At 42.6% G+C, this 72,089-nt stretch overlaps 2 protein-coding genes and 1 pseudogene across 2 annotated transcripts; all 3 read right to left on the bottom strand.

Moving 5' to 3' along the window:
• Nucleotides 1–13,242: 13,242 nt before the first annotated feature.
• LOC139577619 (uncharacterized) lies at nucleotides 13,243–27,212 on the bottom strand (annotated as a pseudogene).
• An 8,937-nt stretch (nucleotides 27,213–36,149) lies between these two features.
• On the bottom strand, nucleotides 36,150–52,681 carry LOC139577625 (uncharacterized). Its single transcript, XM_071404761.1, has 3 exons — nucleotides 52,163–52,681; nucleotides 51,639–51,769; nucleotides 36,150–39,715 (listed from the first exon to the last, which is right to left on the bottom strand). The coding sequence occupies exons 1-3, from the start codon at nucleotides 52,437–52,439 to the stop codon at nucleotides 38,432–38,434; spliced, it is 1,692 nt and encodes a 563-aa protein (XP_071260862.1). The 5' UTR covers nucleotides 52,440–52,681; the 3' UTR covers nucleotides 36,150–38,431.
• Nucleotides 52,682–54,966: 2,285 nt separating this feature from the next.
• Nucleotides 54,967–65,347, bottom strand: LOC139577617 (uncharacterized). Its single transcript, XM_071404751.1, has 7 exons — nucleotides 64,837–65,347; nucleotides 62,709–62,839; nucleotides 62,341–62,508; nucleotides 58,838–59,002; nucleotides 57,715–57,826; nucleotides 57,340–57,467; nucleotides 54,967–56,284 (listed from the first exon to the last, which is right to left on the bottom strand). The coding sequence occupies exons 1-7, from the start codon at nucleotides 65,111–65,113 to the stop codon at nucleotides 55,358–55,360; spliced, it is 1,908 nt and encodes a 635-aa protein (XP_071260852.1). The 5' UTR covers nucleotides 65,114–65,347; the 3' UTR covers nucleotides 54,967–55,357.
• Between the last annotated feature and the right edge of the window lie 6,742 nt (nucleotides 65,348–72,089).

Here is a 72,089-nt window from a genome sequence, read left to right as displayed (position 1 = left end):
GCTGTGGGTGATTCTTTGATCCACCTCTACGCAGACAACACCATTCTGTATACATCTGGCACTTCTTTGGACACTGTGTTAACAAACCTCCAAACAAGCTTCAACGTCATACAACACTCCTTCCGTGGCCTCCAACTGCTTTTAAATGCTAGTAAAATGAAATGCATGCTCTTCAACCGATCGCTACCCGCCCGCCCGACTAGCATCACTACTCTGGACGGTTCTGACCTAGAATATGTGGACAACTACAAATACCTAGGTGTCTGGCTAGACTATATAAACTCCTTCCAGACTCACATTAAGCATCTCCAATCCAAAGTTTAAATCTAGAATCGGCTTCCTATTTCGCAACAAAGCCTCGTTCACTCATGCTGCCAAATTTACCCTCGTAAAACTGACTATCCTACCGATCTTTGACTTCGGCGATGTCATTTACAAATTAGCCTCCAACACTCTACTCAGACAAATTGGATGTAGTCTATCACAGTGCCATCCGTTTTGTCACCAAAGCCCCAAATACTACCCATCACTGCGACCTGTATGCTCTCGTTGGCTGGTCCTCGCTACATATTCGTTGCCAAACCCACTGGCTCCAGGTCATCTATAAGTCTTTGCTAGGTATAGCTCCACCTTATCTCAGCTCACTGATCACCATAGCAACACCCACCCGTAGCATGCACTCCAGCAGGTATATTTCACTGGTCACCCCCAAAGCCAACACCTCCTTCCAGTTCTCTGCTGCGAATGACTGGAACAAATTGCAAAAATCACTGAAGTTGGAGACTTATCTCCCTCACTAACTTTAAGAGTCAGCTATCAGAGCAGCTTACTGATCGCTGCAGTTGTACACAGCCCATCCAACCAACTACCTACCTCATCCCCATATTTGTTTTTCTGCTCTTTTACACACCAGTATTTCTACTTGCACATCCTCATCTGCACATATATCACTCCAATGTAAGTTGATAAATTGTAATTACTTCCACTATTGGCCTATTTATTGCCTTACCTCCTTACTTCATTTGCACACACTGTATACAGATTTTTCTATTGTGTTTTCTATTTTCTATTGTTTATCCCATGTGTAACTCTGTGTTGTTTTTTTCGCACTGCTTTGCTTTATCTTGGCCAGGTTGCAGATGTAAATGAGAACTTGTTCTCAACTGGCCTACCTGGTTAAATAAAGGTGAAATAAAAGTATGCTTACAGTGCATTCGGAAAGTATTCAGACCCCTTCACTTTTTCCGCATTTTGTTATGTTACAGCCTTATTCTAAAATGTATTACATTTTTGTTTTACACATTTATTTTTGTTTTACACATTTATTAAATATAAAATATCACCTTTACATAATTATTCATACCCTTTACTCAGTACTTTGTTGATGGACCTTTGGCTGCGATTACAGCCTCAAGTCTTCTTAGGTATGCATAAAGCTTGGCCCAACTGTTTTGGGGGAGTTTCTCCCATTCTTCTCTGCAGATCCTCTCAAGCTCTGTCAGGTTGGATGGGGAGCGTCGCTGCACAGCTATTTTCAGGTCTCTCCAGAGATGTTCGATTGGGTTCAAGTACGGGCTCTGGCTGGGCGCTTCAAGGACATTCAGAGACTTGTCCCGAAGCCACTCATGCGTTTTCTTGGCTGTGTGTTTAGGGTCGTTGACCTCTTGGAAGGTAAACCTTCGCCCCAGTCTGAGGTGCTGAGTGCACTGGAGCAGGTTTTCATCAAGGATATCTCTGTACTTTGCTCCGTTCATCTTTCCCTCGATCCTGAAAAACAACCCCACAGCATGATGCTGCCACCACCATGCTTCACTGTAGGGGTGTTGCCAGGTTTCCTCCAGACGTGACACTTGGCATTCAGGCCAAAGAGTGCAATCTTTTTATTTATTTATTTATTTATTTAACCTTTATTTAACCAGGTAGGCAAATTGAGAACACGTTCTCATTTACAATTGCGACCTGGCCAAGATAAAGCAAAGCAGTTCGACACATACAACAACACATAGTTACACATGGAGTAAAACAAACATATAGTCAATAATACAGTGAAAAAAATAAGTCTATATACAATGTGAGCAAGTGAGGTGAGATAAGGGAGGTGAAGGCAAACAAATATATGTATAAATAAATAAAAATATAAAAAGGCCATGGAGGCGAAGTGAATACAACACAGCAAGTAAAATAAAAACTAAAAACACTGGAATGGTTGGTTTGCAGTGGAAGAAAGCGCAAAGTAGAGACAGAAATAATGGGGTGCAAAGGAGCAAAATAAATAAATAAATACAGTAGGTAAAGAGGTAGTTGTTTGGGCTAAATTATAGATGGGCTATGTACAGGTGCAGTAATCTATGAGCTGCTCTGACAGCTGGTGCTTAAAGCTAGTGAGGGAGATAAGTGTTTCCAGTTTCAGAGATTTTTGTAGTTCGTTCCAGTCATTGGCAGCAGAGAACTGGAAGGAGAGGCGTCCAAAGGAAGAATTGGTTTTGGGGGTGACTAGAGAGATATACCTGCTGGAGCGCGTGCTACAGGTAGGTGCTGCTATGGTGACCAGCGAGCTGAGATAAGGGGGGACTTTACCTAGCAGGGTCTTGTAGATGACCTGGAACCAGTGGGTTTGGCGACGAGTATGAAGCGAGGGCCAGCCAACGAGAGTGTACAGGTCGCAGTGGTGGGTAGTATATGGGGCTTTGGTGACAAAACGGATGGCACTGTGATAGACTGCATCCAATTTATTGAGTAGGGTTTTGGAGGCTATTTTGTAAATGACATCACCGAAGTCGAGGATTGGTAGGATGGTCAGTTTTACAAGGGTATGTTTGGCAGCAAGAGTAAAGGATGCTTTGTTGCGGAATAGGAAGCCAATTCTAGATTTGACTTTGGATTGGAGATGTTTGATGTGAGTCTGGAAGGAGAGTTTACAGTCTAACCAGACACCTAGGTATTTGTAGTTGTCCACATATTCTAAGTCAGAGCCGTCCAGAGTAGTGATGTTGGACAGGCGGGCAGGTGCAGGCAGCGATCGGTTGAAGAGCATGCATTTAGTTTTACTTGTATTTAAGAGCAATTGGAGGCCACGGAAGGAGAGTTGTATGGCATTGAAGCTCGCCTGGAGGGTTGTTAACACAGTGTCAAAAGAAGGGCCAGAAGTATACAGAATAGTGTCGTCTGCGTAGAGGTGGATCAGAGAATCACCAGCAGCAAGAGCGACATCATTGATGTATACAGAGAAGAGAGTCGGCCCAAGAATTGAACCCTGTGGCACCCCCATAGAGACTGCCAGAGGCCCGGACAACAGACCCTCCGATTTGACACACTGAACTCGATCAGAGAAGTAGTTGGTGAACCAGGCGAGGCAATCATTAGAGAAACCAAGGCTGTCGAGTCTGCCGATGAGGATGTGGTGATTGACAGAGTCAAAAGCCTTGGCCAGGTCAATGAATACGGCTGCACAGTATTGTTTCCTATCGATGGCGGTTAAGATATCGTTTATGACCTTGAGCGTGGCTGAGGTGCACCCATGACCAGCTCTGAAACCAGATTGCATAGCGGAGAAGGTATGGTGGGATTCGAAATGGTCGGTAATCTGTTTGTTGACTTGGCTTTCGAAGACCTTAGAAAGGCAGGGTAGGATAGATATAGGTCTGTAGCTGTTAGGGTCAAGAGTGTCCCCCCCTTTGAAGAGGGGGATAACCGCAGCTGCTTTCCAATCTTTGGGAATCTCAGACGACACGAAAGAGAGGTTGAAGAGGCTAGTAATAGGGGTGGCCACAATTTCAGCAGATAGTTTTAGAAAGAAAGGGTCCAGATTATCTAGCCCGGCTGATTTGTAAGGGTCCAGATTTTGCAGCTCTTTTAGAACATCAGCTGACTGTATTTGGGAGAAAGAGAAATGGGGAAGGCTTGGGCGAGTAGCAGAGGGGAGGGCAGTGCTGTTGTCCGGGGTAGGGGTAGCCAGGTGGAAAGCATGGCCAGCCGTAGAAAAATGCTTATTGAAATTCTCAATTATAGTGGATTTGTCGGTGGTGACAGTGTTTCCTATCTTCAGAGCGGTTGGAAGCTGGGAGGAGGTGTTCTTATTTTCCATGGACTTTACGGTGTCCCAGAACTTTTTTGAATTTGTGTTGCAGGAAGCAAATTTCTGCTTGAAAAAGCTAGCCTTGGCTGTTCTAACTGCCTGTGTATATTGGTTTCTGGCTTCCCTGAAAAGTTGCATATCACGGGGGCTGTTCGATGCTAATGCAGAACGCCATAGGATGTTTTTCTGTTGGTTAAGGGCAGTCAGGTCAGGAGAGAACCAAGGGCTATATCTGTTCCTGGTTCTAAATTTCTTGAATGGGGCATGCTTATTCAAGATGGTGAGGAAGGCATTTAAAAAAAATGTCCAGGCATCCTCTACTGACGGGATGAGATCAATATCCTTCCAGGATACCCCGGCCAGGTCGATTAGAAAGGCCTGCTCGCTGAAGTGTTTCAGGGAGCGTATGACAGTGATGAGTGGAGGTCGTTTGACCGCTGACCCATTACGGATGCAGGCAATGAGGCAGTGATCGCTGAGATCTTGGTTGAAAACAGCAGAGGTGTATTTGGAGGGCAAGTTTGTTAGGATGATATCTATGAGGGTACCCGTGTTTACGGAATTGGGGTGGTACCTGGTAGGTTCATTGATAATTTGTGTGAGATTGAGGGCATCAAGCTTAGATTGTAGGGTGGCTGGGGTGTTGAGCATGTTCAAATTTAGGTCGCCTAGCAGCACGAGCTTTGAAGATAGATGGGGGGCAATCAGTTCACATATAGTGTCCAGAGCACAGCTGGGGGCAGAGGGTGGTCTATAGCAGGCGGCAACGGTGAGAGACTTGTTTTTAGAGAGGTGGATTTTTAAAAGTAGAAGTTCAAATTGTTTGGGAACAGACCTGGATAGTAAAACAGAACTCTGCAGGCAATCTTTGCAGTAGATTGCAACACCGCCCCCTTTGGCCGTTCTATCTTGTCTGAAAATCTTGTAATTGGGGATGAAAATGTCTGAATTTTTGGTGGTCTTTCTAAGCCAGGATTCAGACACGGCTAAAACATCCGGGTTGGCAGAGTGTGCTAAAGCACACTCTTGGTTTCATCAGACCAGAGAATCTTGTTTCTGAGAGTCCTTTAGGTGCCTTTTGGCAAACTCCAAGTGGGCTGTCGTGCCTTTTATTGAGGAGTGGCTTCCGTCTGGCCACTCTACGAGTGGTAAATAAATACTAGCTAACTAAATATTAACAGGATAAACACACAAGGTATAGATTATTGACTAGAAACATAATACGATGGAAACAGGTCCCTAGATGACTGATAACAATATGACGGCTTGTTACAGAGATGGGGGGGTGGGACACTTATAGTTGTTACATTTTAGAACTATTCTCACATTAATCGTATACTTTGTACACGAACCGCCGGCCGTTTGGAATAAGAAATCATGAATGTATTTACGTGTGAGTGCCCTTGACCGCCGTTTATCTCTGTTGGAACCAGGATGTGGGTTGGCCTTTCAGCGGCACGCTTGTAAGGCTCTGATAGTCGAAAGGGTCCGGACCCGTCTCTTCTACTGTTGTTCACTCTGGAAGATTGGTTTAAACCAATTTGTGTAGTACTGAAGCATGAATAAGGCTGGGTTTTTTGCAGATGCATGAGGCTACGACTGTTCAGAATGACATAAGAGGTTATGATTTAATAAGTTGACTGTTTATGGATTTGATAGGTATATACAGTTGAAGTCGGAAGTTTGCATACACCTTAGCCAAATACATTTAAACTCAGTTTTTCACAATTCCTGACATTTAATCCTATTAAAAATGCCCTGTCTTAGGTCAGTTAGGATCACCACTTTATTTTAAGAATGTGAAAAGTCAGAATAATAGTAGAGAGAATGATTAAATTTCAGCTTTTATTTCTTTCATCACATTCCAAGTGGGTCAGAAGTTGACATACACTCAATTAGTATTTGGTAGCATTGCCTTTAAATTGTTTCACTTGGGTCAAACTGTTTGGTCAAACTGTTTGGTTCGCCTTCCACAAGCTTCCCACAATAAGTTGGGTAAATTTTGGCCCATTCCTCCTCACAGAGCTGGTGTAACTGAGTCAGGTTTGTAGGCCTCCTTGCTCGCACACGCTTTTTCAGTTCTGCCCACAAATGTTCTATTATTTTGTTGTCCTTAAGCCATTTTGACTCAACTTTGGAAGTATGCTTGGGGTGATTGTCTATTTGGAAGACCCATTTGCGACCAAGCTTTAACTTCCTGACTGATGTCTTGAGATGTTGCTTCAATATATCCACATAATGTTCCTCCCTCATGATGTCATCTATTTTGTGAAGTGCACCAGTCCCTCCTGCAGCAAAGCACCCCCACAACATGATGCTGCCACCCCCGTGCTTCACAGTTGGGATGGTGTTCTTCGGCTTGCAAGCCTCCCCCCTTTTCCTCCAAGCATAACGATGGTCATTATGGCCAAACAGATATTGTTTCATCAGACCAGAGGACATTTCTCCAAAAAGTACGATCTTTGTCCCCACATGCAGTTGCAAACCGTAGTCTTGCTTTTTAATGGCGGTTTTGGAGCAGTGTCTTCTTCCTTGCTGAGCGGCCTTTCAGATTATGTTGATATAGGAACTTTTGTACCTGTTTGACAAGGTCCTTTGCTGTTGTTCTAGGTTTGATTTGCACTTTTCGCACCAAAGTACATTCATCTCTAGGAGACAGAACGTGTCTCCTTCCTGAGCGGTATGAAGGCTGCGTGGTCCCATGGTGTTTATACTTGCATACTATTGTTTGTACAGATGAACGTGGTACCTTCAGGCGTTTGGAAATTTCTCCCAAGGATGAACCAGACTTGTGGAGGTCTACAATTTCTTTCTGAGGTCTTGGCTGATTTCTTTTGATTTTCCCATGATGTCAAGCAAAGAGGCACTGAGTTTGAAAGTAGGCCTTGAAATACATCCACAGATACACCTGATGTCAATTAGCCTATCAGAAGCTTCTAAAGCCATGACATCATTTTCTGGAATTTTCCAAGCTGTTTAAAGGCACAGTCAACTTAGTGTATGTAAACTTCTGACCCACTGGAATTGTGATAGTGAATTATAAGTTAAATAGTCTGCCTGTAAACAATTGTTGGAAAAATTACGTGTGTCATGCACAAAGTAGATGTCCTAACCGACTTGCCAAAACTATAGTTTATTAACAAGAAATTTGTGGAGTGGTTGAAAAACGAGTTTTAATGACTCCAACATAAGTGTATGTAAACTTCCGACTTCAACTGTACCTTAGAGTTTAATTCGGGAGATGGTAACTCTTTAAACAACCTCTTCCGTGGTGCCCCAAATTCCTAATGAGTTAATTGTTACATGATTATTTTAAAATCGAATAACAATTAAACATAGTGAATTAAATAAATAAGTAATCAGTTTAATGAAAGTAAAGTCACGACACAAGACTAATGCTTAAACAGTCAAAATAGGACATCTGTAGGACCAATAGCACTTAATCCATTATCTTCATTTATTAGCAGCAATATGCTTTAGATTACCTTAAACCTAAAATTTCCCACCTTTAAGTGCTATATACTAAGGTACAAAAAACGGGGAAAAAGTGGAGTCTATACTCTAGATCTTATATAATAACGCAATTGTGTGGCAGCAGGGACATCACAAGACTTTCAGAACAACTGGGGCTCAGCCCTGAAGACCTGGGGTTGAAAGCAATCCCAGTATGTATGACACAGGGCCAGCCAACTCATAGGGTAGGATTAGGCGGCCGCCTATGGCGGCAGATTGAAGAGGGCGGCATTTTCTGAGCTCAACTGACCAAGACCTCCAACAACACATAAAACCTCACATAATTCTGCCCGAATATTAATAACAATTTCTCTCAAACAGTTGCATATGGCCTGTATAGGTGAGCGCTGAGTCCGCCCTATGATAAGCAGTTCTCTCAAACAGTGGCATATGGCCTGTTTAGGTGAGCGCTGAGTCCGCCCTATGATAAGCAGTGCCCACTTTGTCAAAGGCAAGGATGCACAATATTTATCTTGTCCATTACCGGCGCGCCTCTCCAGGGTGCTGTTGGAGAGACACGTCGCTGCGGCCATAGCCTACAGGCTGGAGATAAAATGTATGACAATGTAATGAGTAACTTTTTACATCATGCAGGTTTCTCCGAGCAAATAGCCTAACCTAAATGGCACCCAAATAAAAAAATGCACTGACATTAATTACGAGTCACAAACCCGGATCCGGGATCCCCCCATCAAAAAAGCTGACTAGCATAGCCTAGCCTAACGCGACAGGGATATCATATAATATAATTGTCATGAAATCACAAGTCCAAGACACCAAATGAAAGATAAACATCTTGTGAATCCAGTCATCATTTCCGATTTTTTAAATGTTTTACAGCGAAAACACAATATGTATTTCTATTAGCTAACCACGATAGCAAAAGACTCAACCGCATATTTTCACCATTTTTTTACCGCATAGGTAGCTATCACAAATTCGACCAAATAAAGATATAAATAGTCACTAACCAAGAAACAACTTCATCAGATGACAGTCTTATAACAGATTTATTGTATAGCATATGTTTTGTTCGAAAAATGTGCATATTTCAGGTATAAATCATAGTTTTACATTGCAGCCACCATCACAAATCTCACCAAAGCAGCTAGAATAACTAGAGAGACCAACGTGAAATACCTAAATACTCATCATAAAACATTTATGAAAAATACATGGTGTACAGCAAATGAGACAAACATCTTGTGAATCCAGCCAATATTTCAGATTTTTTAAGTGTTTTACAGCGAAAACACAATATAGCATTATATTAGCTTACTACAATAGCCAACCACACAACCGCATTCATTCAACGCAACGGTAGCGACAGCGAAAAAACCAGCAAAAGATATAAATTTATTCACTAACCTTCACAATCTTCATCAGATGACAGTCCTATAACATAATTTTACACAATACATATATGGTTTGTTCGAAAATGTGCATATTTAGCGGTACAAATCGTGGTTTTACAATGTGAATACGTAGTCAAAATGCAAAAAAATTGTCCAGAGAAATCTTGGAGAGGCACCTAATCTAATCAAATAACTAATCATAAACTTTACTAAAAAATACATGTTGGACAGCAAATGAAAGATCCACTAGTTCTTAATGCAACCGCTGTGTTAGATGTTTAAAAATAACTTTAGTACGACATACAGCTTACGTTATAGCGAGACAGCGCCCAAAATCAGGGCGAAAAATACGACTACACATTTTCGACAGAAATACGAAATAACATCATAAATGGTTCCTACTTTTGATGAGCTTCCATCAGAATCTTGTACAAGGGGTCCTTTGTCCAGAATAATCGTTGTTTGGTTGTAGAATGTCCTCTTCACCTGTCGAATTAGCAACCAAAGCTAGCCATGTGGCGCAGGAGTGTCCAACTTCACCATAACGCAAAGAAAAGAAAATGCCGAAAATCGCAATAAACTGATATAACTCGGTTTAAAATAACTACTTTATGATGTTTTTAACACATATATCAAATAAAATCAGAGCCGGAGATATCTAACGTCTATACAGAAAGCTTTTCAGAACGCAACCTTGGGTCCCTTCTCGCGCCTTCCTGAACAATGAAAAGTCTGGTCACGTCATTCAAAAAGGTCTTGTTCGGCCTCAGATCAAGCTAGACACCCCATTCCACCTCTCACTGCCTATTGACATCTAGTGGAAGGCGTATGCAGTGCATGTAGATCCATAGATTTCAGGCAAATTAATAGGATGGCCCTGGAACAGAGCCCCGATTTCAAATGTTTCACTTCCTGCCAGGAAGTTTGCTGCAAAATGAGTTCTGTTTTACTCACAGATATAATTCAAACGGTTTTAGAAACTAGAGAGTGTTTTCTATCCAATAGTAATAATAATATGCATATTGTACGAGCAAGAATTGAGTACGAGGCAGTTTAATTTGGGCACGATGTTTTACAAAGTGAAAACAGCGCCCCCATATTGACAAAAGGTTTTAAACAACACATCCTAAAAACAGGACAGGTCAAAGTAAATTGGAATCGGGCTACTCACAACTGCTGTCCAGAAGTTTCATCCCGTGGGCTAAATTGTCATGATCAGTGGTTTCAAGTTTCTGTCATTTTTTTACGAGCTGATTAGAGTGAAAAAGAAAATACTTCTGCATTTCCCGCTGTGTAAACACAATGAAAATAGGCTCAGGATAACTGATAGTTAGGTAGCTGATATTCAGAGCTTAAATAGCCAAATTGATTAGTCACAGGAATCAGGACTAATAAATCCCATGCAACGGCCTGTTTTACAAACAGTGGGCCGACCACATGGATGGGCATTCATAAATTCCATTGCGGGCCGACATGGTAGGCTACACCCAGTAAGCACGGACCGACGCCGATGTCTTTTGGACATATTTTTGGGGTCCTGGCCGCACCGGCAGTCTTTTTTGGGGGTGTTTTACAAACGGTAGGACTACCACATAGATGGCCTACAACATATATGGCCTACCACATAGATGGGCATTCCTAAAACTTAATTTCAGGCACTGGAGGCCAGGGATGGCCATCTCCAATACTGACGCATTTTAGAAGTATTTTTGGACGCCTTGATTTCCACGTCCACGGACGTTGCTTTTTGGTCCGTTCCAGACCAAATCTGAACCAATCATAGACGTCTATGTTTGGTTCAGGTTTTGTCCAGTCTGGACCTGCCTTGATTTGGCCCAAGCATAGCTATAAATGACATCTTTTCAACTTTCATTGAGCACCAAAAATGAACCTGATTTCAACGTCTGGAAAATATGTATTTTCACCTTTCATTAAGAACCTAACTTCAATGTCTGGAAATAATATAGATTTTGGACATCTTTTTGCTTACTGGGACTATTCTTGTAGGGGCAGACGCCTAGGGCGGCAGAACGGCCAGGACCGGCCCTGGTATGACACATCCATATATTGTCCATGGTGTCATCAATGTGTAAATGTCCTGGACCATAGGCAATATAATTATAACAAGTTCAATGCCAGCATTAATAGTGATACTGTTCCTTGTACCCAAACATGAGGGCTGTCCTCCTCATTGTCTTATGCTGAGGGCAGTATCATAGCCATAGGCTCGGCTGCGTGATTGTGCATGGATAGCATACCTGAATAATGAGCCAGTCATGGGGTTCCATCTGTTGGCCAGTCCCCTTGTGTTGGGTTTGATGTGCTTCTCCAAGAAGTTTTGAGCCTCCTCTGCATTGGAAAATGTGTGTTGTGGTCTGGAAGGTCAAGGTGAGTTTTTCCAGGTGTATGAAGCCAAAGCTTGCGTAGCCTTCTGTAAGTTTAAGAAATATTGCCTAGAGTCTTGTCATTCTGTTAGCAAAACCCCACATATCTTGTAAGATATTTTCTAATTTCTCTCCCTCCTGAGGGAGGATTATGAAAGTTTACAGAATAGAAGTATCAAGTAAAGATAGACATACCAATGAATGTGTTTTTACGGATAACAATTGTATTTATGAATTATGTGATTTATAAAACAGGTTGTTTGGATCCTGGGAGTTATAGCACCACAATCCCCGCATTCCACTGGTAATGCTGGTTAACAGTTCCATTAGATTTATCGAGGGCATTATCACTTTTATACATCGGGTTACCAACATATTCAAATGATTGACATATTATCATTAAATGTTATTTTGATTAATTTATTCATACTATTTCATCATTCCACGGGCTATAGTTCCGACACAAATCTAGTGTTACTTCCCAATCCGGCTGGTCGTTCATTCTATCCGTTATGTTGCCAGAGACACAACTCTCTTATCAAATCGCTAACAGTGACAGAAGATTCAGTAACAGAATGACTGCAATTGAATAGGCCACAATAGGAAATCATAGTAGTCTCAAAACAGTTACAGTAAAGAAAAGTATAGTTCAGTACAATATAATGTAATATACTCTACTGGACTTTTCTTTACTGTACTCTTCTGAACTATACTGTGCTGTGACGTCCAAACCTGTGAAACATACTGTAGATGTCTATGATTGGTACAGATTTGGTCCGGTCTTGACCAACCAAATTTGTCTTGTTTGGGGGTAGAGCTTATTAGAATAATACTCAAACATGCAAAGGAGGATTACATTTTTCTACCTTTGTGTACCTATTCAGAATACATCACCATGAAGAGAATTACACTCATAATTATGCATACATTTCTGTATAGTACAGATCACGATGTAATTATCTTACTGTCATTCTGTTACTGGGTGTTAATTCACTTCACTTACTGTAGTTCAATTACCTAAATAGTTTTTTTTCAAACTCAAGGTGCCACGTCATAGCGGCGGAGACCTCATTCTTTCTGTAGACATATTTGAATCTTAATTTGGAGTAGATATTTAAGAGTTTTTGGAAAACGTGGTAACAAACTGTCATTCTTTTACCAAACTTTGCATCTGCCCTGTTCCTCAAGTAAATGTGTTTGTCAAATTTTTAGGCAATTGTTAAAAGTAGACTTCTGCATATAGGTGTATGGCTTGTTAAACTTGGCAATCAATGGTTTTTGCTTGGCATACATTTTAAAGTGAAAAGGTGCATCTCAGCCTCCAGTATTTATGCTGCAATAGTTTGTGTCGGGGGTCTAGGTTCAGTCTGTATATCTGGAGTATTTCTCCTGTCTTATCCGGTGTCCTGTGTGAATTTAAGTATGCTTCCTCTAATTCTCTCTCCCTCTCCCCTCCCGGAGGACCTGAAACCTGGGACAGCCCTGTTGTGCTGCTGCTCCAGTTTCAACTGTTCTGTCTGCGGCTATGGAACCCTGACCTGTTCACCGGACGTGCTACCTTGTCCCGGACCTGCTATTTTCGACTCTCTCTCTATCGCACCTGCTGTCTATAACTCTGAATGCTCGGCTATGAAAATTTACTCCTGAGGTGATGACCTGTTGCACCCTCTACAACCACTGTGATGATTATTATTATTTGACCCTGCTGGTCATCTATGAACATTAGAACATCATGGCCATGTACTGTTATAATCTCAACCCGGCACAGCCAGAAGAGGACCCCTCAGAGCCAGGTTTCTTCCTAGGTTCCTGCCTTTCTAGGGAGTGTTTCCTAGCCACTGTGCTTCAACATCTCCATTGCCAGCCATTTGGGGTTTTAGGCTGGGTTTCTGTATAAGCACTTTGTGACATCGGCTGATGTAAAAAGGGCTTTATAAATACATTTGATTGATTGATTGATTATCAGCGTCACTCTGTTACCATGGAATTGCACACTACATACATTTTCACTACTTCATGTCAAGTAAATGTGAATTAAGGCACTATCATTATTTCACTATAAAACACCAGTATCAAACAGGACAAAGTTGACACTCTTCATCGGTGAAGCATTTTCTACAGACACCATCACCATATAATCTACTCTGCCTCATCATACTCATTCTTTCCTCAGTTCACCTCATCCAGTTCCCTACTACATTCAAAACCAACAGAATTAACTACAAACTAACTAGTACTAATACATGTCACTATACTCTATTCATGGGCCGTGTGCATTTCCTGTTGGTGTATCCTGAGGTAGCTCCTCTCTGAGAACCTCTTCCTGCAGTGCGTACAGGCAAACGGCCTCTCTCCCTTGTGGAACTTCAGATGCATCTTCAGCTGGTGCTGGTGGGAGAACTTATTCTCACACTGGGGCAGCTGTAGGGTTTCTCCCCTGTGTGGACCCTCTGGTGCCTCTTCAGGTTGGACGAGTGTGAAAAACTGGCCTGGCACAAGTGGCAGCCGAAAGGTTTCTCCCCTGTGTGGACCCTCTGGTGCCTCTTTAGGTTGGACGAGTGTGAGAAACTGGCCCGGCACAGGTGGCAGCCAAACGGTTTCTCCCCCATGTGCAACCTCTGGTGGATTGCCACCTGTTGGGGGAAACTGAAGGCTTTCCCACAGAATAAACACGGGAAGCGCTTCTCTTTGGCGCCGCCACCTTTACTGATGCCGTCTCCACTATGGTCAATTGTCAATGGGCTTGTGTAGCCATTTACTGTTGAGGCACTGGCATTGTCTGAGATCTGGTTTATTAGAGGAGTGTGAGGAGGATGAAGGCCAGGGAGTGTCTGTGTTGTTGCAGGGTCCATGTTCCAGTTGATAGATCCTATAGAAGGCAGGCTGAAGGCAGCATCTGTTGGGGGGTTAACCTGAGGTGCCATCAGTATCTCTGAATCACAACTATAGGAGCAGGACGGAGCATCGATAGCCAAGTCTGTGTCTGTTCTCTCCTGCCGCATACGGACACCTCCTCGTCCCTGCGGACCAAATCTATGCTTCGTCCTGGTCGCAGCCAATCTGTTGTCATGGAGACTAAATCCGGATGTTATTTTGTGTTCGACGGTCCGTTTCCGGTTGTGGTTAACAGTGTTGTTCCCCAGCCCAGAGTTGCGGACGCTGTCCCATCCACTGACCTCCACTATGTCACTTCTGGTCCTTGCCTGCTCATTGATGTCATCACCTGAGACATTGGCTGCACTGGTCTGGGAATCCAAGATGGCCACCCAGTCTCCTTTGTTAGCCTCCAGCCAACCACCTGCAGGAAGAGGTTACAAAATAGAGTAAAAAAAATATGGTAAAGAAAACTCTACATATGGAGTTATATGGACAAATAGCCATGTGCATCACTATTCCCATTGAAGATCTATTACTGTATGTAGGCTATATGTATTTCTCCCTTACCTTGCGCCCCCATCTTTAGTCCACTCAGCAGGTCAATGCTCTCTGGTCCGTCTTCTATTGTCTCCTCTTTGACCAGCAGCAGATCAGGCTTCCCATCCTCCATGTCTACTGACTGCAATAGTAAAGGTTGGCTTTAGTTGGCACTATTTGGGTTGGACGTGTATCATTGAAAGGCACGTATGCAGACGACACTTATGTATTTGTTATTTGGATCCCCATCAGCTTTTGCAGAAGCAGCAGCTACTCTTCCTGGGGTCCACAAAAAACACAAAGGACGACAAGTAACAAAACACTTATACAGTGATAATCAAGGACAGTCACACAAATGTAAAATTCGATATACAAACAATACAACAAAAAAATGGTGTGTGTTAGTGTGTCTGTATGTGTGTCGCCACTGTCCAAGCCAGTCAATGAGATGCTTGAGTAATTGGAGGTGGGAGTACCATGCGATCATGGCTCAGTATAATACTGCGCATTGCCGTGAATTCGTTTTGCACTTGGACTGAAGAGACCCGTGGTGGCATGTCTTGTGGGGTATGTATGGGTGTGTGAGCTGAATGTTATTTGATTATGCAATCTGGAATTTCCATCAAAGTAATACTTTCGGATGAAAACTAGAATAGAAGCAGTTCATCTCTCGTCAACTCTTTAGGGCTCCCGAGTGGCGCAGCGGTCTAAGGCATTGCATCTCAGTGCTAGAGGCGTCACTACAGACCCTGGTCCGATCCCGGGCTGTATCACAACCGGCCGTGATCGGGAGTCCCATAGGGGCGGCGCACAATTGGCCCATTGTCATCTGGGTTGGGAGGGTTTGGCCGTCATTGTAAATAAGAATTTGTTCTTAACTGACTTGTCTCGTTAAAACACATTTAAAAAATAAAACCCTCAACCAGGAAAGACTGGCATGCATGTTGTTGACGTTAGTTCTGTATGTGCAGTTAAGGGCGAGGCGTGCTGCTCTGTTTTGAGCCAGCTGCAGCTTTGCTAGGTCTTTCTTTACTGCACTTGACCTTATTACCAGACAGTAATCAGGATGGACCAAGACCAGACCCTTAATTAACAGTTGATTTTACAGTACAGTTGATTTGTGTCAAAAACACAACAGACATACCCATCCCCACAACAACTCTGTCATTATGACTTGACCATAAGAGTGTCCGGACGTAATTTAGCCATTCATTGTAGTCATAGCGATCTGTAGAGTTGCTATTTACGCAAGTTTTCTTGTGTCAATTAACTTGTGACATTCCTGGATTACTCATTATACTAATAGTCAGATTTAATCAAGAAATGCAATAGTTAGTTGAAAAAAGGTTAAGGGTACAGGACTGTAAATATCTGGCTGTGTTGGCAAAATCACTACATATCCCATCGAGCCGAGCAGGGGGAGGCTTCCCGTTGTCACAGTTCCAAGACCAGTCAGAAATGTCCAGCTAACCCTACACCAATGATGCCGGTGGATCTCAAAACTGAACTTGGATCCACGTTAAGTAGCAATGATATTCTTTACCACCGTCGTCTTATGACAGACATCTCAAACCAGATATGACTATTCAACAAAACAATAAATAATTTAAGTTTTCCCCCAGCTAATTTCTTAGTTACATGATTGTATCACTAGCAAATGAGTTTTGAAGTTGAGGGTGCAGTATTTATGAAGTTTGGCATAGTTCAGCTAGCCAGCTAGTTTAGCCCACTGAGGTATAAGAACGGTTTAGCCAGGGATAACGAGCTCGGGCCTAGTGCACATGTGCACCATAGTTTGTATGCTCTGATTAGTCATTGAAATGATTGGCAATATCGAAAGGTTTCGTTATCAATGACCCATCAAAATGAATCGATGGAGAAGAATTGGGATTTCTGCCCATGATATCATTTAAGGTACTCATGTCTTTTTTCTATTGCGTTTTATGTCATTTATCTTTGTTTGGTAAGTTATGTAAAAAAAAAAAAAAATCTACATTTACAATATGTCAACCAATCAGCCTGACTTTTTTTGCCAACTCTTTTGCATAATTTATTTGAACTAGTGTTGTCACGATACCAACATTTTACAAACGATACAATACCAGGCCAAGTATCACGATACCAAATAGTATCGCAATACCATGGTGGGGAAAAAAAAAAAAAAGTGACTTAGCATCCTGTGCTAAGCCACATCCGACGCTTAACATTTTTCAAAAATATCTCCAAAAACATGTCATTGAAATTCATACAACACATTGAACTTAACCTCAGTGTATAATAGAATACTGCATAGAATGGCTGATTTGCTCATATTTGCAAAGGCCTACCTGTGATTTAGCTGGAGGAATGGGAGGAAGGGATATACTGTACATACCAAGGAATAGACGCGCAGGAAGAGCGGACAGAGAGAAAGAAGCAGGTGAGTGAGGGCTGGTAGGGGATGAGGCTGGCTGATGTGATATGCCCATGAATGTGAAGTGGACATTATTGGACCTGCTTATACAAGACACTCTGTGTGCAATAATAGTGTTTCACATGATTTTTTTAATGACTGTGTAATCTCTGTACCCCACACATACAATTATCTGTAAGGTCCCTCAGTCGAGCAGTGAATTTCAAACACAGATTCAACCACAAAGACCAGGGAGGTATTCCAATGCCTCGCAAAGAAGGGCACCCGTTGATAGATGGGTAAAAAAAAACAAAAAAAACATTGAATATCCCTTTGAGCATGGTGAAGTTATTAATTACACTTTGGATGGTGTATCAATACACCCAGTCACTACAAGATACAGGTGTTCTTCCTAACTCAGTTGCCGGAGAGGAAGGAAACCACTCAGGGATGTAACCATGAGGCTAATGGTGACTTTAAAACATCAACAACATTGTAGGTACTCCACAATACTAACCTAATTGACAGTGAAAAGAAGGAAGCCTGTACAAAATAAAAAATATTCCAAAACATGCATCCTGTTTGGAACAAAGCACAAAATAAATATTCTTAGAGACTTATCCAGAAAGACTCACAGCTATAATCTCTGCCAAAAGTGCTTCGACAAAGTATTGACTCAGGGGTGTGAATAGTTCTGTAAAATGAGTTATTTCCGTATTTCATCTTCAATACATTTGCAACATTTTTCAAAAAACATGTTTTCTTTTTGTCATTATGGGATATTGTGTGTACATGGATGAGAAAAAATATATATTTAATCCATTTTGAATTCAGGGTGTAACAACAACATGTGGAATAGGTCAATAGGTATTATACTTTCTGGAGCCATTGTAATTAATATGGACTATTCTTAGCCCTTTCCTGGGTAGCTGAGATGGACATAATATGGAGAGAAAAATCATAACATTGTTTAACTAAGAGTCAGTCAATCAGGCACTTGTGAGTGACAGTTGGTGTGTGTGATGTGGGGCTGAAGCTACTGACCCGGAAGCTTAGCTCTCTCACTCCTCCCAAGCTTTTGTGACGGAGGGTGGACAATGAGCTTGTCGTAGCGTGGGGACATTGCTTACATCTGCTATCTGGCAGCTTTCATAGCTGGGATAAGTTATTTCTGCCTCTGGCGCACAGTCCTCGTTGAGGAAGATGTTGGTTCCTCTCAAGTTCTTGGGTCTCTCCAGAACAGCCATCTTGTCCTTGAACCTTGGGAACTTGAACACTATCAGCCTGAAACTGTCACCTGGGCTGGTTACAGGTTTTCCAGAACTGTGGGCGTGCTCCACATCAATCCTCTTCTGATCCATCTGCAGATTTTCAGTGTTCATTTTCTCACTTTGTGTACACTCTGGTATGCCATCCACAACAATGTTATTCCTCCTGGATTGCCCCTCTAGATCGTCTGTTTTCCCAGTCATCTGTAATAGTGATTCACAAACACTTCTGATGTCATCTCGAGTGGACTTAGTTTGTCGTCATCTTGCTGCAAATCTCTTCCATGACATTCACCTCTCCCTGGTCAGATCGTCCATTCTTTTGTTAGTGGAGTCCACCAGTATTAGGACAAAGCTCTTGAAGCCATTTTTCTGTTAATGTAACAATTGCTTGTAGACATATTTTTGTTGATTTACACTGTTTACAACCTTCTTTGACTTCGGGCGACATAATAGTAGCAACCGGGACTCCATGCAATTCCAGCCAACATGGCCGATGGAAACAGCAACAAACAGAAGGGATTTAAACAGCCACAAGTTCAGGACTATCCGAGGTCGCAGCCACAAGGGCTAACTGCGTTGCAGGCTGTGTTCATGTCAAAGAAACCTGTCTAGCTTGATAGCTAACAGCAGCTCTTCAGGACTTTAGGGTTTGGCAGTGACCCGGGACAGATAGTAGCGGCCCCCAGCAACTGAGCTAACCACGTCGCAGGATTCAAATTAAAGAGGTAGGCTAGTAAAAAAAAAAAAAAGTAAAAAGTAAAACTTTTTCACAAGCTTCAAAAAAGAAAAATTAGCGCTCTCTCGTTCCGCATGCGTTGCGCTCTGATAACGTCACTCTGCAAGCACTCAGGGGTGTGCCATTGCCACAACTGTTGACCAGGCTGTTAGAGCTGCAATCTGACCTTGATGCCTACAGAGAGACCTGGTTGATTTAAAATGTGTAATTAATTGTGGGCAAGACTAAATACATGTTCTCTAATTCTCACTATTTTTTTCAGATGGACTACATTTCATTGGGTTCCCGCCTATAAATATCTGGGCATTTGGATTGACAAAGATTGAAAGTTATAGATGAGCTAGTTAAAAAGCTAAGATTGAAAGTGGGATTATTTTTTTGAAATAGATCTTTCCTTTCCCTAAATAGCAGAACGCAGATTGTACAGTCAACTTTCCTGACAGTTCTTCACTTTGGTGCCACCATTTACAAGATTGCAGCAGCCACTAGTTTTAAATCGTCAGATGCTGTCTACTATAGCTCCATTCGTTTTATCACAGGTGACAGTTTTAATATACACCTCTGCATCCTGTATCAAATTGGCTGGTCCTCATTAAAGTCTCATGGATCACTTCATTACTCATTTTTGTTTACAAAGCTCAACTACACAAACTTCCAACTCAACTAACTTTGTTGTTAAAGTATAAAAACATGAGATAACCAACCCTGTGAATGGGTTTGAGTAACTCTTGAGGTTCCTTTGGTCTCCACCGAACTAGGTAAATCCACTTTTTGTTTTAATGCAACTCTTTGCTTGAACCAACTACACAATATATTACAATTGGATGTTCTGGTGCCGCTCTGTCTACATAGCTTTATTCAGCTGATCCTAGCTATCCTGCTCTGAGGGGCTTTGTGGATATGAGCCATGACATAAACATGCAGACAGTAGTTTACAGTGGGCTCACCTCAGTGAGACTGTGTGTGGTCCTGTGCTGCTCAGCTGGTTCCTCTGTGGGTTCAGGAGGAGGTGTAGTCTGGTTGTCCTCCATGAACATGGTCCCCTCAGGGTTCCCCAGACCCTCCTCACAGCCCTCCTCCTTCACCAGCAGCACGTCTGGACCCTCCTCCTCCTGGAAGAGACAGGTGATACAGATTACACAGACATACACTCCCTCAAGTACGTACACACAGATAATAAACACACTTTCAACATGGAGTGTTTACCCATCCCCACTACGTTTGAGTCCTATACTGTAGTTACAGAATTACTTAATTATTGTTAAAACCATCATGGTGGACATAAATATGTTGTGGGTAAAAACAAGTCAGCTATAAGTCAAAAGTATCCAACAGACAAACCTGACTAAACTATTTTGATGTGTACAGTAGGTGTTAGTGTGTAGGTATATTTAGTAAGTGTATAATGGTTATAAAGCTCTGTCAGTGTATTCAGAATAGAGTGAGATCAGATGTGATGTAAACTAAAGAGTCTCAATGAAAGTCTGCATGAAAAGTCCCATTTTGTGTTTATTAAAACGCACAAGTTTTAAATACACCATATGAAAACCACACATACACGTCTCAACTACAAATCTGCATGATAAACTCCATTCATTTTCTCATTAAAAGTGTATTGGGAAAGAAATTAAGTAGTTGAATGGAAGTAATGAAATAGGCATTTGTGAACACACAGTACAAACACAATATATAACATACTTTTTAGGCTTATACACTGCTCAAAAAAATAAAGGGAACACTTAAACAACACAATGTAACTCCAAGTCAATCACACTTCTGTGAAATCAAACTGTCCACTTAGGAAGCAACACTGATTGACAATAAATTTCACATGCTGTTGTGCAAATGGAATAGACAAAAGGTGGAAATTATAGGCAATTAGTAAGACACCCCCAAAAAAGGAATGGTTCTGCAGGTGGTGACCACAGACCACTTCTCAGTTCCTATGCTTCCTGGCTGATGTTTTGGTCACTTTTGAATGCTGGCGGTGCTTTCACTCTAGTGGTAGCATGAGACGGAGTCTACAACCCACACAAGTGGCTCAGGTAGTGCAGTTCATCCAGGATGGCACATCAATGCGAGCTGTGGCAAAAAGGTTTGCTGTGTCTGTCAGCGTAGTGTCCAGAGCATGGAGGCGCTACCAGGAGATAGGCCAGTACATCAGGAGACGTGGAGGAGGCCGTAGGAGGGCAACAACCCAGCAGCAGGACCGCTACCTCCGCCTTTGTGCAAGGAGGTGCACTGCCAGAGCCCTGCAAAATGACCTCCAGCAGGCCACAAATGTGCAGGTGAAAGGCCAAAACCTAGGAAGAAACCTAGAGATGAACCAGGCTATGAGGGGTGGCCAGTCCTCTTCTGGCTGTGCCGGGTGGAGATTATAACAGAACATGGCCAAGATCTTCAAATGTTCATAAATGACCAGCATGGTCAAATATTAATAATCACAGTAGTTGTCGAGGGTGCAGCAAGTCAGCACCTCAGGAGTAAATGTCAGTTGGCTTTTCATAGCCGATCATTAAGAGTATCTCTACCGCTCCTGCTGTCTCTAGAGAGTTGAAAACAGGTCTGGGACAGGTAGCACGTCCGGTGAACAGGTCAGGGTTCCATAGCCGCAGGCAGAACAGTTGAAACTGGAGCAGCAGCACGGCCATAGAAAATGAACACAGGTCTCCTAAACAATCTCAAGCCCACGTGCTAGTGAGTAGCCAGCTAATATTTAGATTTAAAGTCTAGCCAACTTCAAATCAAAGTTTATTGGTTAACTTGGATCTATTTGCTTGCTACCAAGGTTGAACTGTTGTGATTGCACCCTCCTGTCCATCTCCAACTGTTTGAACAATAATGCCTGTTCACTTTGTTTAGATGTTGAAATCAAGTTGCCTACCTAGATAAGATGCTTATTTCTCAGAATGAGAACAAGTTGCCAATTCCTTTTTTTAATGCTCATTGCACATTTATAAAACACACTGTGGCTAAAATACTGCTAACGGTACGTGGTAACACAATGCCAAGCACGGGACAGAACTGAGCATTAATTTTCCACAATCATGCTCATTGATACTCTCGTTTTAGTAGGATCTGCTCTGTTCTACAATTTTGAGAAATAAAATGGGTATCGTCAAAAAGGTTAAGTCATCTATCATCGTTGTTGTGAGTGGCAGGGGAATGGGCTTGGTGTCTGTGTGCGAGTGGGAAGGTGCACAGTGCACACAGCCAGAAGGAGCGAAGGACACGATACCAAAAAGATAGTGCCTTCAGAAAGTATTCACACCGCTTGACTTTTTCCACATTTTGTTGTGTTACAGCCTTAATGTTAAGACTGTGTGTTACTGGCCTACACACAATACCCCATAATGTCAAAGTGAAATAGTTTTTAGAAATGTTTAGAAATGTATTAAAAATGAATAGCTGAAATGTCTTGAGTCAATAAGTATTCAACCCCTTTGTTATGGCAAGCCTAAATAAGTTCAGGAGTAAAAATGTGCTAAACAAGACATTTTGTAAATTTGATATTTCTGTATTTGCAAAAACTTCTAAAAACACTTTCACTTTTTCATTATGGTGTGTAGATGGTCGAGATTTATTATTATTTTAATTCAGGCTGTAACAAAATGTGGAATAAGTCAATGGGTATGAATACTTTCTGAAGGCACTGTAGAACGCAAAAAATATCTAGAAATAAAAATTTAATTCTTGCGATACATGCATTTGAAACATTGCGTTAAAACATGAATTTGAATCGCCCAGCCCTATACAGTGGGGAGAACAAGTATTTGATACACTGCCGATTTTGCAGGTTTTCCTACTAACAAAGCATGTAGAGGTCTGCAATTTTTATCATAGTACACTTCAACTGTGAGAGACGGAATCTGAAACAAAAATCCAGAAAATCACATTGTATGATTTTTAAGTAATTAATTTGCATTTTATTGCATGACATAAGTATTTGATACATCAGAAAAGCAGAACTTAATATTTGGTACAGAAACCTTTGTTTGCAATTACAGAGATCATACGTTTCCTGTAGTTCTTCACCAGGTTTGCACACACTGCAGCAGGGATTTTGGCCCACTCCTCCATACAGACCTTCTCCAGATCCTTCAGGTTTCGGGGCTGTCGCTGGGCAATACGGACTTTCAGCTCCCTCCAAAGATTTTCTATTGGGTTCAGGTCTGGAGACTGGCTAGGCCACTCCAGGACCTTGAGATGCTTCTTACGGAGCCACTCCTTAGTTGCCCTGGCTGTGTGTTTCGGGTCGTTGTCATGCTGGAAGACCCAGCCACGACCCATCTTCAATGCTCTTACTGAGGGAAGGAGGTTTTTGGCCAAGATCTCGCGATACATGGCCCCATCCATCCTCCCCTCAGTACGGTGCAGTCGTCCTGTCCCCTTTGCAGAAAAGCATCCCCAAAGAATGATGTTTCCACCTCCATGCTTCACGGTTGGGATGGTGTTCTTGGGGTTGTACTCATCCTTCTTCTTCCTCCAAACACGGCGAGTGGAGTTTAGACCAAAAAGCTCTATTTTTGTCTCATCAGACCACATGACCTTCTCCCATTCCTCCTCTGGATCATCCAGATGGTCATTGGCAAACTTCAGACGGGCCTGGACATGCGCTGGCTTGAGCAGGGGGACCTTGCGTGCGCTGCAGGATTTTAATCCATGACGGCGTAGTGTGTTACTAATGGTTTTCTTTGAGACTGTGGTCCCAGCTCTCTTCAGGTCATTGACCAGGTCCTGCCGTGTAGTTCTGGGCTGATCCCTCACCTTCCTGATGATCATTGATGCCCCACGAGGTGAGATCTTGCATGGAGCCCCAGACCGAGGGTGATTGACTGTCATCTTGAACTTCTTCCATTTTCTAATAATTGCGCCAACAGTTGTTACCTTCTCACCAAGCTGCTTGCCTATTGTCCTGTAGCCCATCCCAGCCTTGTGCAGGTCTACAATTGTATCCCTGATGTCCTTACACAGCTCTCTGGTCTTGACCATTGTGGAGAGGTTGGAGTCTGTTTGATTGAGTGTGTGGACAGGTGTCTTTTATACAGGTAACGAGTTCAAACAGGTGCAGTTAATACAGGTAATGAGTGGAGAACAGGAGGGCTTCTTAAAGAAAAACGAACAGGTCTGTGAGAGCCGAAATTCTTACTGGTTGGTAGGTGATCAAATACTTATGTCATGCAATAAAATGCAAATGAATTACTTCAAAATCATACAATGTGATTTTCTGGATTTTTGTTTTAGATTCCGTCTCTAACAGTTGAAGTGTACCTATGATAAAAATTACAGACCTCTACATGCTTTGTAAGTAGGAAAACCTGCAAAATCGGCAGTGTATCAAATACTTGTTCTCCCCACTGTATATGCCTTATATATCACACAATGTCTGGATGCAATATTCTACACTGAAATCTGTAACTCTCGTAATTCCAAATGCGTCTGTGGATATTTTTCGTGCCGACAACAATGACAATTCATCTTTGTCTTTAATGCAGGGTTTGATACAACCATCAGAAACTATTGAGTGGAATGGTTGCTTTCTATGTTATAGAGTGGAATGTTTTTTCTGCTGGTATATCCTGAGGTAGCTCCTCTCGGAGAACCTCTTCCCGCAGTGAGTACAGGCGAATGGCCTCTCTCCCGTGTGGACCTTCAGGTGCATCTTCAGCTGGCGTAAGAATCTCTTCTGACAACGGGGTCAGCTGTATTATTTCTCCCCTGTGTGGACCCTCTGGTGTCTCTTCAGGTGACCAGCCTGAGCGAAGGCCATGGGACACTGGGTACAGCTGAAGGGTTTCTCCCCCGTGTGTACTCTCTGGTGCCTCTTCAGGTCACCAGCTTGAGCGAAGGCCATGGGACACTGGGTACAGCTGAAGGGTTTCACCCCTGTGTGGACCCTCTGGTGAATCTCCACCTTCTGGGGGCAGCTGAAGCCTTTGTTACAGAACATGCAGAGGAACCGTTTCTCTTTACTTTTGCCTGATGTTGCTCCCCCACCCCGAGCCTGGGCTCTAGTTCTGTCATTTGAGTTCAATCTCTTATCGAAAAGGACGAGGCGGTGTGGATCAGTAGGCCCCATCGATCTGGACACTGGGTTGCGATCCCTGAACGTGTGTAAAGGGGAGTGGGTCGCGACATTTGGATTTGTCTCCAAGCTTTCCCTGTAATCTAAGAAATCTCTGCCCTGTGTGAGTCCATCTCCTAGGTGACTATCTGAATTCCATGTGGGAGGAACGTCGCCCTCCACTTTCACAGTCACTTCATCTACGCCCAGACACTCGCCTTTCTCATCTAGGCACCCTTCAGAGTATACACTACTACTGTACCGGTTCCAGTCCCCTCTAGACAGATCAGTCTGTGTCTCTAAACCCAAGGGCATGTTGCTAGGGTCCATCTCTGTAGCGTAAGAACAAGACGGATCATCACCTCCAGTGTCTAACGAGTCACCATCACCATGGGAATGAACAGTCCTCTGGCTCTGGTGAAATACAGGTAAATACTCTGAGTCAGGAGGACAGCCCAGTCTCTCTGGGTCTGATCTGTGGTCAGATCCTCTGTGTAATTGCATTTGTGTTACAGTTAAAGTCTCGGTGTCTGTCTCTGACTTCAGGACGTCGATCGGCGTTCCACTGACCTCCGTGATGCTGTGTCGGGTCCTGGGCTGCGCAGTGGTGGGGTTTGCTGTGGCTACAGGGGGCGCTCCAGCCGCTCCATTCTGGATGTCTCTGCTGTGCCATGGGTCCTCCTTTCCTTCAGACCTCTCCTTCTTGACCCCAGGGCCTGCAGCTTCTGTAGACTGACACCAGAAGAGTGGAGGTTAAAAACGGTACATGAGTTAAGTTGGATAACAATGTCGTAAGGAAGTCTCACAAGCTCCCCTATGGCAGATAAATGAGGATGTACATGTAAGCAAGTGAGTAGATGAGGGTAGCCTTTCTGAAAAACTGGTCACATATGATGCACTGTAATTTAATGTAACACTATTACACTAACCTCTATCACGATAACGTTCTGGGTTGAGGTTCCACTCCCCTCATCAACAGTGATTGGTTGGTCATCTCGGCATGTATTGTGTCTGGCTGGCTTCACAAAGCTCTTGTGGCCTCCAGGGAGATGTCTTTCACCTGAGAGAATGATTGGGGGAAAAGAAGAGGTTTAGGTACCGTCAATGGTCAACAGTATATTGTACACTATTGACACTCGTCTAGAATTGGCAAGGATGTAAGGTATCACTTATTGATAGAATATTTATTGATCAGTGTATTATATTCCATGCATAACATTGTTTTCATTGAGTATATAGAAAACACACTAAATCAAGAATCTGTTTAGAATATGATATGTCTTTGCACAAGATAGCTTACTAATCAGGGGAATTATTTCACACCATCCAACTGACCAAGACCCAATTCTGGATAATACATCTGAACACAGAGCGGAATGGGGCGACAGTCACTGAGCAATTTATGAACTGCGACAGTCAATGAGCTATATATGAACAGCGACAGTCAATGAGCTATATATGAACATGAAGCTGCTCAGCTTCGGCCTTCTGCAAAATGTACCTCTTGCCATTCTTCTGTGTCGGTCAAGGATCTTGACACTACTGGGACTAGCAACAGCGCGCTCCCGTGCCACCTTCAGTTCCAGTAGTTGTAGTTTCCTTTGCAATGACCTGTTTTCTTTCTGGCTTTGAGTTATTTCCAAACGAAACACTGCATAGTCGTCGTCTACGAGTTTACAGATCTCTACCACAGCTGCGTTCGCTAGCACCTCCATGATGGATGCTATTTGTGTGTGAAAAACCATACAGTTAGCCATTGTTAGCTAGCGTAATGTTACTTAGCAACTAGTTAGCGTTACATAGATAACATCCATCAACCAAGTCCTGTCTTCAACGCAAATTAAACACTAGACGGGGTACGTATGTGATGCTGTGCAGTTAAATTAGTCATATTTTGAGTTCCATGATGTTAATAAACGGATTCATAACAACAATAAAACCTTTAACGTGGAAATTGTTCATGGTCACTGTTCACTTCCGTTTACTTCTTCTTCTCTGGTAAAGTGCCAGTCGGTTTGAAATAGAACGTTGTGGGCACTGCCCGCCTGTGGTGAAAACAACCTGTGGTTACCTAATTGTCTCACAGCAAAAACTTGACATTTTTCACACGGAATTTTGTTGTCTGCTTGTTTTAGTACATTACAAAACTAAATTTAAGAAAATTACAACATGTCTAAAGATTACATTGCCAGCTCCCAAGCATTCTCACTATTTAGAAAAACGTAATATTGTTCTTCACTCAAGCCCCTCTTCTTGAAGGCGCTAACGTCAGCCACGGTAGTGCTAGCTAGTTACCAACCTTAACATTAAACTAGCCAAGACCAACAACACACTATAAAGCTACAAGTAGTGTGTGGAGTTACAATCGGACTATCCAAAAACGATTTAAATGTCTTACCTGTGAATAAATTTTTTCCACACACATAGCTAAGTGTAGCCCCCCCCCCTTCTAATTCCCTTAATTTTGTCACTAGAGTCAAATACTTTCTATAGAAAAACTTCACGCTGTGGCGCTCCATCTAATTAATTTAACATAAATTATGTAGCCTACGGTTGAAAGAGTAGTAGCCTATGTGGTTTTTCTGTAGCCTATACAGTAGCATGGATACCAAATGTATTACAATGTCATGAGAAAGACACTTTTAAATCATTAACCAGGAGAGAGTGCAGGAGAAAGTCAACTAAAAAGGCACGGGGCAGACAGCTTTGGAACGGCTACGGCATCATGAAAAAGAAGTGGACAACCATTGGTGCTGAAAGTAATTCATTTCAATAATTGTCTTCATTTTAATTCGACTTCACCAACTACAAGAGGGCTTTGTTGTTGCCCATTTCTTCCTATTCCAAAAAATAATTGGTGGGCCAACCTGTATGAAAGACGCAATTATGCGATCCATAGATTTGTCAGTATAGCAAAATCCTCCAATACTCATTAATAAATACCTGTCACGAGAATTTTCAATCCCAATGATAATAACTGACAATCAATAGCTCTGACCAATCCCCGAGATCTGTAAGACCATGGGTTTAATAATAATTAGTCAAAGACTCAGCTTATGCAAAAAGATAGTACAGTTTATTCAGAGAACGTTCTAAAGTCCATTATACAAAGACATCCATTTTATAGCTGCGCACCATACTTCCACACAAACAGTAGAAATCCTACGCACATACATACAAACAGTAGGTGAGTTGTATCCACTGTTTATCACTACCAAGCCGGCAGTTCCATTCCCCCGAGATTAGAGAAACCTTGAGAAGTACTCCCTATGCTATCATAAATTCCTTAGAGGCCTAGCCAGGTTGGTCCAAACACAGTTTTAATTGTTCTTCGGTATTTTCCTAGGCACCCACATCCAAGTTCAAATCCTAAGCTACGCCTTGCTCAGACAGTCTGTTTTTCCACTATACAGATACATTGTTTAACCTAATTCCGACTAAAACTACACACATCAGATTATAATTTTATGATTCTAATCAATTTCATACAGTTATAAGGTTTCAGTGTGGAATTATTTTATCATTATCTTTCAACATATACATTATTTTATCAATACCTCTGTGTATTATTATTTTTATTTAACCTTTATTTAACTAGGCAAGTCAGTTAATTATGAACAAATTCTTATTTACAATGATGCCTATCAAAAGGCAAAAGGCCTCCTGTGGTGATGGGAATGGGATTAAAATAAATATATGACACAACACACATCACGACAAGAGAGACTCCACAACACTACATAAAGAGAGACATATGACAACATAGCATGGCAGCAACACATGAAAACACAGCATGGTAGCAACAGAACATGGCAGAAGCACAACATGGCAGCAGCACAAAACATGGTACAAACATTACAGACAACAGCACAAAGGGACATTTCTGAAATGATTTTGAATGCATTGGAAGGGCATAGCAGATTGCCGTGGTCAAGGCCATGATAATGGTGCAAATATGTCAGGGAAAGTGAAGGGAGTTCAAGCACACCTACTATAAAACCATCCACTGGCCACATACTCACCTTGTGCCTCCCATACTCTTAATCTTGTGGGTGTATATGCAGCTCAGTCGTGCCCAGAGGTATCAACCTTTTTTGGCTGCGTGAATCATCTTTACAATCTGTTCAGTGCCAGCCCAGAGCGATGGGCCATTCTCACGGAAAAGACTGTCTGCTGTTGTCGCGGAAATATTCGGTCCATCGTATTTCACAAATACCGGAGCATATGAGTTCAAATATACTTTTTATTACTTCATAACAAAAGCAGAGCTGGTTCATGAATACAACTGCCTTCCAGTCTTGGCACACACGTTTTATACATTATTCCACCTTATGTAATACTCATAGTAACTCCTCTTAATGGCTCATCCCCTCTGGCATTTAGCCACCGTTATCATATTGCCTTCATATTAGGGCATGGAACCCGTAGAAACACAGAAATAGGTTCATGCATGTAGGACCATAGTAACAGACCGTGGCACTCTACAGAATTAACCATACATGTCATCCTGCTAACTCATCTGAAAGGGACACCTCTGTTCTGGAAAAGACCCAAGAGATGTAACCATAGCAAGACAGAGCCTGTCTGCCACTCTGTACCTTCTTGGACTCTGATCTGGTTTTGACCTTTTGCCTGTCCACGACCATTCTCTTGCCTACTCCTTTTGGATTAATAAATATTGTAAGACTCCAACCATCTGCCTCCTGGTCTCGCCTTGTGCCATGATAGTGGCAACTCATTTACCGTCTATCATCAAGGCCCTAGACATGCTTCTTGCTAGCTGCAGCCTGGCAGACAAAGCCAAATCTGAGGCAAAAAGTCTGAAAAGCTACTTCATGTCTTTCAAGGCAATCTTCCTGCTCACTTTCTAAAGGGTTGCAGTGTATTGAGAATAGAAGCCTAATTCTTCAGTCAGGAAATACTTCTCTGGACACTGAAGCAGCTCACATTAAGGCACCACAGGAAGAAATACAGGCTCTGCGTAATCAATGGGACGCTCTTCTGGCAGAAGCCTCCATGGTGGCAAATGAAATGGGTGTAACTACTCAGTTTCACAGTGAACAGAGGAGCCGCCAGAAAAAAAGAAAATGTTTCCCTGATGAGACTGAAGATGACATAGCAGATGACCAGAAGATGACATCGCAGATGAACAGAAGTCAGACACTGGATTTCGCAACACAGTGTTTGATGTGGCTCTGGATAGTATAATCAGTCAGTTGGACATGCGGTTCCACACGATTGCAGCTATATGCGAGGAGTTTTCACCAATACTCACATTTAGAAAAATGACTGAAAACCAAATTCTTGTATCTTGCCACAAATTGAGAAAAAGTACTCCAAAGATCTCACAGACGGATTTGAAAATGAAGTGCGACATCTAAAGACGATATATGGTGCCCCTTTCTCAGATGATGTTTCTCCTGTAGAGCTCCTAAATGCCATCGACAAGATGCAGCTACAGAGCATTTTTGGAGAGGTGTGCATTGCACTTCGAATCTTCTGTACAATGCCTGTAACAGTTGCTGGAGGTGAACGTGCCTTCAGCAAGCTGAAACTTATAAAGAACTATCTAAGATCTACAATGTGCCAAGACAGGTTGAACAGCCTTGCCAGCCTTTCAATTGAAAACCAGTTCGCTAGAAAAAAAATCTTTAAAGACATTATGAATGAGTTTGCTCACAAGAAGGCTTGATGCTGGGCTCTTGGTGCAGTGTAACCTCTGAGTTTTGTTTACAGGGAACAAACACAAGGACATATGCCTTAAAACCTGTTCTACCAAGCCTGCCCGGGAATGGGCAAAATACTGTTTCAGAGTATGTTCTGCTATGGTTTATCTCCTGTTGAACTTACTCAGGAATGCCCACATAATGTCTTGACACTTCAGTTGCCGTTTCACAGATGCTTGTTCTCTGTAGGCACCACATTTATGCCTGCAGTCCAGATAGTTCAGGATGTATTTTTATTTTGGGTATGTTATTTAGGCATATATTTAGGAATTATGCATAGAGCAGAAGAGGGTTAGCATTGTTTATAAGAATTGGTAATAAATGCTTTAATCTGAAACATGGATCATTGGGTAATTTCTTCATTAAAACAGACTACAATACCATATATATAAAAAAAAAAGTCACCAATTGTGTAGTTATTTATGATAATGCATCTTAAAAATCTCATGACACAGACAGCTTTTGTTAACATTAAGAACCAGACATGTTTGCAATACTGTTAATATAGGCAAAGGATGAAGGTGGAAACAAGAATCTGCATAATTGTAGCATAGAGCAGCAGAAGCTTATAATTAGTACATTTAATAACACATATTGTTCAGTACGTTATTTTAATCTGAAACATTATGATTTCTATGTTTTTCTCTCCATGGGGCCCCAAAATTCTGGCAACGCCCCTGCTTACCCTACCTGTATGCAGCGGAGGTTGCAGGAGACTGATGGAAAGCATGGTCTGTCTGCACCGTGAGCTATCACTTTGGCGGGCTTCCTGCAGGAGTGCATGTTGACCACTGGGTAGCCCCTTTCTTCCTCACAAATATCTTAATAAATTCACGAGAATATGTTACATTTTCATCACACAATATTTAAGGCAGTGCGAAGTTACAGCTATCTTCAGACATATAACCAGTAGCTACCCAAACTAGGACTATCTGAACGCCATGTGGCTTTACCCTATTGTTCTGACAAAGATGCATCCGTAGTATGTTAATAGATTGCTAAACTGTATATATGCATACCTTTTATATGGATAATATAAACATAGGCCTGGCCTACTCTGTTTTTGCCATGCCAAACCGGAGAAAATTAAACAAGTGCTCTCTTGAGACTAATCTGGATATGCTGCCCGCCTTTGAGCGCTAATGCTGATGACTGGTAATTGGACAACAATCAAGCCATGCAACATTTTGGTTCTGAAGCATTGATTAGCATTGAGGCTCTGCATCTGTCCTCGTGCTCCTAGACCTTAGTGCTGCTTTTGATACCATCGATCACCACATTCTTTTGGAGAGATTGGAAACCCAAATTGGTCTACACGGACAAGTTCTGGCCTGGTTTAGATCTTATCTGTCGGAAAGATATCAGTTTGTCTCTGTGGATGGTTTGTCCTCTGACAAATCAACTGTAAATTTCGGTGTTCCTCAAGGTTCCGTTTAAGGACCACTATTGTTTTCACTATATCTTTTACCTCTTGGTGATGTCATTCAGAAACATAATGTTAACTTTCACTGCTATGCGGATGACACACAGCTGTACATTTCAATGAAACATGGTGAAGCCCCAAAATTGCCCTCGCTAGAAGCCTGTGTTTCAAACATAAGGAAGTGGATGGCTGAAAACTTTCTACTTTTAAACTCGGACAAAACAGAGATGCTTGTTCTAGGTCCCAAGAAACAACGAGATCTTCTGTTAAATCTTACAATTAATCTTGATGGTTGTAAAGTCGTCTCAAATAAAACTGTGAAGGACCTCGGCGTTACTCTGGACCCTGATCTCTCTTTTGACGAACATATCAAGACTGTTTCAAGGACAGCTTTTTTCCATCTACGTAACATTGCAAAAATAAGAAACTTTCTGTCCAAAAATGATTCAGAAAAATGAATCCATGCTCTTGTCACTTCTAGGTTAGACACTGCAATGCTCTACTTTCCGGCTACCCGGATAAAGCACTAAATAAACTTCAGTTAGTGCTAAACACGGCTGCTAGAATCTTGACTAGAACCCCAAAATTTGATAATTTTACTCCAGTGCTAGCCTCTCTACACTGGCTTCCTGTTAAGGCAAGGGCTGATTTCAAGGTTTTACTGCTAACCTACAAAGCATTACATGGGCTTGCTCCTACCCATCTTTCCGATTTGGTCCTGCCGTACATACCTACAGTGAGGGAAAAAAGTATTTGATCCCCTGCTGATTTTGTACGTTTGCCCACTGACAAAGATATTATCAGTCTATAATTTTAATGGTAGGTTTATTTGAACAGTGAGAGACAGAATAACAACAAAAATATCCAGAAAAATGCATGTCAAAAATGTTATAAATTGATTTGCATTTTAATGAGGGAAATAAGTATTTGACCCCTTCTCAATCAAAAAGATTTCTGGCTCCCAGGTGTCTTTCATACAGGTAACGAACGGAGATTAGGAGCACACTCTTAAAGGGAGTGCTCCTAATCTCAGTTTCTTACCTGTATAAAAGATACCTGTCCACAGAAGCAATCAATCAATCAGATTCCAAACTCTCCACCATGGCCAAGACCAAAGAGCTCTCCAAGGATGTCAGGGACAAGATTGTAGACCTACACAAGGCTGGAATGGGCTACAAGACCATCGCCAAGCAGCTTGGTGAGAAGGTGACAACAGTTTCTGTGATTATTCGCAAATGGAAGAAACACAAAAGACCTGTCAATCTCCCTCAGCCTGGGGCTCCATGCAAGATCTCACCTCGTGAAGTTGCAATGATCATGAGAACGGTGAGGAATCAGCCCAGAACTACACAGGAGGATCTTGTCAATGATCTCAAGGCAGCTGGGACCATAGTCATCAAGAAAACAATTGGTAACACACTATGCCGTGAAGGACTGAAATCCTGCAGCGCCCGCAAGGTCCCCCTGCTCAAGAAAGCACATATACATGCCCGTCTGAAGTTTGCCAATGAACATCTGAATGATTCAGAGGACAACTGGGTGAACGTGTTGTGGTCAGATGAGACCAAAATGGAGTTCTTTGGCATCAACCCAACTTGCCGTGTTTGGAGGAGGAAGAATGCTGCCTATGACCCCAAGAAACCATCCCCACCGTCAAACATGGAGGTGGAAACATTATGCTTTGGGGGTGTTTTTCTGCTAAAGGGACAGGACAACTTCACCGCATCAAAGGGACGATGGACGGGGCCATGTACCGTCAAAACTTGGGTGAAAACCTCCTTCCCTCAGCCAGGGTATTGAAAATGGGTCGTGGATGGGTATTCCAGCATGACAATGACCCAAAACACACGGCCAAGGCAACAAAGGAGTGGCTCAAGAAGAAGCACATTAAGGTCCTGGAGTGGCCTAGCCAGTATCCAGACCTTAATCCCATAGAAAATCTGTGGAGGGAGCTGAAGGTTCGAGTTGCCAAACGTCAGCCTCAAAACCTTAATGACTTGAAGAAGATCTGCAAAGAGGAGTGGGACAAAATCCCTCCTGAGATGTGTGCAAACCTGGTGGCCAACTACAAGAAACGTCTGACCTCTGTGATTGCCAACAAGGGTTTTGCCACCAAGTACTAAGTCATGTTTTGCAGAGGGGTCAAATACTTATTTCCCTCATTAAAATGCAAATCAATTCATAACATTTTTGACATGCGTTTTTCTGGATTTTTTTGTTGATATTCTGTCTCTCACTGTTCAAATAAACCTACCATTAAAATTATAGACTGATTATAGACTTTGTCAGTGGGCAAACGTACAAAATCAGCAGGGGATCAAATACTTTTTTCCCTCACTGTACACGTACGCTATGGTCACAAGACGCAGGCCTCCTAACTGTCCCTAGAATTTCTAAGCAAACAGCTGGAGGCAGGGCTTTCTACTATAGAGCTCAATTTTTATGGAATGGTCTGCCTACCCATGTGAGAGACGCAGACTCGGTCTCAACCTTTAAGTCTTTATTGAAGACTCATCTCTTCAGTAGGTCCTATGATTGAGTGGTCTGGCCCAGGAGTGTAAAGGTGAACGAAAAGGGACTGGAGCAACGAACCACCCTTGCTGTCTCTCCACTGGGATTCTCTGCCTCTAACCCTATTACAGGGGCTGAGTCACTGGCTTACTGGTGCTCTTCCATGCCGTCCCTGGGAGGGGTGCGTCACTTGAGTGGGTTGAGTCACTGACGTGATCTTCATGTCTGGGTTGTGCCGTGGCGGAGATCTTTGTGGGCTATACTCGGCCTTGTATTAGGATGGTAAGTTGGTGGTTGAAGATATCCCTCTATTGGTGTGGGGGCTGTGCTTTGACAAAGTGGGAGGGGTTATATCCTGCCTGTTTGGCCCTGTCCGGGGGTATCGCCGGACGGGGCCACAGTGGTTTGTGCTGTGGTGGAGATCTTTGTGGGCTATACTCGGCCTTGTCTCAGGATTGTAAGTTGGTGGTTGAAGATATCCCTCTAGTGGTGCGGGGGCTGTGCTTTGGCAAAGTGGGTGGGGTTATATCCTTCCTGTTTGGCCCTGTCCGGGGGTATCGTCGGATGGGGCCACAGTGTCTCCCGACCCCTCCTGTCTCAGCCTCCAGTATTTATACTGCAGTAGTTTGTGTTGGGGGGCTAGGGTCAGTCTGTTATATCTGGAGTATTTCTCCTGTCTTATCCGGTGTCCTGTGTGTATTTAAGTATGCTCTCTAATTCTTTCTTTCTCTCTCTTGGAGGACCTGAGCACTAGGACCATGCCTCATGACTATCTGGCCTGATGACTCCTTGCTGTCCCCAGTCCACCTGGCCGTGCTGCTGCTCCAGTTTCAACTGTTCTGCCTGCGGCTATGGAACCCTGACCTGTTCTCCGGACGTGCTACCTGTCCCAGACCTGCCGTTTCCAACTCTCTAGGGACAGCAGGAGGGGTAGAGACACTCTGAATGATAGGCTATGAAAAGCCAACTGACATTTACTCCTGAGGTGCTGACCTGTTGCACCCTCGACAACCACTGTGATTATTATTATTTGACCCTGCTGGTCATCTATGAACATTTGAACATCTTGGCCATGTTCTGTTATAATCTCCACCCGGCACAGCCAGAAGAGGACTGGCCACCCCCATAGCCTGGTTCCTCTCTAGGTTTCTTCCTAGGTTCTGGCCTTTCTAGGGAGTTTTAGCCACCGTGCTTCTACACCTGCATTGCTTGCTGTTTGGGGTTTTAGGCTGGGTTTCTGTACAGCACTTTGAGATATCAGCTAATGTAAGAAGGCCTTTATAAATACATTTGATTTGATTTATTTGACAATCATTTGGTGCAAAACCGTATGTTAGAAACCAGAGAGAATAGGCAAAGGTATACATATAAAATACAAATAGTATGTATATGTTGCCAATTGAAATATGTATGAATAATTTTCCTTCCTGTATCTTTGTAGTGTCTGGGTGTATTGATACACCATCTAAAGTGTAATTAATAACTTCCCCATGCTGAAAGGGATATTCAATGTCTGCTTTTTAGGTTTTACCCATCTAACAATAGGTTCCCTTCTTTCAGAGGCATTGGAAAACCTCCCTGGTCTTTGTGGTTTAATCTGTGTTTGAATTTCACTGCCCGACTGAGGGACATTACAGATAACTGTATGTGTTGGGTATAGAGAGGTACTAATTCAAAAATTATGTTAAACGCTATTATTGCATAGAGTGAGTCCATGCAACTTGTGACTTGTTAAGCAAATGTTTACTCCTGAACTTATTTTGGCTTGCCATAACAAAGGGGTTGAATACTAATTGACTCAAGACTTCATTTTGTAAAATTTTCTAAAAACATAATTCCACTTTGACATCATGGGGTATTGTGTGTAGGCCAGTGACAAGAATTCTCCATTTAATCCATTTTAAATTCAGCCTGTAACACAACAAAATATGTAAAAAGTAAAAGGGGTCTGAATACTTTCTGAAGGCGCTTTAAACATGATGTTGTAGATAAAAAATAAGTCAGCTATGATAAGTGAAAAGTCATCATCAGACAAACCTGACTGAACTATTTTGAAGAGTATGTGTTTGTTAGTGTATGTGTAGGTATATTTAGTAAGTCTATAATGGTTATAAAGCGCTGTTGGGTGTAAGTCAAAATGACTAAACATTAAACAAGTTTTAAATACACCATATGAAAACCACACAAACATGCCTGAACAAAAAATCTGCATGAACTTGATGATTTGCATTAATTTTCTTATTAAAAGTGTCAAAACAATAGTTGAATGGAAGTAATGAAACAGACATTTGTGAACATCATATAGCTTACAGTACAAACACAATATGCAACAGACTTTTTAGGCTTACAGTACCTTCGGAAAAGCATTTAGACCCCTTGACTTTTTTCACATTTTGTTTAGGTTACAGCTTTACTCTAAAATTGATTCAATAGTTTTCCCCCTCATCAATCTACACACAATACCCCCATAATGACAAAACAAAAACAGGTTTTTAGAAATGTTTGCTAATTTATGTCCCAGTTTGGATGGGGAGTGTTGCTACACAGCTATTTTCAGGTCTCTCCAGAGATGATCGAAGTCTGGGCTCTGGCTGGGCCACTCAAGGACATTGAGACTTGTCCCTAAGCCACTCCTACATCGTCTTGGCTGTGTGCTTAGGGTCGTTGACCTGTTGGAAGGTGAACCTTCGCCCCAGTCTGAGGTCCTGAGCGCTCTGGAGTAGGTTTTCATCAAGGATCTCTCTGTACTTTGCTCCGTTCTACTTTGCCTTGATCCTGACTAGTCTCCCAGTCCCTGTGACTGAAAAACACCCACCAAAGCATGCCCGATTACTCAGTTTGGCCGGGAAGCCAGCACCAGGAAGAGTCTTGGTGGTTCCAAACTTCTTCATTTAAGAATGATGGAGGCCACTGTGTTCTTGGAGACCTTCAATGCTGCAGAAATGTTTTGGTACCCTTCCCCAGATCTGTGCCTCGACATAATCCTGTTTTGGAGCTCTACGGACAAATCCTTCAACCTCATGGCTTGGTTTTTGCTCTGACATACACTGTCAACTGTGTGACCTTATACAGACAGATGTGTGCCTTGCCAAATCATGTCCAATCAATTTACTTTACCATAGGTGGACTCCAATCAAGTTGTAGAACTTTCCTCAAGGATGATCAATTGAAACAAGATGCACCTGAGCTCAATTTCTCATAGCAAAGGGTCTGAATACTTATGTAAATAAGGTATTCCTGTTTTCGCATTATGGGGTATTGTGTGTAGATTGCTGAGGATTTTATATTTATTTAATCCATTATAGAATAAGGCTGTAATGAAATAAAATGTGGAAAAGGTCAAGGGGTCTGAATACTTTCCAAAGGCATTGTATATGCCTTAAATATCACACCATGTCTGGATGTAATATTCTACTCAGGAATATTCAACACTGAAATCTGTAGCTCTCGTTATACCAAATGCATCTCTGGGTCTTTTCTGCTGACAACAATAAATTCATTTTTGTCTTTAATGCAGAGTTTGATCTAAACTTCAGAAGCTATCGAGTGGAATGGTTACTTTCTACGTTATAGAGTGGAATGTTTTTTCTGCTGGTGTATCCTGAGGTAGCTCCTCTCGGAGAAACTTTTCCCACAGTGTGTACAGGCAAACGACCTCTCTCCCGTGTGGACCTTCAGGTGCATCTTCAAATGGTGCTGGTGGGAGAACCTTTTCTCACACTGGGGGCAGCTGTAGGGTTTCTCCCCTGTGTGGACCCTCTGGTGCCTTTTCAGGCTGGAGGAGTGGGAGAAACTAGCCCGGCACAGGTGGCAACCGAATGGTTTCTCCCCTGTGTGGACCCTCTGGTGCCTCTTCAGGTCACCAGTCTGGGCAAAGCGCATATGACACTGGGTACAGCTGAAAGGTTTTTCCCCTGTGTGGACCCTCTGGTGGATCTCCACCTTCTGGAGGCAGCTGAAGCCTTTGTTACAAAACATGCAGAGGAACCGTTTCTCTTTATTATTTCCTGATGTGGCTTCTTCTCCCTGAGCCTGGTCTCTAGCCCTGTCGTTTGAGTTCAATTTCTGATCAAAAAGAACACGGCCGTGTGAATCGGAAGGCCCCATCGACGTGGACACTAGGTCGCGATCCCTGAATGCGTGTAAAGTGGAGTGGGTCGCGACAAGTGAATTTGTCTCTAAGCTTTCCCTGTAATCTAAGAAATCTCTGCCCTGTGAGTGTCCGTCTCCAAGGTGACCATCTCCATTCCATGTGGGAGGGGCGTCGCCCTCCACTTTCACAGTCAATTCATCTACGACCAGACCCTCTCCTTTCTTATCTAGGCACCCTTCAGAGTATACGCTACCACTACTGTACTGGTTCCAGTGTCCTCTAGACAGATCAGTCTGTGTCTCTAAACCCAAGAGCATGTTGTCAGGGTCCATCTCTGTAGCGTAAGAACAAGACGGATCATCATTGCCATTGTCTAACGTGTCACGATCACCATCTCCACATGAATGATCCTTACTCTGGCTCTGATGAAATACTGGTAAATACTCTGAGCCAGGAGCAGGAGGACAGCCCAGTGGCCCCAGCCTCTCTGGGTCTAACCTGTCAGATCCTGTGTGTAAAAGCCTTTTTGTTACAGTTAAAGTCTCTTTGTCAGTCTCTGACTTTAGGACGGCGTTCGGCATTTCACTGAACTCTGTGATACTGCGTCTGGTCCTGGGCTGGGGCATGGCGGTGTTGGATTGGTCCCCCGTGGCTACAGTCTGGATGTCTCTACTGTGCCGTGGGTCCTCTTCTCCTTCAGTCCTCTCCTGCTTGACCAGAGACGATCCTCCAGGACCTGCAGCCTCTCCATCTGCAGACTGACACAAGAAGAGAGGAGGTTATTGCCGGTACATGAGTTGAATTGGATAACAATGTCGTAGGTGATGAGATAATGGGCATAATACCAAACCAGAGATGGCGCTAGTGGGGCACCTATTTAGGATAGATAAACGGGTGCATTAGGAGGGTCTGATTAGGATGTGGTGAGCTGTAACGTGTAACACTTGTAACGTGTCACTTCCTGTTGTAGGAAGGAAGAGGAAGAGCTAGGTTTTGATTGTTTGGAAAGTTTGTTGTTTAAAAGTACATTGGAAAGTTATTGGTAGCTACCTAGCTTCTTATGTTGGATCTCGCGACGCAGTTGGCATCAGTTGCTGGGACTGATTGTATCTTTCCAGTGATCCTGCTGACCAAGGACGGGTCTGAGGAGCTATTTGGCGTCGCAGCTAGCCTAGCTGCTAGCTAGCTGAACATCAAGCTAGCGAGGTGTTCTTGAACGCAGCCCGCGACGCTTTTAGCCATTGTGGCTGGGACCACGGATTGTCCCGAGTACCATGACAAAGACCAAAGCCGGCGGGAGTACCGTTGAGGACAGTGCCAGTGGTGTCTCTACAAAAAGAGACCAACAAGCAGTTGTCACAACAACAAGAAAATAGCTTCAAGTGTTTTGTCCAAATACTTGTGGATTCTACTAATAAAATAATGGACGACTGACCAGAGAGGTCCAGGACCTGAAGAACAGTTTGCAGTTCTCCCAGGATCAGCTTGACGAGTTGAAACAGGAGAACGGCAAGATGACAGCAATCTGTAACTCATTGAGAGAGGACATCAGTTGTGTGTGTGAATCCATGATAACAACGACCGATAAATCAGACTATTTCGAGGGACAATCAAGGCGAAACAACATGGTTGTGGACGGAATTGCAGAATCGCCACATGAGACCTGGATGGAGTATTAGGACAAAGTGAGGGAAATGATCTCTGAGAAATTGAAGATGGACCACAGGAAGATTGAGGTGGAGTGTGTCCACAGGACTGGAAAATCCACCACCGGCCCAGGTGATAGGCCCAGTCCGATAGTGGTCAAGTTCCCAAGTTTCAAGGACAAGGTACCTGTTCTGGAAGGACCCAAGAACTTGAGAGGCACGTATATCTTCCTCAACGAAGATAATCCTGTAGCTGTGCGCCAGAAGAGGAAAAACTGATCCCAGTCATGAAAGCTGCCAGAGCGCATGGGGACATTAAGTACATCTGCTACGACAGGCTCATTGTCTACCCTCCCAGAAGCCTGGAAGGGACGAGAAAGCCAAGCCTATGGGTCCGTAGCCTCAACCCCGCAGCACACACACACACCAATTAATTAATGGACTGCTGAATGTATATTTTTTTTCTCTTGCTTTGTCTGCTCTCTTATCAGCTACCCAGGAAAGGGCTGAAAATAGCCCATATTAATATATGTAGCCTTAGAAATAAGGTTCATGAAATCAATAACTTGCTAACATCAGATAGCATTCATATTAGCCATTTCTGAGACTTAGATAATTCATTTGATGATAACATTTATAGAAGATACAGAAATGCTTTTGGGGGAGATGTTCCTGTATATATTCAGAGCCATATCCCTGTAATGCTTAGAGAAGATCCGATGTCAAGTGTTATTGAAGTGTTGTGGTTGCACTTGGCACATCTAAAGCCTTTTCTTTTGGGGTGTTGCTATAGGCCACCAAGTGCTAACAGTCAGTATCTAAATAATATGTGTGATATGCTTGATTGTATGTGATGTAAACACAGAGGTCTACTTTCTTGGACCTGAATATTGACTGGTTTTCATCAAGCTGTCCGCTCAAGAGGAAGCTTCTTACTGTAACCAGTGCCTGTAATCTGGTTCAGGTTATTAATCAACCTACCAAGGTGTTGTCATGATGTTGGCCTGTTGGGGGAGGTTTATGACCCCCATAAATACCCCCCCCCCCCGTTTCTCTCTCTCTACTCTATAGAGTTGACTCTTGAAAAGCCCTTTGTTAACATAGAGATTCTGGAAACCTCAAAGGGTGGGAAACGGAACCATATTTCGGTAATCCAACCAGTTGAAAATATGCGTTGGTACTTAATGAATATGATGTCAGATCAGTTGGCGACTGAGACATGATTACTGATGATAGGACGACAAACTGTATCTTGGAAAATCTACACATTCTAGTTATGAGATTCACATGGAATTGTTGTGCAATTTAAATGTTTAAATATGAAACTATTTGTGAAAAGATTAAATGTAAATTTTAGCTTCTTAAAACCTCTCTAGGGTACGTGAGACGGTAGCGTCCCACCTCTTCAACAACCAGTGAAACTGCAGGGCGCCAAATTCAAAACAACAGAAATCCCATAATTAAAATTCCTCAAACATACATGTATTTTACACCATTTTAAAGATACACTTGTTGTAAATCCAGCCACAGTGTCCGATTTAAAAAAGGCTTTACGCCGAAAGCAAACCAAACGATTATGTTAGGTGAGTGCCTATTCACAGAATAACACAGCCATTTTTCCAGCCAAAGAGAGGATTCACAAAAAGCAGAAATATAGATAAAATGAATCACTAACCTTTGATGATCTTCATCAGATGACACTCATAGGACTTCATGTTACACAATACATGTATGTTTTGTTCGGTAAAGTTCATATTTATATCCAAAAATCTGAGTTTACATTGGCGCCTTACGTTCAGAAGTTCCAAAACATCCTTTGATTTTGCAGAGAGCCACATCAATTTACAGGAATACTCAAAAATAACATTGCTAAAAGATACAACTGTTATGCATGGAATTTTAGATGCACTTCTCCTTAATGCACCCGCTGTGTCAGATTTCAAAAAAGCTTTACGAAAAAAGCAAACCTTGCAATAATCTGAGTCGGCGCTCAGAGCCCAATCAAGACACAAATATATCCGCCATATTATGCAGTCAACAGAAGTCAGAAGTAACATTATAAACATTCACTTACCTTTGATGATCTTCATCAGAATGCACTCCCAGGAATCCCAGTTCCACAGTAAATGTTTGTTTTGTTCGATAATGTCCGTTATTTATGTCCAAATTCCTCCTTGTTGTTCTAGCGTTCAGTACACTTTCCAAAGTCACGACGCGCGGGCAGGTCCAGCGGAAAGTACGGACGAAATGTTAGTTATATTACAGTCCGTAAAAATATGACAAACGAAGTATTGAATCAATCTTTAGGATATTTTTAACATCATTCTTCAATAATGTTCCAACCGGAGTATTCCATTGTCTTCAGAATTGCGATGGAACAGAGCTCGCTCTCACGTGAATGCGCATGGTCACCTCATGACAGACCTGACTCATTCCTCTCTCCTTCGGCCCCACTAAACAGTAGAGGCATCAGACAAGGTTCTAACGACTGTTGACATCTAGTGGAAGCCTTAGGAAGTGCAACATTACCAATATCCCACTGTATCTTCAATAGGAGATGAGTTGAAAATCGACCAACCTCAGATTTCCCACTTCCTGGTTGGATTTTTTCTCAGGTTTTTGCCTGCCTGATGAGTTCTGTTATACTCACAGACATCATTCAAACAGTTTTAGAAACTTCAGAGTGTTTTCTATCCAAATCTACTAATAATATGCCTATTCTAGCTTTTATGGCTTTGTAGCAGGCCGTTTTCATCCGGAAGTGAAAATACTGCCCCCTACCCCAAAGAAGTTAATGAGAGAACGGTTTGTCATAAGAACACCACTCTGCTCACTCAGAGGCCCCGCCCAAGTGAACAGACATGTGTTGTAAACTATGAAACGCGCCCTTGTTTCACCACTATATAAACCCGTTGACGAAAATTCAACTTCCTGTTCCAAGGACGTGAGGACTTGCGGTCCCCGCGTTAAAAAGGACAAGGCCACCTACAGAACTAAGCCAACCTCAGCGTGAGCTCTGGTTGGACAACCAGAACCTAACAAAATTAGCATCGAATTTCAAAGTGAAGATGACGATCCACACTCCAAAAGGATGAGTTTTGACTCTACCAGCCAGAATATAGCATGGGCTTAAAGTATGGCAACTTGGTATGAACTTTGAACTCTTATTCACTAAAGAAGTGATACCACCTAGCCGTTGCGTTAGCGCAGCAACTGTAGACGTGGGCTAGGAGAGGACGGACAGAGTATCTGTCTACCACACGGCGACGGTACTACTAAGTATCCGTTCTACCACCAGACATTCTTCAAAGGACAACCCGGCCTTTATCTACGACCAATCTACCGAAGCGCAGCTCAGAGTAAATATTTATGGCATTTTCCTTTTTCGAATGGGCGGTTATTTAGAATGCATAAGATACTGTATTTACGATAGCATAGCTGCCTATGGCCCGATAGAGAGACAAAATAGTTTTCTTCCTCAGTCTTCCCGCTCTTTCATTCAAAACCCAACCCCCTTTCTTTGTGTAACCAGCCGTCATATCTGTTCCGTCCGCTAGGGACGTTTTCCTTTATGACATAATTTGTAATCAATGTATGATCCATTCTGTGGGATTATTTAGGTATTTAGTAAATAAATAATTAAACCACATTTTGTATTGCTGATTCAACTTGTTAGCCAGGGTTCGTGAAGATAACCAAGAATTTACAACTTTCAGATGAGACTAAATAAGGTGACGATTAAATATTGACTGCTATTGAGGTAAAAGATTACTTACCAGGTCTTTAATTCTCTAGGATATGTGGGACGCTACCGTCCCACTTGGCCAATAGCCAGGGAAAATGTAGAGCACCAAATCCAAAAAAATGATATAAAATCAAACTTTCATTAAATCACACATGTAAGATACCAAATTAAAGCTACACTCGTTGTGAATCCAGCCACCATGTCAGATTTCAAAAAGGTTTTTCGGCGAAAGCACAAGATGCTATTATCTGATGATAGCACAACAGTAAACAAAGAGAGTGTAGCATATTTCAACGCTGCAGGCACGACACAAAACGCAGAAATAAAATATAAATCATGCCTTACCTTTGACGAGATTCTTTTGTTGGCACTCCAAAATGTCCCATAAACATCACAAATGGTCCTTTTGTTCGATTAATTCCGTCCATATATATCCAAATTGTCCATTTATTTGGCGCGGTTGATCCAGAAAAAAACAGCTTCCAATTTGCGCAAAGTCACTACAAAATATCTAAAAAATTACCTCTAAACTTTGCCAAAACATTTCAAACTACTTTTGTAATACAACTTAAAGGTATTTGTAAACGTTAATAATCGATCAAATTGAAGACGGGTCTATCTGTTTTCAATACAGGAGATCAACAAACTAACGCTACTTTTCTAGTCTTGCGCAACTCTCCAACAGTACACATGACTTTACACTGTTTTCAGGTGGCCTCACTTCTTCATTGCACAAAGGAATAACCTCAACCTATTTCCAAAGAGTGGTGACATCCAGTGGAAGCGGTAGGAACTGAAAACAGGGTGATTAGAAATCCAGTATTCCAATGAAAACTCATTGAACAGACAGTGACTTAAAAATAAATAAAAAATGAATGGTTAGTCCTCGGGGTTTTGCCTGCTACATAAGTTCTGTTATACTTACAGACATGATTCAAACAGTTTTAGAAACTTCATAGTGTTTCCTTTCCAAATCTACTAATAATATGCATATCTTATATTCTGGGGATGAGTAGAAGGAAGTTGAAATTGGGCACGCTATTTATCCAATAGTGAATTTGCTGCCCCCTATCCTAGAGAAGTTAAGAGTTTATTCGGAAGATAACAGCTCTATAAACATTATTTCGTGGTGCCCCGACTTTCTAGTTAATTACATTTACATGATTAGCTTCATCAGGTAATATTAATAACAGAGAAATTATTTTATAGAATAGCATGTCATATCACTTAATCCGGCATAGCCAAAGACACGACAGTGTTTACAAACACTACAGGAACAAGATGTGCGGCAGGTAGCCTAGTGATTAGAGCACTGGACTAGTAACCGAAAGGTTGCAAGATCGAATCCCCGAGCTTACAAGGTAAAAATCTGTCCTTCTGCCCCTGAACAAGGCAGTTAACCCACTGTTCCTAGGCCGTCATTGAAAATAAGAATTTGTTCTTAACTGACTTGCCTAGTTAAATAAAGGTTAAATAAAAAATCATCCACATGTATCGATCACATTTTTATTAATGCTGTAGAACTTTGTTCTAAAGCTGTATCCGAACCGATTGGATGCAGTGATCACAATATAGTGGCTATATGCAGGAAAGCCAAAGTTCCAACAGCTGGGCCTAAAATAGTGTATAAGAGATCATACAATAGATTTTGCTGTGACTCTTATGTGGATGATGTTAAAAATATTTGTTGGTCTGATGTGATTAATAAGGATCATCCAGATACTGCACTTGATGAATTTATGAAATTGCTTCTTCCAATTATTGATAAACATGCACCTGTTAAGAAACTGACTGTTAGAACTGTTAAGGCTCCATGGATTGATGAGGAATTGAAAAACTGTATGGTTGAAAGAGATGGGGCAAAAGGAGTGGCTAATAAGTCTGGCTGCACATCTGACTGGCTGACTTACTGCAAATTGAGAAATTATTTGACTAAACATGATAAAAAGAAGAAGAAACTGTATTATGAAGCCAAGATCAATGACAAAGAATTACGGGAAAAAAACTTTGGATTACTTTAAATGAAATTATGGGCAGAAAGACATTCAACTCCATCTTTCATCGATTCATCAGATGGCTTATTCATGACAAAACCATTTGGTGTTGCCAATTATTTTAATGATTATTTAATTGGCAAAGTGGGCAAACTTAGGCAGGAAATGCCCATGACAAACAGTGAGCAATTATATTCATGCATAAAAAAACAAATAATGAAAGGAAAGCAGTCCAAGTTTGAATTTTGTAAAGTTAGTGTGGGAGAGGTGGGGAAATTTTTGTTAAAGATCAATAATGACAAACCTCCTGGCATTGACAACTTAGATGGAAAGCTACTGAGGATGGTAGCTGACTCTATAGCCACTCATATCAGTCATATTTTTAATCTGAGCCTAGAGTCTTTGTCCTCAGGCCTGGAGGGAAGCCAAAGTAATTCCGCTACCCAAGAGTGGTAAAGTGGCCTTTACTGGTTCTAACAGCAGACCTATAAGCTTGCTGCCAGCTCTTAGCAAACCGTTGGAAAAAATTTGGTTTGACCAAATACAATGCTATTTCTCTGTAAACAAATTAACAACAGACTTTCAGCATGCTTATAGAGAAGGGCACTCAACATGTACTGCACTGACACAAATGACATTGTGGGAGCTGTACTGTTAGATTTCAGTGCAGCCTTTGATATTATTGACCAAAATTTAAGTGCTATGGCTTTTCAACCTCTGTCATATTGTGGATTCAGAGCTATATCTATCTAATAGAACTCAAAGGGTTTTCTTTAATGGAAATGTCTCTAATGTCAAACATGTAAAGCGTGGTGTTCCGCAGGGCAGCTCTCTAGGCCCTCTACTCTTTTCTATTTTTATCAATGACCTGCCACTGGCATTAAACAAAGCATGTGTGTCCATGTATGCTGATGATTCAACCATATACGCATCAGCAACCACAGCTAATGAAGTCACTGAAACCCTTAACAAAGAGTTGCAGTCTGTTTTGGAATGGGTGGACAGTAATAAACTGGTCCTAAACATCTCAAAACTAAGAGCACTGTATTTGGTACAAATCATTCCTTAAGTGCTAGACCTCAGCTGAATCTGGTAATGAATGGTGTGGCTGTTGAACAAGTTGAGGAGACTAAATTACTTGGTGTTACCTTAGATTATAAACTGTCATGGTCAAAACATATAGATTCAATGGTTGCAAAGATGGGGAGAGTTCTAGCCGTAATAAAGAGATGCTCTGCTTTTTTGACACCGAACTCCAAAAAGCAGGTTCTGCAGCCTCTAGTTTTGTCTAATCTTTATTATTGTCCAGTCGTGTGGTCCAGTGCTGCAAGGAAAGACCTAGTTAAGCTGCAGCTGGCCCAGAAGAGAGTGGCACGTTGTGCTCTTAATTGTATTCAGAGGGCTGATATAAATACTATGCATGCCAGTCTCTCTTGGCTAAGAGTTGAGGAGAGACTGACTGCATCACTTCTTCTTTTTATAAGAAACATTAATGTGTTGAAAATCCCAAATTGTTTGCATAGTCAACTTACACACCGCTCTGACACACACACTTATCCCACCAGACATGCCACCAGGGGTCTTTTCATAGGATTATGCTTGGATCTTATCTAACATAGATGTTAACAGTGTCAGAGAAATGAACACAAAGCCAAGCCCTATGGAAAATATAAGGTATGTGGACGATGTAATCACTGTCGGATAAACGCAAACAAGTGGAACAGATGAGCGAGGAAAAAGAGCCTGCAATGTCTCTCGGTCAAATTCCCGGTGCCTAGCGCCATGGACATGAAAGGCGATTTGTATCGAAACTGTCTGTTTTTCCGTGATCAGTGGGAGAATTATGAAATCGCTACGGGCTTAGATAAAAAAGACCCGCATGTGCGAGTGGGAACACTGCTCAGTATTATTGGAAGACAGTGTCAAATGCTTCAGCGTCACCTAGGTCTGGGGGAAGAGGATTGGAACAATTCAAAAGAAATTATTCCCAGCCGAATCCCCATTCCACTGAAAGAAAAGATACTAAAGGCTGTTGATTCAATGGAGGAACAGGGTGTCATTATAAAAGGTCACCAAACCTACAAAGGGGATAATTAACATGGTTGTGATGGAAAAGCCTGGCAAAATAAGAGTCTGCCTCGATCCATGTGCCCTGAGCATTACCGAATGCCTACCATTGAAGAGGTACTGCCAAGCCTGGCAAAAGCAAAAATCTTTTTGGTTATGGATGCAAAAAATGGTACTGGCAGGTACATTTGGATGAAGAGAGTAGTTACCTCACCACATTTTGGACCCCCAATGGTAGGTACCGGTGGACAAGGTTACCTTTAGGAGTGAAACCAGCTGCAGAGGAATATCAGCGAAGGCAACCGGATGCACTTCAGGGACTGCCAGGAATAAGCGTCACAGCTGATGACATCTTGGCACACGGCTGTGGTGCCACAATGGAAGAAGCAGTACATGACCATGACCACAACCTGATTCAGCTCTTACAAAGAGAAAGGCAGATTAATCTATAGCTGAATAAAGACAAAAGTTAAGCTCAGGCTCACAAGTATTACATACATGGGACATCTTTTGACAGCTGAAGGCCTGAAGCCAGACTCCAAGAAGGCGGAGGCAGTACAGCAAATGCCGCCACCTACAGATGCAAAAGCAATGCAGCGACTGATTGGTTTTGTAAATGACTTAGCCTAATTCTTACCTCATTTGTCTGACGCTTGTGAGCCATTGCGTCGACTGACCAATAAAGATGTGCTGTGGGCATGGCGTCCTCAACATGATGCTGCATTAGCGCAAATCAAGAAATTGGTAAGCAACCAACCAATACTGAGGTACTATGACCTCTCTGAGGAAGTGACCCTACAATGTGTTGCAAGTGACAAAGGCCTAGGGGCAGCGCTCCTGCAGAAGGGGCAGCCCATTGCATTTGCTTCGAGGACATTGACACCCACGGAGCAAGGATATGCTCAAATTGAAAAGGAGTGCCTAGCCATATTGTTCGCCTGTGACCAGTACCTTCATGATGGGGACTTTATCACGTTGCACACTGATCACAAGCCGTTTGAGGTCATCTTCAAAAAAAAACTATTCTGTCTGCCCCGTAGCGACTACAAAGGATGACGCTAAAGCTTCAGTGTTATCAATTTCAGGTAGTATACAAGAAAGGAGTAGAGCTTCACATTGCAGGTTTCTTGTCTTGAGCAGCACTACCAACAGCTAGTCACGCGCAATAACGGACAAATGAGACTGTACATGCTCTACAGGCTGAGGTTGAAGACGTGAACCATGCTACTGATCACAACATCTCCCCGTAGACATGGGATGCTATCCAAAGCTCATTCAGCAGAGGAAAAGACTTCTCGAACGCTTCAGTCTTTTATCATAAGAGGCTGGCCGGACACAAGAAAGAGTACGCCCATCCTGGTAAGGGACTGCTGGACATACAGAGACAAACTCACAATGCAGGAAGCAGTCGTCGACAAAAGGCGACAGGGTGTTAGTGCCAGAAACTCTTCGCCCGATGATTCTCTCTCGTATCCAAGCAGGGCACTCAGGGATCGAAGCCAGTCTCAGGAAAGCCAGAGACTCAGTATTCTAAATTAAAACATTTTGTGGCTGTGTGCAGCATATGGAATGCTAACCTACCTAAGCTGCAAAAGGAAACCCTGCAGCCACATGATATACCAGCATGTCCTTGGTCTAAAGTGGGAATGGATCTGTTCACAGTAAGCGTGTTCCTTTCCTGATTATAGTGGACTACTATTACCATTTTTGGGAGGTGGAGAAAGAGATTGACACAACAGCCGCTTGCATCATCGATTGTTGTAAGCAGCAGTTTATCAGATATGGCATAGCAGATAAGGTGTAGTTACGGATAATAAGCCCCAGTTCACGAGTCACGACTTTGCTTTGTGTGCAAAAGCCTGGGAGACCCATCATGTGTCCTCCTCATCCTAACGCAGTCAGAGTAATGGTAAGGCTGAGTCAGCAGTGAAAATAGCAAAGACTCATCACAAAGGCTATGCAGAAAGGCAGAGATGTGTGGCAAGCCATTTTGGCGTTGAGAAATACTCCCACAGAGGGCTTCGGCAGCAGTCCTGTACATCGCTTAATGTCTAGACGCACTCGCTCTCTGTTGCCAACAGCTCCCAAGCTCCTCACACCTAAGGTCATTAGGGATGTTCAGGCACACAAGCGTGCACGTTCGGACAAGTCAAAACATTACTATGACCAGCATGCAAAAATGTGCCTGTATTAAAACAAGGCCAAACTGTCAGAGTGCTCCTGTCACCTCAAGCCAGAGATGCCATATGGAGACTTGGCACATGCATAGGGCACATCAGCACAAGGTCATATGAAGTGGAAGTAAAGGGCCGAAAGAATTGAAGGAGCTGGAGGGACATACGCCCAGTTCAGGAGAGCATAGGGCACAGGAGGGCCACATGGGAAGACTGTGAATATCCCCTGGATGGTGTGGGCAGGACACATAATGAGGAGATGGGGAATACCCCACCAGGGCAGTTATCTCTGCCAACCATTCCTCCACAATTTCAGGAGGATATGGATGATGAAGAAGAGGCCCGGAGGCTCCCAGAAGTGCCCAATATGCTACCAGTACGCCACACTAGGACAAGAGAAGGAAAAAGGTGTTGATAATGTAAATAGGTATTTTCACTGTGGTATTAAAATGGTATGAAGTGCTCGAGCTAATTCTATATGAAAAGGAAGATGTTAAGATAATGGGCATAATACCAACCCAGAGATGGTGCTAGTGGGGCACCTATCTAGGATAGATAAATCACATTTTATTGGTCACATACACATGGTTAGCATATGTTATTGCGGATTGTAGCGAAATGCTTGTGCTTCTAGTTACAACATTGCAGCAATATCTAACAATTCCACAACAAATACCAAATACACACAAATCTAAGTAAGGAATGGAATAAGAATATATAAATATGAATGAGCATGTCAGAGCGGCATAGGCTCAGATGGATAGTATAGAACACAGTACACACATATGAGATGAGTAATGCAAGATAGAATGTCGTGACCTGTAACATGTAATACCTGAGTAAAGGATTATTCTTGCATCTTATCTCAATCGCCAGCGTGAGTTATTCACACACACATATTAACAGTAGGCAAGTCTCACAAGCTCCCCTAAGGCAGATAAATGAGGATGTACATGTAAGCAAGTGAATAGCTGAGGGGAGCCTTTATAAAATAAACGGGCCACATTTGAGTTACAAAGCAACTGTCATTTTTGGTGTAACTCTATTAGACTAACCTCTATCACGATAACATGCTGGTTTGAGGTTCCACTCCCCTCATCAACAGTGACTGGTTGGTCATCTCTCCATGTATTGTGTCCCGCTGGCTTCACAAAGCTCTTGTAGCCTCCAGTAAGATGTCCTTCACCTGAGAGAGTGATTGGAGGAAAAGGGGTGGTTAGGTTAGCGGTATATTGTACACTATTGACGCTGTCTACAATTGGCAAGGATGTAAGGTAACACTAATTATAACTTCTTGATATACTATTTATTGATTGATGTATTATGTTCCATGTATCACATTGTTTTCATTGAGTAAATAATAGGAAAAGCAGTAAATCAATAATCTGGTTACAATATGATATTGTGTCTTTGTGCAAGATAGCCAATTAATCAAGGAAATTATTGCATTCTATCCAAACACTGACCAAGATCCAATTATGGGTAACACATCTGAACACACGTGCAGAGGGGAACGGGGCGACAGGCACTCAGCTATATATGAACTGCGACCTGCTCCACAGCCTTCTGCAAAATGTACCTCTTGCCATTCCTCTGTATCGGTCGAGGAGCTTGACACTTCTGGGACGACTGGCGAGGACGCGCTCTCGCATTCTCCTCTCTGCGCGCTCCCGTGACACCTTCATTTCCAGTAGTTTCCTCCGCAATACCCTGTTTTCTTTCTGGCTTTGAGTTATTTCCAAACGAAACACTGCGTAGTCGTCGTCTACGAGTTTACAGATCTCTGCCACTGCTGCATTCGCTAGCACCTCCATGATGGAGGCTATTTGAGTGTGAAAAACCATACAGTTAGCCATTGTTAGCAGCTAGCGTAACCTATATAATATCTACCAACCAAGTCCTGTCTCTAACACGAATTAAATAATACATGGGGTATGTGATGCTGTGCAGTTAAATGAGCCATATTTTTAGTTCCATGGTGTTTGTAAATGTCTAAACAACAAGAATGAAAAAACGCTATTGTGTAAATTGTTCTTGGTCATTGTTTACTTCCGTATACACTGAAGAGAAAGGACGTTATTAGTTGGCGTCAAAGCTACGGTGTCTTCTTCGTGTAGCTTTCCAGCAGACTAGACGCTGTGTTGCTTATTGCTGCCTTTTGCAGGTCGGAGTGCGGATAGAACCTTTTTGGTAAAAGGAACTGGAAAATCATAAAAGTCACCGTTGCTTCTACATTAATAAAGTTGTATCATAAAGTTATTGAACCCCTCTCCATGTCAAACAGTTGGATTCATTATTAAGGGGTTAAGGTGACATCACCTTAACTTTCATGATATTCTCTTACCTAATTTAAATAAGTATCAACGTCGGAAAAGGCTAGTTTGCAGAGGGACGTGGTTTATATAGCTAGATAGCTACTCTACTGGTGCCACAATTTGACAGGGTGTCAGCAAATATAATTAAAAGTTTACACCATTCATCTACGGCAAAGATACTTCTATGTTTACCTTTTTGGCTGTGCCTGGTGTTAGCGAGTTACTTGCTAGCTAGGTCTTCAGCCAGCATGGAACAAAAGGGTCGTTCAAAACGCCAACGCAGTTGTCAGGTCAACACACCCGTCAGTGCTGCTGTGAACTGCATCACAAGAGACGTGCCAAACGGTAGATTTTTATTTTACAATATTTAAAAAAATTAGCTTAGCTTGAGATGATTTTACTGCAACACTTCTCACTGCATCCTAGTTGCTTGATATAGGCATTTCAAAGAGCTGCCAGTCAAGGCAAGCTCATGAATATAAGCTGCCCGCAGACCCAACCTGTCTTTTTTAACTTCCTTGTAGTTAGTCATGAGAAAAAAAGTATGTTTCAGAATGACTGTTCAGGACCTCTAAATTGCACCACCATCTAACCCTGCACCTATACACTATCCCCCAAAACCCACCACCCCATCCCACTACTTTGGCCCCAAGAGATCCTACACCAGGCCGTCAGCCTTGGAGGATGGAACCCCTTCTCTCAAAACTCCCCGTACATTTTCTGCGCTAAAATCTCTCACATCCAAATATTTCTGTTGCTGCAACTACATCTATCTTCTGTGATTTCTGCTAAATCAGTGCAGTTGATCACCATGGCTATAAAAGCAATAAATCCAACCTGACAAAATTACATTTTCTCTGGATCTCTCTCTTCAGGCCTACTCACTAGGGGGCTCCCAGTCGAATCACTCACCCTCTACTCTCTTCCCTGCCTCAGCATAGGAAACGTTCCTCCCTACTCGAACTCTGGCAATCTCAATTTGTCTCTGAGGGCACTTCGGATCCCCAGCTGCATGGGCACAGTTGACACAATGCTTTCTCTATCCCAACTGTACACTCCTTTGGACTATTCCCTCCTACACATTTCTCACATTGTGGGATCTCCCTTCTACACCTTGCTGCAACATGTCTGAATCTTTAGCACTTAAAGCACCGTAGCGGGCTCGGAACATAGGCCCTCACAGAATAGCAAATATAACCTAGCCTGACCTTATCAGGTAGAAACTCCGTGTCAAAGCTCAACAAGACAGACAGGGTATTCTCAGTCTCACCATTGCCACCGGGTCTACAGTACGTCTCACCAAACGGCAGGCGTCACAAACACCAGGAATATTATTTTTCATTTGATCCACCTCTACACTCAACACTACCCCACTGATCACCCCTATGAGCGGTGCCCTGTTCCGGAGAGAAAAGCATGACACAGGTTGAGCCCCGACCAGCGAAGCACCCGCTTCCTCTGGGCGGGGGATGCAAGAAAAAATCAAAACAATTCCACTTCTTGAAACGTTCACAGATGTAATCTTTCCTGTTTGTCCTTTACCCAGCTTGACACAATGTATAGGTCGGACAAAAAGCAGGAATCGACTCTTTCCAAAAATCTCACTCCCACTGGTAGGATTCACAGGGCAAATATTGGAAGTCTCTACCACACCTGTCACCGGAGGTAGGTCCACTTCATCCTGGTCTACATCACCACTGCCCACCGATTCCATTTTGAGATCCTCAAGAGAGCAAGAAGACCTAAAGACAAGATTGTGTACTCCGGAGATGAAGGTCTGAATTTAGCACCATTCTTGAGTTTTTGCGTCATCACACCTCCCATGCTGTTCTTTGAAATATGGTTCTGCCTATTAAATTACACATCAAACATTCTATTCATGATCACTATCTTTCAAGCTCAGAGAAGACTTTAGAAAAATTACCCTAAATTACCTAAAAATAAGGGCTAGCTAGATCCCAATCTGTGGAAAGGACGGAAACCTATAGGTTCTAACTTCGAAGGAAGCCAATGAAACTAAGACCACTTTAATTCTAAATGATAAACAAGAAAATATAAAGTCAACATATCAAAAGGACAACATTAATTTTTATTTATTAACAGATTTGATCACCTATTTATAGTACATAAAGGAATAGGTACCACCTGATTATGTCAAATGTTTTGGGGGAGTGGGTGTTATAAAGAAGAGGGACATTATATTTGTTATGAATAGAACATAGACAAAGATAAATTCATAGGGGGAATATAGTTACACTTCAATGACAGTATTTTGGCTATGCCAGCACACCAAACAACAAGTCTATCATCTGAGAATGTGAGCACACCCAGATGCTCAACTGAAGGATTTAGTAATCACCAAAAAACCCTCTTACCCCAGATCACTTCACATGATAACTATAATTGTCAGCTAAAGAATAGTTCACAGATATCCCCTGTGTACATCTCAAGCCACACTGCTATGATTTCTCCCCGTTGTGAATACTCCTATGTCTGATAAGGTTACTCAGGAAGGAGAAGCTCTTGTAACATAGTTTGCACTTGAAGGGCCTCTCCTTGGTGTGAACAGTCTGGTGCCTCTTCACATAAGTCGCCTCAGTGAAGCGCTTCCCACACGTGGGGCAGGCATACGGCTTGTCGGAGTCCGTCCTAATGCTCGACTTCCCATGTTGTGACCCAATGACGTCAGAGGAGGTAGAAGCAGGAGCCACCACCCTCAGGTGGTTAGTCTTTGAGCTCCCTCCTTGACCTCTATTCATTGTTTGGGTGTTGTTGGGATTGTGTGCTGTGTTATAGGCTAAGTACCTCTTGTGGTGGACGCCCATCCTGACCTTGTCTGTATTGGTGGGGTAACCATGAGGTAACTGAGGAAGGCTAGACCCAGGTCCAGGTCTTCTATGAACCCATTCACCAGGCAGTAGATGAGATTCTGAAGGAGAAGACAGACTTCCTGAAAGACTACCACCAGGGGGGTCTCCCACCACTCTCCATGAAGGCTGCAGCCCAGGGTGACCTGCTCTATTCATCATGGATACTGTGGTGTTTGTATCATAAGAACAGGAGGGTCTATCTCTATCAGCCCCAGGCCCTGCTTCATCCCTGCATTGAGACTGTGAAGAGAAGGGTCTGGGCTGCAGACTGGATCCCTGACTGGAGCCTCTGTCTCTCTGATGACCACCAGCACTGAGGTTGTTCAGTCCACCTGTCCACTGATTGTGTTCTGTGTGGTGGTGGAGTCTCCGTCCCTCGTGGTTGGGTCCTGGTTGGAGCGACGGCTCCTGATCCATGGTTCTGATCCGGGGCCAGGGTTTGTGACCAGCTGCTTCAGAGGTCCAGTCTCTCCCACCAGCAACACTGGATATCAGTCTGTCCTCATGGACTGCAGGCTGTAAGCAAAAATTGAAGAGAAAAGCATAATGTTTTATACACAAACGTTTTTGCTGTACACAATATTATAAAATGTTAACCACAGTCAAGCCCATCTCTAACACTGTGATTTAAGTACCTAACAATATTGAGCCATTGGAGTTTATTATAAAAATTGTCCCTATGTGTTGATTCAAGAATTAAGTATAATGTTTTGGTTCGACTGACATAAGGGAAACAGTCTCTGCAATGATACAAAATAACCAAGTCAGTCAGCACAGAGTCAATGTTGTATTTAATTTTAACAAAATGTTCATACACTCACATAATGTGAAGTACAGTAGTTTTATTGCACAAAATGACACGTGACAAGTAGAATAAGTCATTATGGTAACATTATGGTTTACTTTTTGTGTAAATCTGGTACCATTGCATTGCACACATCTTCATGGAAAGTAGACATGAATTAAAGCACTATAATTACCTAATTAAAACACCTGCATCAAACAGGACAAGGTTCTCAATTTTCGTCAGTGAAGCATTTTTACATCATCACACCAACCATCACCATATCATCTACTCTGCCTTATCATACTCATTCTTTCCTCAGTTGACCTTAACCAGTTCCCTACTACATCTAAAACACTGGCAGAGTAGATGAAGCACAGACAATGCACTAGCATTGTCTGAGGTCTGGTTTATTAGGAGTGTGTGGAGGGCGAAAGTCAGGAAGTGTTGTTGCAGGGTCCATGTTCCAGTTGATAGATCCTATAGAAGGCAGGCTGAAGGCAGCACCTGTTAGGGGGTTAACCTGAGGCACCATCCGTCTCTCTGAATCACAACTATAGGAGCAGGACGGAGCATCGCTAGCCGAGTCTGTGTCTGTTCTCTCTCGCGGCATACTGGCACCTCCCCATCCCAGCGGTCGAAATCTACACCTTGCCCTGCACTTAGCCAGTCTGTTGTCATGTAGACTAAGTTCAGTTGTTATTTTGTGTTCGACTGTATGCTTCTGGTTGTGGTTAACAGTGTTGTTCCCCAGCCCAGAGTTGAGGATGCTATCCTATCCACTGACCTCCACTATGTCGCCTCTGGTCCTGGCCTGCTCAGTGATGTCGTCCCCTGGGCCCTTGGCTGCACCCGTCTGGGTCTGGGAATCTAAGATGGCCACCCAGTCTCCTCTGTTAGCCTCCAGCCAACCACCTGCAGGAAGAGGTTACAAAATACTTTACAAACATGGCAGAGAGAATTCTACATATGGAGTTCTACATTTTTTTTGTCAATTACCTGGTCAAGTTCATACATTCTTTGTTTTAATGTAAACATAAGTTGTATTGATTTAATTTTATGAATTAATAAAATTAAGAAATAAATGATGTGTATCCAGGTGTATCACTATTCCCATTGAAGATCTATTACTGTATCTAAGCTATGTGTATTTCTCCCTTACCTTGCTCCCCCATCTTTAGTCCACTCAGCAGATCAATGCTCTCTGGTCCGTCCTCTATCGTCTCCTCTTTGACCAGCAGCAGATCAGGCTTCCCATCCTCCATGTCTACTGACTGTAAGAGATACAGAGTGAGAGGATGTTGGATTAAGAAATCTGATATGAGCACCCTGCTATGAAGCATCTTCTGATTGGGCAATGAGGGATTGCTATGACTACTATGAAAATATGTTAGTTGAGTTGACACTGCAAACGTGTTAGTTGATTTGATTACTTAACACTCTAATGGTTTGATAATTGAAAGGCATGGTCCCACACTTAAGACATAATTTATCAAGACCAGGGGCAGTATCCACAAAGAGTCTCAGAGTAGAATTGCTGATCGAGGATCAGGTGCCCACCTGTCTACATCAGTGGAGGCTAATTTGAGGAGGAAGGGGAGGACCATCCTGCTCAGTGAATTTCATAAAAATAAAAATGGTAAAACATTAAAAAAGTTATCCTTTTTAGATAAAACAATACTAAATATATTCACGTTACCAAATAATTCATTCAAACACACTGTTTTGCAATGAAGGTCTACAGTAGCCTCAACAGCACTCTGTAGGGTAGCACCATGATGTAGCCGGAGGACAGCTAGCGCCGGTCCTCCTCTTGGTACATTGACTTCAATACAAAAATTAGGAGGCCCTTGGTTCCCACCCCCTTCCATAGACTTACACAGTAATTATGACAACTTCCGGAGGACGTCCTCCAACCTATCAGAGCTCTTGCAGCATGAACTGACATGTTATCCACCCAATCAAAGGATCAGAGAATCTAGAACTGAAAGCATAAGATACTGCTAGCTAGCACTGCAGTGCATAAAATGTGGTGAGTAGTTGACTCAAAGAGAGAGAAAGAAAATAGTTTAATGGTTTTCAACAAATTAATTTCTTCAAAAATTAAGGAGAAGCAAGAGAGAAAGAGAGTCAGGGGGGCACTGACCGCCACTGGTCTACATAGTCTTATTCATTATGATCTAAAAGGCAAAACTGATCCTAGATCAGCAATCCTACTCTGAGAGGCTTTGTGGATACGGGCCCTGACCTAATACCATACAGACAGTAGTTTACAGTTGGCTTACCTCAGTGAGACTGTGTGTGGTCCTGTTCTGCTCAACTGGTTCCTCTGTGGGTTCAGGAGGAGGTGTAGTCTGGTTGTCCTCCATGACCATGGTCCCCTCAGGGTTCCCCAGACCCTCCTCACACCCCTCCTCCTTCACCAACAGCAACTCTGGACCCTCCTCCTCCTGGAACAGATTACACAGACATACACTCCCTCAGGTACGTACATACACATAGATAATAAAACACACTTTCAACATATTTTATTTTACCCCTTTTTTCTCCCCAATTTTGTGGTATCCAATTGGTAGTTACAGTCTTGTCTCATCGCTGCAACTCCCGTACGGACTCGGGAGAGGTGAAGGTCGAGAGCCATGCGTCCTCAGAAACACAACCCAACCTAGGGTTGTGTTTCTTCTTGCTGGGTTGTGTTTCTTCGTGCTGCTTCTTGACACAATGCCCATCCAACTCGGAAGCCAGCCGCACCAATGTGTCAGAGGAAACACCGTATACCTGGCGACCTGGTCAGCGTGCACTGCGCCCGGCCCGCCACAGGAGTCGCTAGTGCACGATGGGACAAGGACATCCCTGCTGGCCAAACCCTCCCCTAACACGGACGACGCTGGGCCAATTGTGCGCAGCCCCATGGGTCTCCCGGTCGCGGACGGCTGCGACAGAGCCTGGACTTGAACCCAGAATCTCTAGTGACACACACAGCTACTTAGACCCCTGCCCCACCCGGGAGGCCCTTAAACATGGAGTGTTAACCCATCCCCACTCAGTTTCATTATGACTTCATTGTTGTTAAACCCATCGTGGTGGACATAAATATGATGTTGTGGGCAAAAACATGTCAGCTATGATAAGTCAACAGTCATCATCAGACAAACCTGACTAAACTATTTTGCCGTGTACAGTAGGTGTTTGTTAGTGTGTGGGTATGTGTAGGTATATTTACTAAATGTTTATTGGTGATTCCACGAAATGAGTGCCTTTGGCATCCCTTTTAAGTAGAAATTGTGCACAAATATTACATTTTAAAAGGCCATTATATTAAATGAAGTGCCTTTTAAATATAGACCACATGAGGCTGTTATATTAAATTATATTTAATATAGACCACATGAAAAATTCTACAAATCTGATTTTTAATATGAATAAAGACTTCTAGGAAGATTTTAACCCACTTAACCCCAACATTTCTTCACGCTTTCACCATCATTTTAAAGCCATAGTTATATTGTTGCTTTAACAAAGTCATTTCTGAATATTTTTATTTATTTCATCTTATTAGTGATTCATTTTAAACCTGTTAAACTCTGAGCGATTGTTTTGGGGCCTGTACAGGGCCCGGTGAGTGTGGGGGTCAAAAATGTATTTTTATTTTTATCAGAAAATAGAAAGTGACATATCTTTTGAAAGCTACAGGCATTGTCCTTTTGGAAATCTAACTCAAATCTTACTGCTGGCAATAGCATAAGAATCTCCCCCCATAAAGTCCATAAATCATGCGCTATGGACATATTCATAGAGTATGCAGTATGGCTCAAGTTACCAAAAGTGTAAACATTTAGTATGAATGGAAATGGTACACCCTGATGGTCATTGTAAAGTAATGCATGTCCTTCACCATCTACATTGCCTTGTATGCATCCTCCACATGCTCCGTTTAGCTTGCTCATCGTTTACAATAGGAAAAGAGGTTTGAAGTTTCTTCATCGGTCTGTGGCTTATTTTATTTGTTTACACCATAACATAAAAACCTGATTGCTAAGGTCATTTTAAGATGTCAGGCTTGAAAATATGTTCAGCCATTTTGGCACAGTGACATCATGTGATTTTTGCAAATGTATAATTAAAAAAAAAACAGAAATACCTTATTTACATAAGTATTCAGACCCTTTGCTATGAGACTCGAAATTGAGCTCAGGTGCATCCTGTTTCCATTGATCATCCTTGAGATGTTTCTACAACTTGATTGGAGTCCACCTGTGGTAAATTCAATTCATTGGACATGATTTAGAAAGGCACACCTGTCTATATAAGGTCCCACAGTTGACAGTGCATGTCAGAGCAAAAACCAAGCCATGAGGTCAAAGGAATTGTCTGTAGAGCTCCGAGACAGGATTGTGTCGAAGCACAGATCGGATCGGAAGCCACTCCTCAGTAAAAAGGCACATGACAACCCGCTTGGAGTTTTCCCAAAAGGCACCTAAAGGATTCTCAGACCATGAGAAACAAGATTCTCTGGTCTGATAAAACCAAGATTAAATTATTTGGCCTGAATGACAATTGTCATGTCTGGAGGAAACCTGGCACCATCCCTATGGTGAAGCATGGTGGTGGCAGCATGCTGTGGGGATGTTTTTCAGCGGCAGAGACTGGGAGACTAGTCAGGATCGAGGCAAAGATGAACGGAGCAAAGTACAGAGAGATCCTTGAGGAAAACCTGCTCCAGAGAGCTCAGGACCTCAGACTGGGGCGAAGGTTCACCTTCCAACAGAACAACGACCCTAAACACGCAGCCAAGACAACGTAGGAGTGGCTTCGGGACAAGTCCCTGAATATCCTTGAGTGGCCCAGCCAGAGCCTGGACTTGAACCCGATCGAACATCTCTGCAGAGACCTGAAAATAGCTGTGCAGCAACGCTCCCCATCCAACCTGACAGAGCTTGAGAGGATCTGCAGAGAAGAATGGGAGAAACTCCTCAAATACATGTGTGCCAAGCTTGTAGTGTCATACCCAAGAAGACTCGAGGCTGTAATCGCTGCCAAAGGTGCTTCAGCAAAGCACTGAATAAAGAGTCTGAATACTTATGTAAATGTGATATCAATTTCATTTATTTGTTGCAAACATTTCTAACAACCTGTTTTTGTTTTGTCATTATGGGGTATTTTGATGTCATTATGGGGTATTGTGTGTAGATTGATGAAGGGGAAAAAAACAATTTAATACATTTCATAATAAGGCTGTAACGTAACAAAATGTAGAAAAAGTCAAGGAGTCTGAATATTTTCCGAATGCACTATGTCATTCCTGTAAAACGAGAAATTAAGGTATGGCATTTTGTGCAAGCCATTCACTTTCAAAATGACTGTGTTCCAATGGGAATTTGCGAATGTTTAGAGCACCACCATTAGGTAAAAGATCAGATTTTGTTTGGGGGGGGGCGACAGTAATTGGTGTAAATTTCAGTTTTTGTGGTCTGCTGTATCTCGGGCTCTGACTGTAGTAGTCCTATTGTTTCTGACACCTTGATCTATTAATCCCACAGTTTTTACATTTCCATCTCTGCAGTGTAAGAACAAGACAGATCATCAACGCCAGTGTCTAACGCGTCACCATCACCAAGAGAATAAAACTTTCTCTGGCTCTGGTGAAATACCGGTAAATACTCTGAGCTGGGAGCAGGAGGACAGCCCAGTCTCCCCAGACCCAGTCTCTCAGATGCTGTGTGTAAGAGCCTGTGTTACAATTAAATTCAGTCTCTGACTTGAGGACAGCGTTCGGCATTCCACTGACCTCTGTGATGCTGTGTTGGGTCCTGGGAAGGGGTGCGGCGGAGATGAGGTCTTCCATGGCTTCAGGGGGCGCTCCAGACTCTCCAGTCTGGATGTCTCTTCTGTGTCTTGGGTCCTCCTCTCCTTCAGGCCTCTCCTGCAGAACCCCAGGACCCGCAGCCTCTGCAGACTGACACAAGAAGAAATTAGGTTATTCCGGTACATAAATAGAATTGGATAACAATGTCGTATGGAAGTCTTACAAGCTCCCCTATGGCAGATAACTTAGGATGTACATGTAAGCTAATGGATAGTTGAGGGGAGACTTCCTGAAATAAATTCGCCACATTTGATGTACTGTAATTTTTTAAGTCACACTATGACACTAACCTCTATCACGATATCATGATGGGTTGAGGTTCCACTCCCCTCATCTATTGCTATGGGTTGGTCATCTCTCCACGTGTTGTTTCCTGCTGGCTTTGCAAAGGTCCTGTGGCCTCCTGTGAGATGTCCTTCACCTAAGAGAGTAATTGGGGGAAAGGGGTGGTTAAGTTAGGTACTGTCAATGCTCAACTCTATATTGTACACTATCGACATTAACCACGTTTCCATCCACAGTTTTCATACAAGTAAAGTCATACCGCAAGGTTCCTCAACTGGTGGCTAGCGGGCCAAATTTGGCCCGCGGATGGGTATGTGGCCCTTAAAGTTTTCTGAGCACCCCCCCCCATTGTTAGACATAAGACTAAAAACACAAGGAAATCAGTTCCAATTTATTTTAATTTAAGAAATCTGTTCCCAAGTATTCCCATGAAGAATAGAGAGACAGGCGATCGTATACATACGTAAGCCAGGTTTAAAATGATTATGTTTAAGTCAAACATTATATCTGTTTGTGCTTCTTGTGGTTCATTTGCAGTCTACAAATTATTTGTAATTATTTTCCGGCCCCCTGACCATCCGCTCAAGAAAAGAAAAAAATCGGTCTGTGGCTGAATCTAGTTGATGATCCCTGTCATACCATATAAAAAGAAATAACGACAGCTGTAATGGAAACAGCAATTGGCATGCTGACTGCAGGAATGTCCACCAGAGCTGTTGCCAGAGAATTGAATGTTCATTTCTCTACCATAACCCGTCTCCAATGTTATTTTAGAGAATTTGGCAGTATGTCCAACCAGCCTCACAACTGAAGACCATGTGTAACCACACCAGCCCAGGGCCTTCTTCACCTGCGGGATCGTTTCTGCACAAACTGTCAGAAACCATCTCAGGGAAGCTCATCTGCGTGCTCGTCGTCCTCACCAAGGTCCCTAGCACTACACAGCTGATTTAAATACCCAACTCATCATCAAGCTTTGATAATTCGAATCAGCCGTTTAGCACTAGGGCAAAAAAACTAAACATACACCCACAGGGCCCCAGGACCGAGTTTGGGAAACCCTGGGCTGCACCCGCCAAGAGTAGGCACATTTGCTATTTAATGCAAGTACATTTTGTGTGTACCATATCATCATGCACTGATTTTTATCGGCAAGAAGTCAGTTTGGTGGATACATAACAGAAGCTAAATCTCCATCCAATTGGTTTAAGATTTTCATGCGAATATTATGGAGTCCGCCAAAAAAAAAAGTGTATTTTCCCACCAGTGGAATGTTTCCACCAAATGAACTTGTCGTGGATAATAATCTGTGCGTAATAAGTGCACACAATGTACTTTTTCACAAGTTAAGTTTTCATGTACTGAATAGAAATCTAACGTTCAATATGTTTACATCACATTTTCAACTCGATAGTTTTGCCACTTTTGCTTTAAATAGTACATTTGCCTACTCTGGTCTTGGTACGTGTGCTCTAGCCAACACAGATATAATGCGAGAATATTTGTATTTGTAAAACCGCAGTCAAGCATCGACCCTCGATATTTATTGTAAAGCAGCATCAAGCTCATCACCGTGCACTTTCACCACCCAGTGAATTTATTTCATCTGTAGCCTAATAAACTGCATGGTTTCCTGAGTTCTAGTGGGAGAACCACACCATATCCTTGCGTGACTCCAAGTTTACTTGCATATGATGGTTATTATATAAATATCTGCGCATAATTAACTTTACCGCACAAAAAGATCCCACCATGTCAAACGAACAAATTATCTGTTGGCATTTATGGAATTGTATTGTACCGACACGTCATTTTTCCATCACAGCGTCATTGTTTTTTTTGTTTTTTATATATGGTAGACCTATGACTCGCATAACAACTGAATGCAAACAAGATAGTTTTGGGGAAATGCGCATATTTTCTTTATGCGTATTTTTGAATATTTGCATGAAAATCTGTCGCTAATTGGATGGAAACCTTCTGTCTACAATTGACAAGGATGTAAGCTATCACTTATCATAACTTCTTGGTATACTATTTATTCATTGATTATGTTCCATGCATCGCATTTTTTAAGTTGAGTGTGATTATAGTAATTTCAGGGGAACGGAGACAGCTCCCTGCAAAATGTACCTCTTGCCATTCCTCTGTATCGGTCGAGGACACTACTGGGACGACTGGCGAGCACGCGCTCCTGCGTTGTCTTCTCTGCACGCTCCCGTGCCACATTAATTTCCAGTATATGCAGTTTCCTCTGCAATGCCCTGTTTTCTTTCTGGCTTTGAGTTATTTCCAAACGAAAAACTGCATAGTCGTCGTCTATGAGTTTACATATATCTGCCACGGCTGAATTCGCTAGCATCTCCATGATGGAGGCTATTTGAGTGTGAAAAACCATAAAGTTAGCCATTGTTAGCTAACGTTAGCAGCTAGCTAGCGTATAACGTGTATCAGTCCTGTCTCCAACGCGAATTAAAGACTACATGGGGTAAGCATGTGATGCTGTGCAGTTAAATGAATCATATCTTCAGTTCCATGGTGTTTAATAAAGGTCTAAATAACAACAATAAAACCGCTAACATGGAAATTGTTCTTGGTCATTATTTACTACCGTTAATACTGAAGAGAAAGGATGTTATTGGGTGGCGTCATAGCTTAGAGGGCGTGACTAAATAAGACGTGTATGTGCGCTGTTCTTATCTCGGGTTCAACCCAACTGGGATCTCGGAAAAATACGTGGTCAAATCATGACGTCAGTGATTTTCAGGTAGGAAAGTCGGAGCTTGAGAAAGTGGGCTGAGTTCCCGAGTTGGAATTCGGAGTTGGATGACCGTTCGAATAATTTTACCAGTCGGGCTCGTATTTTTCGATGTCTCAGTTGTTTTGAACGCGCTAAAATCGGGGTTCCCAGTTGTTTTGAACGCAGCATAAGAACCACGGTACTGCTTATTTCGTTCAGAGAGGACGAGGCGAAGCGAGAGGTTTTACTCCACCCAAAATCTGTCCACGAAAATAAGCCCATGAAGTGAGGAATTTTTGTATGGTGGTCAATCAGTCGAACTTGGTCAACAACAATGTAATTTCTAATGTGCTACGTGAGACTTATTTGATCTATCTGATCGAATAGAAGTAATGTTTAGGACGGTTAGGTTGTTATGAATGCACTGATATAAGTAGACGCACGTGGCATTTAGACAACTTTGAAAAAAATTACTTTATATCAGAGTTGTGCCTGTTGTCATAGAGATAGAGCACTCATGGATATAACCGGTTTTACCATGAACATTGCCATTGAGGGCTTTCACCATTTTAAAGTAATCAACTGGGTTGGGAGCAATCAGCTAATAAAGACATTTACTTCTTTAAAATGGAGATAGCGCTGGTCAGACTGTCACAGATACAAAGAGGAGTCCTCTATCTAGCTCTATGGCATGTTGTTCACAAGCCTATCTTTCCTCTCATTGGCTGGAATAGTCCCACCTGATCTCGCCTCCTGGCTGCTTTCCATCTTTGAGGACATGTATTTCTATTGTTAAAGTGGTCACTTGCCTATCTTGCCAATATAATAGATCATCTTTGTTACATTACACCAGAGATGGAAGAGAAAACAGACATCCGACTCAGTCATGTCTAGGTGGGATACAGCTAACCCTTTTCCTAAACGTAACCTAATTCTTCTAACCTGCTATGTTAATTATCCTAACTTTCTGCATAAGTTCTCCTAAACCTGCTACGAATGTACATTTTGACAAAAGCTGTGCCCCTTCTAGACAACCATCCCACTCCCTCATTGTTTCTTTTTCAATGTAAGTCAATGAAGTAGGCCAGACCCAGATGCTATCGCATTGGTATCGATGGGAGCCAGTAGCCAGTTAAGTAGACAGTAGCAACCATTTTCTTCAATGGCAAACTGCCTAAGTGAGTTTGTCCAGCATCTTTGATTACACATCAAACCTATTCATGATCAGTATCTTTCAAGCTCAGACCTGACTTGCTTAGAAAAAGTACAATAAATGGCCTAAAAATAATGGGTTATTAAGGTGTTAAAGAAGAGGGACATTATATTTGTTACGAATAGAACATAGGCAAAACCAGAGGGGAATATAGTGTTACTTGTCAATGACAGTGTTTCAGCTATGCCAGCACTCCAAACAACAAGTCTATTATGTGAAAATGTGAGCACACCCAGATGCTCAACTGAGGGCTTTAGTCATCACAAAAACCCTCTTACCCCAGATCACTTCACATGATAACTATAAAACTAAAGAATGGTTCCCAGATATCCCCTGCGTAAAACTTAAGCCACACTGCTACGATTTCTCCCCTTTGTGGACTCCTACGCCTGATAAGGTTACTCAGGAGGAAGGAGAAACTCTTGTAACAGTTTTCACTTGAAGGACCTCTTCTTGGTGTGACCGGTCTGATGCTGCTTCACATATTTCGACTTAGCAAAGCACTTCCCACACGGGCAGGTGTACAGCTTGTCAGCGTCCTTGCTAATACTCGGCCTCCCACGTTGTGACCCAATGACCCCAGAGGAGGCAGAAGCAGGAGCCACCTGAGTCTTTGAGCTCCCTCCTTGAACTCTAGCTGTTGTTGGGATTGTGTGCTGTGTTATAGGCCAGGTAACTCCCATCCTGACCTTGTGTATTCGTGGGGTAACCATGAGGCAGCTGAGGAAGGCTATACCCAGGTCCAGGCTTTCTATGAACCAAGTCACCAGGCATTAGATGAGATCCTGAAGGAGAAGACAAACTTGCTGATAGACTACCGCCAGGAGGGTCTCCTACCGCGCTCTGTGAAGGCTGCAGCCCAGGGTGATCTGCTCTGTTCATCATGGATACTGTGGTGTTTGTATCATAGGAACAGGAGGGTCTATCTCTATCAGCCCCAGGCCCTGCTTCATCCCTGCACTAAGAATGTGAAGAGAAGGGTCCGGGCTGCAGACTGGATCCCTGACTGGAGCCTCGGTCAGGGAGGTGTTTCTTACAGAAGAAATATGAAAAGCATATACATAAGCATGGTAGCAATTAAAAGGGGAACAGTTAGGAGCTCATAAGAACATTCTCAGACCAAAGTTGAGGACACAACATTCCCCATGACACAATACTGAACCCAAAAATTACACTATTTTTACATTTACTGCACTTTTCACCGCATTTGTTGATAACGACATCTCAAAATACTATTGATTCATTCATTAACATGACAATAATATTCCTGGAAAATGTGGGGTAGGTGCAACATAAGACCAAAAAATTACAAGGGTTAAGTGAGAGGACTAACTGGTGTCTCCAAACTGCCACACACCTCTCCAAAGTGTGCACTATTCCTAAGTCCTTTCAATGCACTTTTATGACACAAAGTCTTCAACTATAATATGCTTTTTTGAGCTCTCCTAGTTGTGCCGTTGAGGAACTAGAGCAGCAGACTTGAAGTTGTTTTGTTTGGAACACAGCCCTGCATCCCTGACATCACACAATTACTGTTGTTTACGCTGGATTAGGTGGGCATCATTTGAAAGCTTATTCTATTGCTAACATGACTAGCTAAGTTATAAGATACAATCTTAGTGTTAAGGTTTCAGAGGGCAATTCAGAGAAACAGGTTGTAATTGTATAGAAATAGAAAGGAGTCATGCGTGTATTCAGGTGGGTGTATTCAGGTGGGTGTATTCAGGTGTGTGTTTTGTGGCAAATTTTCTTCATAATAGACAAGACTCATTCTGTTCAGAACAACCCAGGGTATGATGCCATGTCATCTAGTAAATGTGCATCAAACATAGTGATCATAAATGTTGACTGTGTTTATGACATGAATTTGATGATATGGAAATGTGAATTGCACATTTGGACTCACAGGTTTTTGACTTGTTAGTATGACATCAAAGCGGTATTTATTATAATCCTCAACGTCTCATCTTTCAGAATACATCGAGTCCTCTTAATTTACAGCACTCCCCTCAGAAAACCAAACATCTGCAAAAGTTGCCCAATTAGCGGGAGGGATGGGGGCAACTTCTTGTCGCGTGTGGTGCTCAAGTTCAGAACGGCTGTCAGTCAAAACCCATCCAGAGCTGTGAAGCGCTGAGCCTTAGCTCTGATGTCATTTACAGCATTTTACTGTACAGCCTATGCTTATCTTTTTTGTTGTTGTTGTAGTTTACCCATTTTTTCTCCCCAATTTCATGATATCCAATTGCAATCAAATTAGGATCTTGTATCATCGCTGCAACTCCCCAATGGGCTCAGGAGAGGCGAAGGTCAAGTCATGCGTCCCCCGAAACATGACCCGCCAAACTGCAATTCTTAACACCCACCCGCTTAACCCGGAAGCCAGCTGCACAAATGTGTCGAAGGAAACACCGTTCAACTGACGACCGAAGTCAGCGTGCAGGCGCCCGGCCCGCAACAAGGAGTCGCTAGAGCGTGAAGAGCCAAGTAAAGCCCTCCCCGGCCAAACCCCCCCCCTAACCCAGACGACGCTGGGCCAATTGTGCACCGCCCTATGGGATTCCCGGTCAAAGCCGGTTGTGACACAGCCTGGGATCGAAATCCGGGTCTGTAGTGACGCCTCAAGCACTGCGATGCAGTGCCTTAGACAGCTGCACCACTCAGGAGGCCCCCAAATCTGCCATTTTCAACCCATATACGGGTACAAGATTTAAGGGTTATGGCACTAACATTATCCCGCTATAAAACTCCAGTATAAACCTAAAAGGGACATAGTTGTCACTGTTCATCAGTGAAGCATTTTTACAGACACCATCACACCAACCATCACCATATCATCTACTCTGTCTCATCATACTCATTCTTTCCTCAGTTCACCTCATCCAGTTCCTTATACATCCAAACCAACAGAACTAACTACAAACAAACTAACTAGCAATACATTACATGTTTAGTTTATTAGGATCCCCATTAGCTACTGCACATGCATCAGCTACTCTTCCTGGGGTCCACATAAAACGTACAAATACATGACAATGTACAGAACAGTAATAGACAAGAACAACATAAGATATTAATTCAATTCTAAATAAAGAGTTAGTGTCTTCGGGAAGTATTCAGACCCCTTGCCTTTTTCCACATTGTTACTTTGCAGCCTTGTTCTGAAATTGATTAAAATGTATTTCTTTCCCTCATCAATCTACACACAATACCCCATAATGACAAAGCAAAAATAGTGTTTGACATTTTTGTTAATTTATTAAAAATAAAAAACTGAAATCACATTTATATAAGTATTCAGACACTTTACTCAGTACTTTGTTGAAGCACCTTTGGCTGCGATTACAGCATTGAGTTATCTTGGGTATGACACTACAAGCTTGGCACACCTGTATTTGGGGAGTTTCTCCCATTCTTCTGTGCAGATCCTCTCAAGCTCTGTCAGGTTGGATAGGGAGCGTTGCTGCTAAGCTATTTTCAGGTTTCTCAAGAGATGTTCGATCAGGTTCAAGTCCGGGCTCTGGCTGGGCCACTCAAGGACACTCAGAGACTTGTCCCGAAGCCATTCCTACGTTGTCTTGACTGTGTGCTTAGGGTTTAAAAAATATATATATTTCACCTTTATTTAACTAGGCTAGTTGAGAACAAGTTCTCATTTGCAACTGCGACCTGGCCAAAATAAAGCAAAGCAATTCGACAACACAGAGTTACACATGGAATAAACAAACATACAATCAATAACACAGTAGAAAAATCTATATACAGCATGTGCAAATGAGGTAGGATAAGAGAGGTAAGGCAATAAATAGGCCATGGTGGCGAAGTAATTACAATATGGCAATTAAACACTGGAATGGTAGGGTGTGCAGAAGATGCATGTGCAAGTAGAGATACTGGGGTGCAAAGGAGCAAGATAAATAAATAAATACAGTATGGGGATGAGGTAGATTGGATGGGCAACTTACAGATGAGCTATGTACAGGTGCAGTGATCTGTGAGCTGCTCTGACAGCTGGTGCTTAAAGCTAGTGAGGGAGGTAAGAGTCTCCAGCTTCAGAGATTTTTGCAGTTCGTTCCAGTCATTGGCAGCAGAAAACTGGAAGGAGAGGCGGCCAAAGGAAGAATTGGCTTTGGGGGTGACCAGTGAGATATACCTGCTGGAGCGCGTGCTACGGGTGGGTGCTGCGATGGTGACCAGTGAGCTGAGATAAGGTGGGGCTTTACCTAGCAGAGACTTGTAGATGACCTGGAGCCAGTTGGTTTGGCGACGAGTATGAAGCGAGGGCCAGCCAACGAGAGCATACAGCATACCCAGTGGTGGGTAGTATATGGGGCTTTGGTGACAAAACATATGGCAATGTGATAGACTGCATCCAATTTGTTGAGTAGAGTGTTGGAGGCTATTTTGTAAATGACATCGCCGAAGTCGAGGATCGGTAGGATGGTCAGTTTTACGAGGGTATGTTTGGCAGCATGAGTGAAGGATGCTTTGTTGCGAAATAGGAAGCCGATTCTAGATTTAATTTTGGATTGGAGATGTTTAATGTGAGTCTGTAAGGAGAGTTTACAGTCTAACCAAACACCTAGGTATTTGTAGTAGTCCACATATTCTAAGTCAGAACCATCCAGAGTAGTGATGATGGACGGGTGGGCAGGTGCGGGCAGCGAACGGTTGAAGAGCATGCATTTAGTTTTACTTGCATTTAAGAGCAGTTGGAGGCCACGGAAGGAGGGTTGTTGTCCTGTTGGAAGGTGAACCTTCACCCCAGTCTGATGTCCTGATCGCTCTGGAGCAGATTTTCATCAAGGATCTCTCTGTACTTTGCGCCATACATCTTTACCTCGATTCTGACTAGTTTCCCAGTCCATGCCACTGAAAAACATCCCCACAGCATGATGTTGCCACCACGCTTCACAATAGGGATGGTGCCAGGTTTCCTCTAGCTTGGCATTCAGGCCAAAGAGTTCAATCTTGGTTTCATCAGACCAGAGAATTGTGTTTCTCATGGTCTGAGATTCTTTAAGTGCCTTTTGGCAAACTCCAAGCGGGCTGTCATGTGCTTTTTACTGAGGAGTGGCTTCTGTCTGGCCACTCTACCATAAAGCCCTGATTGGTGGAGTGCTGCAGAGATGGTTGTCCTTCTGGAATGTTCTCCCATCTCCACAGAGGAACTCTACAGCTTTGTCAGAGTGACCATCGGGTTCTTGGTCACCTCCCTGACCGTTGCCCTTCTCCCCCAATTAAATTAAAAAAAAAAACTTTATTTAACTAGGCAAGTCAGTTAAGAACAAATTCTTATTTACAATGACGGCCTACCGTCAGGAGCAGAACGACAGATTTTTACATTGTCAGCTCGGGGATTCGATCCAGCAACCTTTCGGTTACTGGCCCAACGCTATAACCACTAGGCTACCTGCCGCCCCAAAAGTGGTG

Source organism: Salvelinus alpinus, chromosome 6, assembly GCF_045679555.1.
Source record: "Salvelinus alpinus chromosome 6, SLU_Salpinus.1, whole genome shotgun sequence".
NCBI classification, from domain to species: Eukaryota; Metazoa; Chordata; class Actinopteri; order Salmoniformes; family Salmonidae; genus Salvelinus; species Salvelinus alpinus.
Note: the sequence above shows the minus strand (reverse complement) of the source record. Positions and strands in the feature narration are given on the sequence as shown.

Excerpts from the sequence above, each read along its gene's own strand:
- LOC139577625 (XM_071404761.1), bottom strand. The coding sequence starts at position 52,439 with ATGGCTAACTGTATGGTTTTTCACACTCAAATAGCCTCCATCATGGAG. Across the intron at positions 51,770-52,162 it reads ATACAGAGGAATGGCAAGAG|GTGAAGGACATCTTACTGGA; the intron begins GTACATTTTGCA and ends TCACTCTCTCAG. Across the intron at positions 39,716-51,638 it reads AGCATGTTATCGTGATAGAG|TCTGCAGATGGAGAGGCTGC; the intron begins GTTAGTCTAATA and ends TTCTTGTGTCAG.
- LOC139577617 (XM_071404751.1), bottom strand. The coding sequence starts at position 65,113 with ATGGCTAACTTTATGGTTTTTCACACTCAAATAGCCTCCATCATGGAG. Across the intron at positions 62,509-62,708 it reads ATCATGATATCGTGATAGAG|TCTGCAGAGGCTGCGGGTCC; the intron begins GTTAGTGTCATA and ends TTCTTGTGTCAG. Across the intron at positions 56,285-57,339 it reads CCAGAGGCGACATAGTGGAG|CCTGCAGTCCATGAGGACAG; the intron begins GTCAGTGGATAG and ends TTTTGCTTACAG.